Raw genomic sequence first — 72,089 nt, forward strand, 5'->3', positions numbered from 1 at the left:
TTATGAAATTTCTATCTACAAGTGTTTTCTGAAACCTTGGAAAGGCAGGTGATACAGGAATAATGACACTTTTCCAAGAAGAGATCATAAAATTGTCCCAAGAAGAGAACTCTAAATTCATAATAAAATATTTCTAAACATGAGCATTAACTTGCTCAATAATACTTCTTTCCAAAATCCCAAGAACAACCGATAAATCTGATGAGTCACATCTAAAAGTGCACTTGCTTCTTTCCCACGAAATGGCCCATATGACTGAAAAGGGAATTATAAACCACAAACAAGCAAATAGAGAAGATGAATACAAAACTGGCCAAGACTGAAACATGTCCCATAAAGATAAAGGTAAAGGGAATGAAAGAGATAACTTTTGGAGGACAAAATGCCAACAACTACTTGCAAACTCACAATGAAGAAAAATATGATTGACATCTTCAAGAGATTTACGACATAAGACACAAGAAAAGGAGGCTACAATATTAAATTTGACTAAACGATCAGTAGTCAAAATTCTATTTTGCAGTGCAAGCCAAAAAAAAACACCATCTTTAGGTAATACTGAATTATTCCAACAGAACAAAAAGGCATGATGAGGAGCATTTTGATTGGCCATTTATTGAACAGCAAAGTATCCTTCTTTAAAAAAGTAGTTTCCTGGTTTAGAAGGGCACCAAATAAGTTGCTCTTTGATGTTAGAAAGGAAAGCCACTCGGTCTTGCAAAATAGATTTAAAATTTTGAATTTCCTACAAGGACAATGGCAGAGTAGAGGGATCCTTCCATGGGACCTTGTGAGAAAATAGATCAACACTATCTACATAATCAACCAATCTAACTCCCCATGATTGAGAAAGAACAACTGAAATAGAAGCAAGAGAATCATGCTGTGAAAGAGGGGGAAATCCATTCCAGGAGTCTTTCCAAAAAAGAATATCCTCCCCTGAATGGACCTGTCAGGAGAGAAAATTAGAGACCACTTCCCTACATGAGATCATAAAGTTCCAAATAGTAGACCCCTGTGGAGGATTAGAAATTGTGAAGATCCTAGTAGGATTCTGGGAATCCAAATACTTAGCCTGTATAATTTGGCTCCACAAAGATTGGGGCCTAGTATACAAAGACCAAACTAGTTTGCCTCAAAATGCCCTATTTAGTTTAGATAAGTTATGAATCCCAACACCACCAACTTGCTTGGAAAGAGACATCTTCGTCAAAGAAATCAATGGAATCTTTTTATCTTCTGTCATGTTATTTTTCCCAAGAAAAGATCGAATAATCTTTTCAATCTGGGAGATGACTGATCTGGGAGCTTGAAGAACTGAGATATAGTAATTGGGAATGGTAGATAGGACCGTTTTAATGAGAAGTATCCTACATGAAAGAGACAACCACCTAGCCTTCCAAGTAGAAATACGAGATTTAAGTCTCTCAATAACCGAATTCCAAAATGAAGACTTAGTAGATCCCATAAAGAAAGGAATCCCCAAATAGGTAGAAGGAAGAGAGTCTACTGGGAAACCTAAGATATTGACAAGTCTATTAACCACCAACTGAGGAGTATTAAAAATCAATTTCTTGGATTTATGGGGGCTAATCTATTGGCCAGATCCACCAGTATAAGTATCTAGAATAAATTTAATATGAGTAGCCTCTTAAATAGAAGAAGACCCAAATAAAAGTGTATCATCGACAAAAAGGTTATGAGTGCCTCAAATATTAGAGTTAGGAATTAATACCCCTTTCCAAAAGCCCAGATCCCTTTGCGTAGTAACCAATCTACTAAAAGCTTCTGCCATAATGATAAATAAGAAAGGAGATAAAGGATCTCCTTATCTAACACCTTGGGTTGAAGAAAAGTATCCAGAGGGAGCTCCATTAATGATGATAGAAAATGAAGCAATAGAAATACATCTCCTGATTCATTTACACTATCTTTCAGAGAAACCAAATTTTCTCAAAAATGTGAGCAAAAAAGCCCAACAAACTTTATCATAAGCCTTCATCATATCAAGTTTGATCACAAAAGCTAGGATATTGGATGAATTTATGGAATGTAAAGTTTCATGAGTAACAATTGATCCCTCATGAGTTTCTTGACCCAGAAAAAAACCTTCTTGTTGAGGAGAGATGATATGAGGAAGGAGAATTTTAAGTCTTAAATAAATAGTCTTGGTGAAGATTTTGTAAATAGAGTTGCAAAAAGAAATGGATCTAAATTTAGCAAAAGTTTGGGGATTCTTAGAATTCAAGATAAGGGAAATATAAGTGATGTTAAACTTTCAAGGATATACCCACCCCTCCTAGACTCTTCCAAATCCATTAATAAGTCAAAACCAATAAAATCCCAACATTTCTGGAAGAACAAGTTAGTAAACCCATCAAGACCCGGAGCTTTGTCAGGGGCCATGGAAAAAACAACAAAGTGAAGCTCATCTAAAGAAAAAGGCCTCATAAGAAAGTCATTATCATCATGAGAAATAAGGGAGGGGATAGAATCTAAAAGTAAAAGGATCTCCCAATAAGTTTACAATTTCTTTTGAGCATCATTAGTGGAGTAATTAGTGCCATGTCTAATAATCTCCTCATTAACAACCTTCAAATTATTGGCAACAACCTCTTTTTCATGAAAAATATTCTTAAAGACCAATTTATTCCAAGCGATAATTTGAGATTTCACAAATTTCAGTTTGGAATAAAATTGAAACATCTTAGTACCTTTGCAAAACAGAGCACTTATCTACCATTGTTTTAATAAAGAAAGAAAATGAGGATGAGTGAACCACATTTTCTCAAACTTAAAAGAAGGTCTAACAAGGGGAACATGATCCAATTTATCAAAATTGAGCAAAATTGGGAAATGGTCAGAATCTGAGGAGGTAAGAATCTTAGAAGAAAAGGAAAAGTTGCTCAAACATAGGTTTAGGGAAATAAGAAATCTGTCAAGGCGAGAGGCAATCTAGAAATTAGATCTCCTATTAGTCCAAGTGAAAGAACCATTAGAAGGGAAAACATCGAATAACGCAATGTTTTATACAAAGGAAGAAAAATCATCAATAACCTTCTGAGCTATAGGATTACCCCCTTTTTTTTCATTCGAGGAAAGGAGAGCATTAAAATCACCCCCAAGCACAATAAAAAAATCATCATAGCATAAAAAAAATTCAGATAAGGAATCCCATAAGTCAATTTTATCTGAACGAGAAGTCAGACCATAAATATTAAACAGAACAAAAGAGACTTCAAACCAGTCAACCTTTAACAACTGCCAATGAAAAGCAAAAGTTAACATCTCAACTTTGATTGATTTAGGATTCCATAAAGTTATAAGACCACCAGAAGCGCCCAAAGAAGGAACATGAACAACTTTCCAAAGGGACCTTTGGAAATTATGTTATCAAAAGAATCGTGAGAAATTTTAGACTCTTGCAATAAGATGATATCCACTTTTGAAGAATCCTGAGAAATTTTAGACTCCTATTTTGACTTCAGAAGAAAATTTCTTTACAATAGTGCATTGAATACCAGCCACAATCTCCTCCTTGATTTTAGCCTATTTTGGTTTTCGACCCCTCTTCTTAGGAGTTTTAACAATAGGGGGGGAAACAGAAGGAGATTTCTCTAAGTCTAACTTCTAAGAGAAATCAAATCCATACACATTAGGAACAGTTGAAGAAGGACTATAAATAAGATTCACATCGACACCTTCAACTGAATTTGGTTGAGAAGAGGAAACATGACAACCATCATGGACATGCCCCAAAGAGGTAGATGCAGAAGAAAAAGAAAATTTAGGAAATTCCTTTGCAACAATCTCATCAAATAGATCAGAAGAAACTGAAAATAAAATATCTGAAGCAATAAGCTGAATCATCTTTTCAGAAATGGAAAGAGAAGGAGACCTTGGAATGGGCAAAAAAGAATCAATTTCAAAAATCAAACTATGAACAATTTTGGTATCATCCACCAGACCCACAAAAGAAGAACGAGGAGAAGAATTAATAGAGCAATGATTTGTGCAACCATTCGAAGGTAACAACAATTTTGGAAACGAAACCGAAGGACAAGAAATTTGAAAAAAACTCACAGAGGAGAACAAAAAAGGTTCAAAATGAAATTCAGAAGACCAATAATCCTTGAAAGGACTAGGAAGAAACTTAACCGAGTTTGAAGAAACAAAATAGAACCAACGAATGGAAAACATAACAAAGAAGAACATGGCCAGAGAGCAGAGAAAAGTAAAATTCATCAGAGGCACATCACATACTGTATATCCAAAAAAAGGAATGAGAGATGTAATAGAAAGAGGTAAAGGAGCAGAATCCTTAACATTATGATCCTTTAAAGACTGATGATGCTTAGTTTTAAAAAGGGAACATTGGCGAAAATCAGATGAAAAATCTGAACAAACTTGTAAAGGTGAATCATAATCACCACAACATTGAGAGGTGAAATGGCCAAGTAATGGAGCACAAGAATGAATAGCGATCAAATCTTGAATCACTACAGGCTGAATCCACGCACCATATTTGGAGAAAATAGTAATCTCAGAGGGAATGGGTTTAGACAAATTTAATAATAAACAAACCCTAACTGGAAGATGAGGTTGTTCGAAAGGAACTAGATCATGCTTAATAAAGATGCCCAATTTGTTTGCTAGGATTTCAATTTAATTTGCATATTTCTGATTGTTCTCAAATTTATCTTCATTTCTACAATTTAAATTTTCAATTTCCCCCCATTTTCCCAAAATTCAAATTTCAAAATTGAGTGGTTAGTTTATCGAACCCTAATTTATAAAACTAATTGGATTTTGTGTGAATTTCAAATCAATTTCAGCTACAACATTTTCCAAGGTGTCCCCATCCATTAGGTTTTACCCTTTTCAAAATTGCACTTCAATTCCTTTTTTCTTCAAAATCCTAATAGGGTCCTATTTTCACCTTTGTGCCTTCATTTCTCCCATCTATAGACCATAAAATTCACCAATTTTTTGGGGTTATCTTTAAAATCATCGTAATATCCATCCCTTAAATTTTTGAAAAAAGTTGGTCAAACCATGTGCGTTCCCACCATGGTCCTTGGTTTTTTCCTTGAAATTTTGGGAGACTATTATGATTGTATTTAATAGCCTAAATCCGAAAGATAAACTGATTTTATCAATTTTTTAACCCTCTAGAATCGAAAATACCTTCAAAATTCAACATTTGAACTTTCAAGAAAAAATTTTAAATTAAGAGGTTAACTATAGTCTACCTTGATTTAAAAAATTCTATTTTAAATTAAGTGGTATTGCTTTGGCCCTAATTTTAAAATTCCAATTTCTTTTTATTTTTGGAAATTGTGTCATTGTCTTCCTGCAACAAAGTTCAAATTGTGTAATCATTATTTCCTTACATTTTGCATTACTCAATTTTGTAAGCTTTGTTCTACAATTAAAAATCCAAATTTTCCCTCTAGTGCATGAGTTTTACTACTATTAGTCCTACATATCCTATCCCCATTAGACAAAGCATTAGAATTAAGGCTTCCCAAGGTTTAATTACCAAGGAGATGGAGCCTAATTTGGGTGACTTCTTTAATGAGGATCATGCTAATTCTTTCCATCCTAATCATGTTCCTATTGATTGATATCATGATGAATAAGAATCTTAAATTAGGGTTTCTTTAGATCAACTCTTCACATTGGATAATCAATTTGATAGCTTTCAACAATGGATATCCCAAGAATTCCCTAATATTGAAGTTCTTCCATTAATTGAAGGTCTTAAACACATGATTGAAAGTGATAAGAATGGAATTGATATATTGTGTGGCATTGCACATATTGTTGATTCTAATGTCCTGCCTTTCAAGAGTTATGCTGAAACCATAGGTTACTCACAACCTTCAACACAAGTCAACTCCTCTATTCATTTGACTAATCCTATGACTAGTATTCCTACTTTCACATCAAACATCATGGCTACTTCAACTCAAAATGTTATTCCTACAACCATAGGTCATGGGGGAAATACCTCTTCTTCATTTAATCCTCCATCAATACCTATGTCTTCCATGAGTATTCCTACTATTCCTCAACCAATCAGTATGACACAAGGGGGAAATTCCTTCAACAACTTTATTCCTCCTTTAAGTATCCCTTTTCCTACCCAATCATCACCAATACATACCTAATATAATGTCCCACCACCTTATTCTCAGTCCATGCCTTCTTTCAACAATATCACACCTCCTAGAAACAATGGGAGAAGCGGGAGGAGAGGGAGGAGAGGGAGCTCAAATTTCAAATTTTCATCAAGGTGGGAACCTTGGTTCCAATGGTGAGAGCGGCCAGATCAATGGTGCTAGTCCTATGGATGATAAGGACAAGCCCCCAGACCTCCTAGTTCCGGTTGCTGACTCATAGTCCGGTGGTACTCTATTTGCCATGATAGCAGATTCTTCAGGGCATCTGTGGGTAGGGTCCAATGGGGGGCCTATGCCACTTGTAGACTCCATGGATAACGGGAGGGAGGGAAAAAAAATGGTCTTCCCTTTTTGGATCTAGACCAACTGGTAAATCCTCCCTTCCTCCTGTTAAGAACATTTCTGACCCTTCTGGTGGTAAGTTTTCTATCTCCATCCCTGACTAGGTTCTGGACCATAATATCAATAGTATGTCAAACTCCTTGGTAGGGAAGTTTATGGGTCCATGCCCAAACATTGAAGTTGTTAGGGCTTTTGTTAATCAAAAATGGGCACTTAAAGGAAATGTAGAGGTCTCGACTCTTCCCAAAGGTCTTCTGTCTTTCTCTTTTTTGTGTAAAGAAGATAAGGTTAAGATCTTATGCGGGAGTCCCTGGATGGTGGGAAAGATAACCCTGGTTCTAAGAAAATGGCATCCAAAATTAAATATGAATGATTCTATTCTAGCGTAGGTTCCAGTGTGGATAAAACTCCCAAGATTGCCTCTCAAGTATTGGGCAGAAAGCATCTTCTTTGGAATAGCAAGTTCTTTTGGTGAGTTTCTCTCTATTGACCCAGTCACTGCTTCAAAAAGAAGATTAACCCATGCAAGGTTTTGTGTTGGAGTAGCCCCTGAGGCAGATATGCCAGAACAGATTGATCTAGTTTCAAAACTGGGAACCTGGAAGCAACATATAGAGTATAAAACTATTCCTTTTGCTTGTTTCCATTGTAAGAAGGTAGGTCATTGGGCAAAATCTTGTCCGAAAAAGCAAAAGGCAGAGCCTAATCAGTTAAAACCTCAGATTGAAAGCTAGAATATGCCAAAGAAAAGGGTTTGGCAAGTTAAAAACATAGAAAACAAGGAAAAAAATCCAAATTGCTTTTCTCCTTTGAGGGAACAAAAGGAAGCCTCAAACTCTATCCTCAGTCCCACTGTTCAAGAGGCAGATAGGAATGAAACAACCAAAGCTAGTCCCATAAAAATTACGCAGAAAATGGATTTGAATGATCAGAATGATCCTCCAAAAGCAAAAGATGAAGTGGCGGATGACACATGAAAATCAGGCAGCAGAAGCTAGAGACTATCAACCGAAGGAAGGTGAGATCGCAGATCCACAAGTTGAAAGGACAGACTCTTCTGTAGCCATACCTAGTTTTGAAATACAAGAAGCCCAAAAGTGTGCAATATTGGGATTGAGTCTTTCGGATTCGGATCATTATTCAAGAACAGCAAACATTATTTCAACTGAGTCCATAACTCCTAAATGGGGAAATGAAGATGACATTTCCAAAATCCTAACGAATCCGGAAGTGGCTCCTATGTCAGAAATGGAATGGAAGCAGCCTAAACATAGGAGTAAGAAAGCAGCAACACCCTCGATATCTTTGATTAGGAAATCCAGCAAAATAGCTCAAGTTGATGTGGGATACGTCTCCTCTTCCCCAGGGCGACCATCTAATCATAAAGTTAGAGACATGGAGGCCAGCAAGAACATAGCAGATGGAACTCAGAAAACTCTCAAGGAGCTGGGAATTGGTAAGTAACTATGAAGATAATCTCTTAGAATTTAAGGGGTCTAAACAATCCCCATAAACATGATATTATTAGGAATATGATAAGAGATAGCAACCCTAACATTTTTCTCATTCAAGAAACCAAAATGAGTAGAGAAAAAGTTGAATCTTTGAAGTTTTTCAAAAATGGTAAAATTAGTGGGGGAAGTTCTGAGGGTGCTTCTAGAGGCATTGCTACCATCTGGACTCTTAACACTGTTAAAGGCCAGGTTATTATTCAGGAAGGTAATTTTTCTTGTATTAAATTTGAGCATCTTAAAGATGGTTTTTCATGGGTTCTCACAAACATTTATGCTCCTAATACCTTAAAGGCTAGAAACTCTTTTTGGAAAAGGATAAAACAGGCTAGGGAAAGTTTCAAAAATCTAAGTTGGATGGTTATGGGGGATTTCAATACGCCTTTAAAAGAGGAGGAAAAATTTGGAGGTAGCCCGCCTCAGTTGGAAAGTAGGATGGCTCTCATGGATTTTATTAATTCTCTAGCTCTTAATGATTTGGAGATATAGGGTTGTAATTTCAAATGGACAAATAGAAGAAATGGTAATGACCTTATTCAAGTGCCCCTTGACTGAACTCTTATTTCTGATGATTGGTATAGTCAGTTTTTTTGTTCTTTATTTGCTCATACTCGGGTTGGTTTTGATCACTTTCCAATTACTTTTAATGCTGATTTGATCAACGACAGAAAAAACTATCCCTTTAGATTTGAAAAAATGTGGACTCTTCACCCTGATATTAAAAAGTATATTCAAAAATGGTGGAGTATTCAAGTTGAGGGAACGACAATGTTCAAAGTGGCTAAGAAGCTCAAAAGTGTGAGGGACAACATCCGAATCTGGAATAAGAACAACTTTGGGAATATATTTGAGGCTAAGAGTAAAATTCAGGAAAACCTAAAAGAGATACAGTACCAGATCTAGAAGGATGGTTTTAGAACTGTTTCTGTTGTTGAGGAGGATGAGATTCTTAAGAAATACCATGATATTATTACTAAAGAGGAAACATTCTGGAAGCAGAGATCAAGATGCAAATGGCTCAAGGAAGGAGACAGGAATACAAGATTCTTCCACATGTCAACTATCAAACATAAAGCTACCAACAGGATGAACAAGTTAGTTGTGGACAATGGGGAGTTGGTCAAGGAAGATGAAATAAGGATTGAAGCTAAGAGGTATTTCTCGGACCTCCTTTCGAGGGATCAAAGTCTGGATGTTGAAGCTCAGCCCTCTTTTCTTTAGAACATTCCTCATCTCATTGATACCCAAAATAATGTTTTTCTCTCTTCCATTCCTTCCACCTTAGAAATTAAAAATGTTGTTTTCTCCTTTGATGGAAACAAAGCTCTTGGTCCTTACAGCTTCCCAATGCTCTTTTTTCAAGAGTTTTGGGACATTATCGGGACTGATGTTGCTAATGGGGTTAAGGAATTCTTTGGGGCTAGAAAACTCTTGAAGGAAATAAATGGTACTTTTATTTCTCTTATCCCCAAGATTCAAGGTGTTGATTCTCTCGACAAGTTCAGACCTATTAGCCTTTGCAATTCCTTTTACAAGATTATATCTAAGGTCCTGACCTCTAGACTCTTGTCTATTCTCCCGACTTTTATCAAACACAAGCAAAATGGGTTTGTTCCTAGAAGACAAATTCTCGATTCCATTACTACTATTCATGAGAATATTCACTCTCTTGTTAAAGAGAAGAATCAGGGTCTCATCCTTAAGCTAGATCTCTCCAAAGCCTATGATAGGGTGGACTAGTCTCTTCTTCAGAAAGTCCTCACTGCTTTTGGGTTTGCCCCAAGAGTTGTGGATCTTTTATCCCAACTTACCATTACTGTGTCCTTTGTTGTTCTTGTCAATGGTTCTCCTTCAACTTTTTTCCAAGCTTCGAGAGGTCTTAGGAAAGGAGACCCTATCTCCCCCATCCTATTCATTATTATGGCAGAATGCTTTGGATGGACCATGGATAATTTGGTGCAGATAGGATCCTTTAAGGGTCTCCAACCTTCTTCTGCTGACCTTATTTGTTCACACCAGTAGTTTGTTGATGATACAATAATTATGGGGGATTCAAGCATCTCAGAAGCTAAAGTTATGAAGAATACCTTGTGTAAATATGCTTCTACAATGGGGCAGCTTATTAACTAGGCCAAAAGTGATGTCTTTTTCATCAACACTCTAGAGAGAAGAGAACAAAGGATCAGCAGAATTCTAGAGTGTAAGATTGCTGACCTTCCTACTACCTACCTTGGTCTCCCCATGGGGATTGCCCCTCCTGACTCCTATTGGAGTTCACTGGTTGATAAATTTCACAAAAACTTGCAGGCTAGAAAGGGGCTCTCTTAAGTCAAGCTGGTAAGCTCCTTCTTCTTAAGGCTACTCTTCAAAGTATCCCCATTTATGCTCTTAGCTTATTCAGAATTCTAGTCAAGTATGCTGAAGCTATTGAGAAAATTCAAAGAAGATTCCTATGGTCTGGGGTGGAGGGAAAGCAAAGAATGTCTCTGGTGGCATGGGATCAGGTCTACAAGCCAAAAAGCAAAGGTGGTCTGGGGCTTAGGAGGATTCGCACTTTAAATGAAGCTCTCTTGTCAAAACAAGTTTGGAGATGGTTTAACTCTGATTCTGAATGGTGCAAAATTTGGAGAAGTAAGTATTCTCTTCTATCCTCTTCTCTATCTTCTTTTCTTAAATCGGACCTTAGTATAAATGGATCTAATATCTGGAACCATGTTTCTAAATGTAAAGAGGTGATTGCTAAAGGTGTGACATGGAAACTTGGAAATGGTAGAAAAGTGAGATTCTGGTAGGATCCTTGGCTTTTTGACAAACCCCTAATGGATTTCTATGAGTGGGCTACCCATGCCCCCTCCTGTATTGGTTCTTTTGGTACCTTAGTGGTAGATTACTAGGATGGGAACAACTGGCAGAACATTGATAGTATTCATCCCAGTCTCTCCAAGCTCAAAACCCAACTATATGCTATCTGGTTGAATAAGGAAGAGGATTCCCTGATCTGGAGATATAACCCCAAAGGTACCTTTACTGTATCTTTGATGTATTGTATCCTCTCCCCCTCCCCTCCTATGAATCCTTTCTGGTCCAAAGCTTGGTTAAAAGGGCTAACTCCTAAAATTAATATGTTCTTCTAGACTATCCTCCAGAATAAGATCCTTACTGTTGACAACCTTAAATGCAGAAGTTTTGTCCTTCCAAATAGGTGTGTGTTGTGCTTTCAAGAGGAAGAGTCAGTGGACCATCTTGCCCTCTACTGTTCTTTCTCAACCTCTGTTTGGGAAAGCTTCCTCAAAAGCTTTAGTCTTGCTTGGGTGTTTCCTAGTAACATCAGAGATTTGTTCTCTTCTTGGTAAATTCATTGGACCAACTCTTTTCTAAGGTGTATGTGGCAGCTCTCTCTGCCTCACATTCTATGGGGTCTCTGGAAGGAAAGAAACAACTGAATCTTCAGGGATGTCTCCTTAAATCAAGACATTGTTTTTCAAAAAATTCAAAGGGCTATTTAGGAAAATATGGGAACTATGGAGGTCTCTTGTTACTCAAACAACTCTTTGGAGTCAAATATCTTAAGATCCTGGAATATGAAGATCATTGATGGTCATAATTTCAGCCACAATAAAAGGCTTGAAGTTAAATGGCAAACCCCTCCCCATGGTTGGCTCAAAATCAATTTTGATGGAGCAACCAAAGGAAATCCAGGTCCTTCAGGCTGTGGACCTATTCTCAGATATGACAGAGGAATTTGCAAAGGTATGGTTGTTGTCCCTATTGGCATTCAAACCAATCATAAGGCGGAAGCTATGGTATCCCTTCAAGGCATTATTCTAGCCAAAAAATGGAACTGTACCCATCTCTGGATCGAAGGGGATTCCAATAATATCATTAAGTGTCTCAATGGGACCTCTCAGCCCTCTTGGTTGATCCACAATATAATTTTTTCTGCCATTGACATCATCATAACCTTCAAAAAATGCCACATATCCCATATATATCGGGAGGCCAACTGTTCTATTGATTGGGCTGCAAATGTGGCGATGAAAAATGATACAATTACCACGTGGACAGGTGAGAGCGGTCTTCCCGAAGATGTAAGACAAATCATAATAAATGAAAGATATCGAAGTACCCCAAAGAATCTTGATTGACAAGGCAATTATGATATGTACTGAAGTAAGCACTTCGAGTTACTTCGATAATGAGGGAATTACTCATTATAACATAAAAATTAGTAGAACGTGCATTATAACTTGTCAAATCATTAATGCTATGCATGCTTTCTAGGTCTTTGTTTTAGTTTTGAAAATCCTTTTGTTTCACCAGCTCTGTAACCTGAACTTGACTATGAGAAACAACACCATGGGCGGAAATAGCAGAAGATATGAGCCAGGAAGTTGCAAGGAGTGGAAATAGAAAGAAGAGGTGTGGGAAATTTTGCAGAAGGGTGGTCTTTCGAGCTTCCTTGAGAGACTCCATGGCCGTGATGGAAAGATAACCAGCTTCTTCTACAAAAATTGGAAGAAGGGCAAGCTTAAAATGGGTGACCAACTAGTGGAAATTGATGAAGAGTTAATAGCTAAAGCTACGGGACTCAAAAGGGAGGGCTGCAATTTCTACAGAGATAGGAAGGTCAGTAGGGAAGCTATTGAGAGGTACCTGGTCACAAAGAAAGAGAAGAAAAGACTGGTAAAGTTGAGCAAAACCTATTACCCACCTAGGGCTTTTGCAAAGCCCTGGTGGGCAATTCTCTTTGTTTTAATGAGGTATATAACTCTAGATGGCAGGTTTACGAAAGTATATGGATATCACTTTGTCCTCTTAAATCATTTTAGGCATAACGATAAGGTGAATTTCCCTTACTTCTTGCTCTGTTCTATGAATGCATCCCTAAAAGCATATAAAGAAAATCCTCGGGGTGATACTGCAATGCACCAAGGACTCATGGTCCTCATTTATGATCATCTTAAGGCCAGTAAAATCAATCGAATGCAGCTCTCTATGGATTTGGAAGAAGAAATGTCTGATTCTAATTTCTCAGAGGAGGAGGATTCAGATAATGACTCCTCGACTGAAAACGAGGAAAGCTCTAATGACTTAGAGTATGTGAGGAGCAAGAAGAGGAAATCAAGACCCTCTTCTTCTAAGAGAAAAAAACCCTTGATTAGTATTTCTTTAGAAGATGAGGACTCTGATTTCCCAGAGGAGAAGAAGAACCCTAAGGGAGTGCTAAAGGAAAAAAGTAAAATCCAAGCCCAACCCAGGAAGAAGCAAACGAAAACAGAGGAGATTGGCAAAGATCCAAAGGACACAGGCAAGGAACCGGAAGAGGAAAAGCAAACAAGAACCCTGGAAGCTGAACAAAGCCTGGAGATGGAGACTATGGAGGAGACCCTCAGGGCCGCTGACACTATTTCTGCCCTCAATATTGCTAAAGACGAACAGATAACCCCTTGTAAAGTTACTCCTTCTCCTGGACCTCACCCCGAGGCCTTGAAGGGTTTTATGAAAACCATTGAATGGCTTATTGATGGGAATAAGAAAACTATGGATGATACAAAAAACTCTACAATAGAGTCATGATCCTGGCGACCATTAACATTGGAGAGGGGAACACTATGGCCAATTATATCAAAGACTTGAAGAACACAATTGCTAAAGAGGAAGACATCAGAGATGCCTTTAACCCCTAGTTTGAGAAAATTGAAAAGGAGATTCAGGATAGAAAAACCCTGGAGGAAACTAGCGAAAAAAAGCTCTCGGATACAGTTGCCAAAGTGGACAAGATAGAGGAGTGCCTCAAGAACATTGTGGAGTAGAGTCTCAGCATTCTGAAAATCTCAGCCAACAACACCCATGCCCTCATCAGCAAGCTCGATGATGAAAAGGAAACCCAAGAAATTGACTTGGATGCAGAAGGAACCGAGAAGTCCAAGGTCCCAGAACTCACACCCGTGGAAAGAGGAAGGAAAAGAAAGTGAATAAGGACTTGGAGGAACTAAAGGCAGTTGGGGCAACCTATGATGAACTAGTGACTAAGGCAGAGGATCTGCTGAAGAAAATTACTATGTAGTGTCTCCTTGGGTTCTTTGTTGTTTTTTGTTGTTTAGCTATTTTTTCTGTTTGTTGGTTTTTTGGACCAGTCGCTTTGTATGAGGACTCTTTTCTCTCATCTTTTTATTTTAACTATGTTGTAATGGTTTTGGGTCCTTAAAACCTGTTTTTCAATCAATCAGAACAATATCACACCTCCTTCTCAATAACCTATTCCTAACATCAATTCTTTTACTGAGATGATAGTTAACAATATTTCTCAAACCATGTTTTCCTTACAAGAACAAATTGCTTCTATGAGTCAATCCAATTTTAGTGTGCCCCCCTTTGATGTTGCAAGCCCACTTTCTCTTGATATTGTTAAATCCGTGCCACCTAAATATGCGGAGATCCCTCAATTGGAACGCCATAATAGAAAAGGTGATCCTCTTATGCATGTCAAAATATTTCAAACCTTGTGTACTGATTTTGCTTATGATCAATGATTGCTTGCAAAATTGTTTACAAGAACACTAAGAGATAAGGCCTTACAATGGTATTTCTCTTTGCCTTCTTATTCTATCACTTCATTTCAACAACAAGCAAATACTTTCATCCAACAATTTCAAAACAATATTGGTCCTAAAATCACTTTGACTGATTTAATGCATTGTAAACAAGGTGTTAAAGAAAAAGTGACTGATTTCATTGGTAGATATAAGCATTTGTGTGCTCAAATTTATTTTCATGTGCCTGTTAATGATATTCAAAGAATTTTCATTTCTTATTTACAAAAAGATATCAGGGAAAAGCTTATTTTGTTTGAGTTTACTTCCTTTCTACAATTATGTGCAACACTCCACAATTATCGACTAGATGTGAGTCAAATGGATCAAGCCACTCCTATGGCTCTGAGTGATAAGGTGGAGAGTGTTCAACAACCATTTGCAAAGTTCAAACTAACAAAAAGCTTGAACAATTTCAATGATCCAATTAACAACAACCATGTGAATGCTACAACATGTGTGCCTTCTGTTTCTAATTCTTTCCAAAGAGAAAGATAGTTTACTCCTTTGAATGAATATCTACATAGTATTATGTCCCAGTTGTTGCATAGAAATGTTATCAAACTTCTTCCTATAAAATAAATTGATCCTTCCAAACTTTCATCTCCTTATTTTGATAACAATTCCTTTTGCCAATTTCATCGTCAACCCAGTCATCATACTGAGAAATGTTTTGAATTGAAAAATAAGGTTTAAGACTTGATTCATAATAATACTATATCTATAGCAAGTGTGAATTATAAAGGGAATAAATCAATTGCTTCTCCTAATCAAAATCTTAATATTTTCACTGATCCCTTGCCATCTCATACCTCTAACGTTATTGAGATTGTGCCTAATTCTTTTACTTCTGAAGCATTCATCTGTATGGCTTCAAACTTGGTTAATATGTTAGAAACACAAGATTCTCCTAAGGATCCTTTTATTACATTTGACCCTAGTGAGACTATTAGAACACCCGATGGCCCTTTATACATAGTTGCAAAAGGTTAAGGATATCCCTTACCATGGTACCTTGATTGATCCCTCTTGCATGGTTAATGTCATAACTGAAGAGTATCTTTTCACTTTACGATTGCATAAACCACTCTATGATTCCTCTAATGTGGTTTTGAAGTTATTTTATGGCTTCTTTTGTCCTACCATTGGATCTATTACCCTTCCTATTGAATTTCATACTAAGTCCATGGATGTTGACTTTGTTATCATACCTTCCTTTGAGCAATTCTCTATGAAGGTGGGTTATCCTTGGCTATCTTCTATGATGGCTATTGCTTCTTCAATCCACAAGTGTCTTAAATTTCCTCACAATGGAGAAATCATAACTATGAACCATAGTTTATTTTGCCCATCCAAAAGAAGCCCTGATGTTCCTATTGATCTCTTTAGGCCTAAACAATTTCAATCTCTTCCATCACGAAGTGATGCTCTTTTTCAATCTTATCACAAATGGAAGAATGCCATGATTTTATCCTTGAGTCAACCTAGATCCCCAACACTTGACATTCCTTTTATTCTTCAACATGAAGTTCTTCCCCTCTTGGATAGAACTAAACTCCCTCCTAAGGAAAATTATCCACCTACTCCTATGGATGTGACTTTACCTTCTCTTAAGGAGAACAACAATATTCCTCCTAAGGTTAGACCTATACCTCCTCCTCATGATGGACCTGGTCTCCTTCCTACACCTAATATTCCTCCTTTTTATGGCACAAGTACTCCACCTCCTTCCTCTTATCGAGAGAAGAGGCCTGCTTCTCCTAGTGTTTAACCAAAAAGACCTCAACCTAAACTTTCCACTATCAAGGAGAGAACCATTCCTAATTTTTCAAGTGTTCCTCCTTCTTCCCAGCCTTCCACTAAGACTCGACGAACTCATTGTGTGAGAGAATGCTGATGAGGACACTATGTTCGGGCTCGTGAAGCTATCCCTCAAAATACTCAATCTCCTAAGACTCCAACAGTTGACATGATTGCCTTTTCTCCTAAGCAAGATTTTCAACCAACATCTACAAATTAAAATTTGCATAAAACATGTGATGGTTTTACTCCCATTTGTGTTCTTGCTCCTCTTTCTCTAAACATCGATAAAGAAATGGGTGAAAATGTTATTCATAATGTAAATACAACTCCTAATGCTTCTGATAATGAGTATGAGTATGTTGATATGGACAAACATTTATTGGATGAGTTTTCACAAACCCTAATCCTAGCTCCTAGAATCAAACAAAGTGACTTACAACATGAGCATAGTCCATGTTTGGATCTTCTGATAGCTCCATCTGTTGTGCTCGATATCACTCCTCTAGAATGTTTCTCTTTCTCCCTCTCTTTCCTTTCTCCTTTGTGACCATTCTTCTATGTGTATCCCTATTCTTCTATTGTTCCCTTAATGTCTACTTGGGGATGATGCAAAACATTGAGATCTTTTCTTGCTCTCTTTCACGTTGACTCAAAAGACATCCTCTCTTCCCTTTCTTCTAAGGTAGTGTCCTTCTTTGGGGAATGAAAATTATTATATGCAAATACATACATGATATACATGATTTATCATAGAACATACTGACCCCGAGGAAAGCGACACTACCTCATGTTTTGTGTTCATTATCCTTGGGTTTATATCTCGATTAGGGGCTAAATTCTTGCGATAACGTGCTCCCTCCTTCTCTTTCTCTTGGGTGTATCCTAACTTAAATAAATCACTCCCGATAAGGCACATGTTATTGCTTTAACATGGGGGCATACACTTCGCTCATACTTTCCCTCTTGCGATACTCAGAATTACTTAGTGAACTTTGTTTTGCTTTGGAATCTTTTGTATCCTTGCTTTCATGACTCATAGTAAAGGGAACTTTTCTACTTGCAGTCATGGTTATCCCCTTCTCGATCTCCCCTTTTACTTTATCAATCAAATTCGTAAGATCCTAAGTCCATTGGGGGCTTGGTGCATCTTGCCTCCTTGACATGGTAAAATTCTTTCAACCTTGTTTCCTTGTACTTTACCGACAGTATTGGCATATGCTTATAATACTGCTAAAGTTCGGGCTAAATGTAGTGTCATAAAATTGTGACCCTACCAATTTTCAACTTTATTAGGGTCCTCACACATGAGAACTTGAATCCTCTAGCCTGATCAGAGACTGGAGACTTCTCGGCTTGCATAAAAAGTTTCTTCATTGGCCTCTGCATCACCCCGACTGCATTCTTCCCTAGAGAAAGGGGTAGGACAGGGACGTGGCACCATTTTTCCCCCTTGGATAGGGGTGTGGCACCCTTTTCCTCCCAAAATAGGGGGGTGGAGCCACTATTCCTACCCTATTTCAGGGTAAAACCCTTCGTAGAGCATGTATTGTGGGTTGTGCCTCGGGTGAGAAACCTCCCCAATGTTGGCCCATGACAAAATTTAAATCCACAAACATGTATTTAAGGGGGCATTTATCCCCTGATTTTCATAAGTTGGATGAGTGGGAAATTCACAAGTGATCAAGCATTCTTTTCCAGCATTGAGCATTCTCAAGTCTTCCTTCAATGCTAGGTGTTGCGTTCAAGTCAAGGATTCAATTATTGAAGAGGATATTGATTCCAACATACAATTCCATATAATGATTTCTATCAACATTTCTACTACAACCTCCCTTGAGGTGATTTAAAATTTAGCCTTTCATTTACATCTCTTTGCAAGTACTTTCTTTCATTACTTGGTTAATCCCAAAACTGGGGTTTGACCTAAAGGCAAATCCCCAATGCCAACCCCTTTTGCTCTCTTTTCTGTGTGTAGGTTGCACGTGTGCAACTATAATTTTGGATTCGGGCTCCATTTGCAGAGGTGGAAAAACCCTTTTCATTTTGTGGTTTTTTTGAAGGACCATGTACATTCCCGCCATGGTCAGGATAACTTTTTGTCAAATTCGTAGGGAGACTTCGTCTCTACATTTTACTACCAGATCCAAGTGCAAAACTTCATCCCATATTCCGATCTCAAGTTATAATCGATTCTTTGTCACTTTTGCAATACTTAAGTCAATCAATTCCTTTTCAAATCAAACAAGGAAGAAGGAACCATCCTAACATTCTCAATTCATTCAGAATTCAATTTATCATCTTTGTGTGGAGATTGAATCTAGTGAATTATCTCATCCCTTTTCTTCCTAATGTAATGGTGAAAAGTGTTTGAAGTATAATCAATAGTGAAACTCTCATCTCTCTTTGAGGGAAAGGGTAGTTTTCCGCTTGATCTATCACTGATCATTTTCCCACTTGATCTATCACTGATCATTTTCCCACCATTACAGATGCCAACCCCAAGAAATTGCATGAAGAAGTTGTAAAGAGGGTATTTAGGTATTTTAAAGTAACTACAAACTATGGCTTATGGTATGAGAAGGATGGCAATTTTACAATAAAATAATGTACATACAATTATATGCTACTTTTATAGTCTACTTCTACTTGGTGATCAATCGACATATAAATAGTACAAATATTGTAAACCTTTAACTATGATTGTAATAGATGGTATCTTAGATGGAGGTTTTAGTATACATTTTCGCAACTATGAAACCTTAAAAAAAGCACCCACATTCTATTCACAATAATATTCAAAAGGTAAAACATTATTATCATACTCACGTTGATTTAGTATATCTATAATTAATAGTTATAATTACATCTTCAATCCTTTTAATGTTGATTTTAGAACATGTTAGGCCTAAATCTCTTGAACAAAATACAATATTAATAATTTTACATAGGTGTATTTGTTAATAGTAGTTTCCTTGGGATTTTTAGAAATATGTACATTATCATTGATATTAACATGATGTCTAACAATATTTGATGTCCTTAATGATGTCTTCTTAATGATGGGAAGTTGTTGTGTGGCTGTATATGTCAATGAGGAGGTAGTTATTACTAATTGTAGTAGCTTTAGGTAATGGATGTCCACCTTCTTGTTGTCTGGTGTCTACATTGATTATGATGTGTTAACGATAATAAGATATGAATTTGTATAATATCGATGATGGTTAGGATGTATTTTCCTTGCTCCTCACACTCTTTTTCAAGATAATGTTGTTTCTTGAATGTTTTTATAATGAGGGGACGTGATATATAGGAAAATTTATTGAAAGTCTAGAAAGAAGGATACTCTAAATTTGATAATTTGGCCTTGCATATTTGGACATGATGTTTATGCTAGGAGTTGTGGACATTACACTGCTATCTTTACAAGTTCTTGGTATTGTAGTTGATGTGGTTTGTGATTGTTGTTTCGTAATAGTCATGCCATCTATTAGAAGTGCATTTGAATGTGTAATAGGTGAAAATTATGGATTCTACCATTGAATGTAGTAGAAACCACTAATTTTTCTTGAGAACAATTACATTAGGGAAATATATGAATTAGATAGATCTAGATTTTGATCTAATTCAAAGGCGTTTTGAATGTGCACTCTTCTTTCCCTCAAGTTGAATTGAATTATTGAATTTTCTGAAATTAGGGTAAATGTATTGGAATTACTGTAAAAATGCATGAATAGTAAGATACAATCATCTAATCGAGCCATGAACCTAGATATAAGGATTATAAGAGGACTCAGATCTGTTCCCTGATGTGACTCTTGATTTGTTGAGACTAGCACCAGGTGATAGTTGCTTTTGTGCACCACACTTTTTGTACTCCAATGGTGGATTGATTCATCTATATAAATAAATATTATTTTGAATATTGTAGCTTCATACTTACTTCTTACACACAGAAAGAAAGGAAAATAGGCTGGGAATAGGGGATTTCTTAAGTCAAACCCCAATTTAGGAATCAACCATGAATAAAATATATTAAGTACTGAAACAAATAATGGAAATATATATCTTAGTTCTACAATGATTGATAATGGTGCTTTTCTTCTTGAATGTAATCATATGTTGTATGAAATTACATGAACATGAAAAAACCCTAATCACACACACATGTTTCCATATTAATGTTGTAACTTGCTTTACAATGATTTAATAGAGAATATGTAGGCTTGAAGATCTTTGGAAATTCCTAATGATGAAGACTTCAATGGTTGAATGCTTTAGGTCAAACGCTTGGAGTCTTAGATTGTATAGGATGAAATTAAGTTGATCAAATGCCTTTATATATAAGGATTTAGGTAAATTTATTAATTAGGCCAACCATTAATAGTTATATTGAGCCAAAATTTTCATATCTCATTGGAGAGATGGGTCTCACCCACTCCTTGAAAGTTGGGCCCCAAAGAGGGGGAATAGGGCGCTATGTGCTTTGGTCCAAGACTAGGGCACTAGTGGTGCCCTAGTCTTCCTCAACCAAGAACCAAATGTAAGGCCGAAGGAAGAGGACATGCCTCCACAGAGTCATTTGGTATGTGTTTTAGATACAAAGTTAAAGTTAAGGAATTGAGTGAATGCAAATAGGAGATGAGGGAGAGATGTGCTAAATTAGGGGCACAAACATAAGGTGTAAATTATCTTAGTGACAATTTACGATGCTATAGAATGGTTCAAGAAATGCTCCACATTTATTCACATTAATTTCATAGGGCTGAAAGTTGGAGGATATGCTTTTAATTATTGTGCATTGTCTTAGTTTTATTCTTAGTTCTTGATGTTTTCTACAAGAAGATTTATTGATATTTTGTTAATGATGATATTTCTAGGCATTCTAGCAAAGAAGTATTATTTATCTACTTTTGTTGTGCTAGCATGTATACATGTGATGGTGAGAAAGAAGTATTTTGGAATATTGTTTGATGTTATAGGAATGTCCTTGTGTGTTGCGCATGTTGTTGAATGTTTAGGTTAGTGTTGTTGAATGTTTAGGTTAGTGTTGTTTTATGCCTATTGTCTTTATGGGTATTTGTTGTGGTTTGGTCAACAAAGTTTAGTTTGAAGCTTTTTTTATGATCTTAATTATATATGTGGACTTTAGAGAATTGATTAAGTTGTATTTGTGTACTACCTTTTACATGCGGGGATCTTCACTAAGTTAATTTAGTTGGATTCTATGTTTTTGGGCTAACTAGTTGTGTGCTACATTGTTTATCTACATGTTACCTAGTTGTTGTCCTTGGATGAAGTGGGTGAGTATGTGTTATTTGGAGCTACTTAGACACATTTAATTTGATGTTTTAGGTCTCCTCTATCTCCTCAATTGGACCATAGTCACCAAAATTGTGTTTGGTTGGTATCTTTATAAGACATATGCCTATCCTTTGTCTTAGTTGACCTAATTGATACTTGCAATGAAGAAGATGGTATATGTAGAGGATTAAAATGGATTTGTGATCTGTGTGTGGAAATCATAATATATGTGAGTGTGCTTTCATGATTATATCATTTGTAGATTTTTATGATGTGAAGACAATGGAAGCGTGATGGTGACTATTATTAAAGTTTTTTAGTTGTGACATTGGTACAAATAGAGCTTCATATTTGGAGAAGAATTTATCTTACTAATTCAAACTTTTTGATATTGTATCTTTCCCTTGAGAAGTGATATTTAGTCTACAGGTCTTTCTATGTTGCCTTTGAGTAGTAAGATTTAGACTACAAGTCCTCATGTTTCTTGCCTTGGAGCAACGAGCTCTGTTTTGCAATTCTTTGTGTATCTTATCTTGGGATACTACATCTTAGGCTACAAGTGTTTTAGGTCATAGTGCATTTCCATAATAGTGAGCCTAGTAATGATTTATAATCATTTCATATATTATGAATTGACTCTCTCTTTGGTTTTTAATTGTTTGGGTTTTCCACCTAATAAATTATTCTCTTATGCACTATATTTTATTGTTTTATTTTCATTGTTGTTGATAAGGTTGATGATACATTGACATTGTTTTTAAAAGACAAAGTTTAAGGTTAAATTTGTTATAGTTTGGATTGATTCACCCCCCTCTTAGTCCAAAGTTGTATTGAACATTGGCATCACAAATGAGTTCTTCTAGAAGAATCCTAACCACTTAACATAGATCTAGGATCACCTAATATGGATCTAAGAAGATTCCTAAGTTTAATAGTGAAAACTACTATTTTTGGAATATGAAATGGAATTATATGTAAACCCTATGTATTTTGGAATTTGGAACACTTTTGTAGATCATTATACTACTCCATTTACTCCACTTACTAGTTTGGTTGAGATTATGGCACATGTGAACAAAGGAAAAACAAGGAATGCAATTATAAGTGGGTTGTTTGATAATGAAATCTTGAAGGTGATGCATTAGAAATATACTAAGGATTTATAGGAGAAACATAGTGACATTTATAAATAAGACAAGAAAATAAAGAAATTGAAGCTGCAAAATCTCAAGAGAATATTTGATAGCTTAAAAATGTTAGAATTTGAGAGTATTGATTGTTTCATGCATTAGATAAAATAAGGTAGTTTTAGGAATTAGACGTGTTGGTGGAGAAATGAAAGAAGATGATTTTTTGAGGAAATTACTTAGGACTCTTCCTAAATTATTTATTCCTAAGGTGTATGACATTAAAGAAAGTACAAATTTTTAAGTTTATAAAATGTATCAACTCTATGGATCCTTCTCTTCCTTTGAGATGAGAAATATTGAAGATAAAACAAAGAGGCCAACTATAATCAAAGCAAGTGAAATGGAAGAAGAGGATGCTAACCTAGATAGAAACCCTAATGAAGTAGGAAAAAACTTTGTGAGAAGGCTAGATATAAAGGTAAACTACCTCTAAATTATTTCAATAATTGAATGATTTGTCATTTTATAGATAGATGTGTCTAAGATAAGAAATTAGTAGAAGAAGAGATGATAGAAAAAAGATGGTAGATGATAGAGACAAAAGAGATAAGCCTGATAAAAAAATTAATTCCAAAAATAGTATCCATTCATTTAAGTATTGAGGATTGTAATGATTCTAACGATGAAATCATGTCTATGAGGGTGAAAGTTGATGATGAGGAGGAAATTATTAATTGTGTAGTGTTTTGTACATGCAAATAAGGATCTTAATGCATGGGTTACTAAAAATAGTTGCTCAATAAATATGACACACATGATAAAAGAAAATTTATTAGTTTTGAAAATATAAATGGAGGATCATTCAAGTATGGTGATGTATAATCTGCTCAAGTTTGTGGCAAAGGGATAATATCCATTGATGGAAAGATGAAGATAAAGGAATTTTTTAATGTTAAGGGTTTGAGGCACAATATTCTTAGCATTAGTCAAATGTGCAATAAATAATATAAAATTATATTTAATGATAAGGGTCATGAGATCAGAAAAGGTAACTCTAGAAGAATTATTGTAGAAGGAACAAAAACAGATGAAAATATGTATTACTTGAAGGAAGCTATAGATGGCATCTATTTAATTTCTTAGAGTATTGAATGTTGTCTTTGGTACAAGATGATGGGACTAATAAAATTTCATAACTTGGTGAAGATTAATTTCTTATATGCTATTAGAGATCTATCAAAGATTGGCAAGCTTGCAAACCCATTATCCAAAGATGTCAGATGAGAAAATAGACAAAAACAAGATTTACAAACAAGGAGTTTTCTAATTTAAAATTTTTGGATCTGATACATACTGATCTATACACACCTACTAGGACAAGGACACTTAATGATGAAAGGTAATTTATGATACTTATTGATGATTATTTTAATATGACACATGTTACTTTTCTAAAATAATTAAGAAGCTTTAGATAGATTTAATATTTTCAATTCTATGGTTGGAAAACAAATCAATCCTAAGATAAAAAGCTTAATATCTGATAAAGTAGGTGAATTTACATTAAATGAATTTGAAATATTTGGTGAAGAGCTTGGTATTATATGACACATGTCTACTTATAGGACACCAAAATCTAATGTGATTGATAAAAGGAATAGGAGTGTTCAAGAGATGTTTATAAAAATCTTGAAAGATGTTAAACTACTAAATGTTTATTGGAAGGAAGCTATGCATATTGCATTATATATTCTTAACAAAGTGAAGTTGAGAGTTAATCAGTCTAAGACACCTTATTAGAATTATCATAAAAGATGTACTACTCTGAAATATTTCAGAATCTTTGGAAGAAAATGTTATCTCAAAAGAGATGAAGATGATCTTGGAAAGTTTGATTCAAGGGATGATGAAGGAATTTTTCCTCGTTACCCAACTATAAGAAATGCTTAAGGATGTTTTAATAAAAATATTTAAGAAGATAATGTAGAGTGAAAATGTTAGAGTACATGAATATTAGGATCATATTGCATCAATACTTAAGGATTGTAGACTCAATTTTGTTCCGTGCATTTAAGAGAAAGAAGAAGAAAATGAATTAGAAAAGAACCCCATGACTCTGAGAAGTTATGCTCAAAAGAATTACTCTAAAGATCATATTATTGGTGACAAAAATAAATGAGTGCAAAACAATTCAAGGTATATCATAAGGATGTCAAGACATATTTTTTTGAATTTCTAAATAGAACATGCTAATGGATTAAAATTTGGAAAAAGATTGGGACATGGTATAAAGATTGAAAAAGACAAGATTTATGGTCTCAAGCAAGCCCATAGGGCTAGTATGCTAGGTAGGGTAGCCATCTAGTGTAGAAAAAAATCATGAAATGTACAATTGATAGAAATATTTATTTAAAAATTGAGGATGGAATATTGTTGATTGTCGTCGAATATGTTGATTATATCATGTTTGGAGGAGAATATAATGCATGTAAAACATTTGTAGAGGAAATACAAAAGTAATTTGAAATGTCAATGATTGGTGAGTTCCTCCTTTATTGGCCTTCAAGTTTCTTAGTTAGATAATCGAGTATTTATTTCTCAAGTAAATTATGCTAAGGAGATGTTAAAAAAGTTTGGTATGGAGAGAGATAAAACAATGAATACCACTATGGCTAGTGGTTGTCACATGTGTAAAGATTATGGATCTCTAGAAGTTTATCAAACAATATAATAGATATACGATAAGTAGTTTGTTGTACCTAACTACTTGTAGATCAAATGTTATGCACGTTGTGTGTATAATTGTTTTATATCAATAAAATCCTAAGAAATATCATAATGTAGTGTTAAAAGGATTTTCAAATATTTGAAAAAGACTCTAGATTATGGAAAGTTGTACAAAAAGGATAGTTATTTCTCTTTGATATATTACATAAATGTTAATTGTGCTAGATAATTTGATGATGAAAGAATTACCAATAGTAGTTCATTTTTCTTATGAGGCAGGCTAACCTCCTATCTCAACAATAAGTAAGATTTAGTCTCCTTATCCATTACAAAAATAAAATATATTGTTGCAACATCTCACTGCACTTAGATGATGCAGATTAAGTAGAACTTGAAAGATGTTAATATGATTTATGATGACCCCATTCTTATTATATGTGATAATAATAGTACAATAATTATTTCAAACAATCCTAGGATGCATTCAAAAACTAAGAACATTTCTATCTAACACCACTTCTCAAGAGAGAAAGTTGTAGAGAAGGAAGTCAAATTGGAGTATGTGCCTACTAAGGATTAGATTATAGACATATTCACTAAGTCACTCCCAAAGGATACCTTTGAGTATTTTTGACAAAATATATGGTTTATTGCCCCTTCTTCTTGCATCTAAGATGCATTTGATGGTGCATCCATCTAGAGGGATAATTTAAAGATATATCTTTAGTCTTGGATTGATGTTTAGTGGTGCTCTCATGGGGAGGATGTAGCTGGTTTCATAATGTTGTAAAGGTAGAATTATTTGGATACAAAATTAGGGGGGAGATATCAATTGAGGGAAAAAATTATTTGTTGTTGGTTAGGCATTCCAATAATGATGGGTTGTATCTATGCACCATTTCTCCTTGATGTCAAAGGGGGGGAGATACTAGCTAGATAGAAGAGATTTTTCTAATAGGAGAAGCTTATGCAGATGTTTGTGATACTATATATGGTGTTTCCATTAATGAAAAAGAGGAAGATTATTAGCAATATGTTGTCATTGATTTCATCCTAATGTTTGACAATATGTGTTTTCCTTGATGATGTGTTATTGATGGCGGATAGTTATTGTGTGGTTATGTTTTTTTATGTTGTTGTTGATGTTAATAAGGAAACTATTGGTAGTGTTCTCATTTTTTATCAACTAGGTATAGTCCATATCGTTTGTTATATATATTTTGGTAAAACATGAGGGGATAATTATTATTGATTGTAATTGATTTGGGTTGTGGGTGATCACCTTTTCGAGGTCTAATATTTATATTCAGTACAATGTTAATGGTAATAAGTTGTGCATTTGTAGCATGGTGATGGTTAGGATATGTTTTCCTTGGCCCTAACACTCTTGTTAAGGCTAGCATTGTTTCCAAAATGTTTGCAATATGAGGAGATGTGATATACAGGAAAGAGTATTTAAATTTTATTGGAAAGAATGCTTGACATTTCTCTGCATTTGAGAATTTGGTTTTACAGATTTGAAAACAATGTTTATGGTCTTAGACATTGCACTGCTACCTTTTTAGGCTAATGGTGTTGTAGCTGATGTGGCTAGTGATTGATGCTTTCTAATAATATGTTGGCATTTTTTATGATTATGTTGTGATTGTGATTGATGGACACACACTTTCATTGAGATCACTTTTGTATGAATAATTTAAAGCTCAACCAGTATTTGTTCCAACCAGTATGATGCATTATAGTCCTTAGACTATTAGTGTTTTGCAAAAAGTGTTTACCGATCTGAAGCGGTATGTTGACCCCAGGTGGTTCGAGGATCTCAAGCGGTAGGAAGGATCAAAGCAGCAGAACACATATTTCTCAGTCTTCATTTTTGTCAAACCGGCAACCAGTATTTTGTATGAACCGGTAATACTCTGTGATGAGTTACCAACCAACATTTTGTGATGAGTTACCATCCACCGATTGTTTGACAGTGCCGACACTTGAATGGTGCTTTTTGTGTCGTGTCACAGAATATGTCTAGATGCATTGAACCTAGGAAATTGTATTGTAATCCTATTGGACCGACATGAAATCAGATTCCTTTAAAAGGACATCATGTCTAGGGTTTTAGGTTGTTGCTAGGGTTCAAGGTGGTTGATGAGTTAGAGAGAGTATGAATGTGTAGAAGACTGAAGTAATGCTGGAATGCATTAGGAATGAGATATCAAGGATCTAACCAAGAAATCTGTCCTATTAGCTAGATCACTCACTTGTTGATTACTCACATCTTCGACAAGTCTAAAGCCTTTAACTAGGTAGGCCCAAAAGCCTTTTGTAAATCCTCTAACAAGGTTGTTCACATCTATGGATCTAAAATCCTCTAGCAATGTAGTCTTTAATCAGACTTATCTCCTAATAGAGATTGAGATTCCTAACAAAATCTATTCTGGTAAAGAATATTGTATGACCTTAATTGGTCTGGTTCCTATTCTGCAGATAGTTACTTGTGAGTTCCATCTCACTGTGGTTTTTCCCATTTGGGTTTCCACGTCAAAATCTCTTGTGTTATGGTGTTTGTGCTTCTGTGGGTGAATGCATTATTTTCTATTTGGTTTTCCTGTGTGCTAACCGGTTTGTCTACGAAACTGTTTTACTAGTTTACTGTTAGTCTAGCAAAGTGTTTAAGTACAGTGATTTTTGGCATACTAATTCACCCCCCCCTCTTAGTATTCATCGGTGTTGTAGCTGATGTGGCTAGTGATTGATGCTCTCTAATAATATGGTAGTCTATTAGAAGTGAATTTAAATGGCTCAAAAAAAAGTTCCACATATTTTCACATCGATGTTTTAGATGTTGCAACTCAGAGAATATGTTTGTAATGCTTATGCATTGTCTTAGTTTAAATCTTAGATGTTGAGGTATTTTAGCAAGAAGATTTATTGGTTTTGTATTTAGTATTGTGTTTGATGCAATTCACAAAATGAAGCATTTTGTATCTATAAAGAAGTATATGTTAATATTGTTAAAAGTTCTAGGAATTTTTTCATGTACTTCAAATGGTGTTGAATCTTTTGGTTTGTGTTGCATTGTGTCTAATGTTGTCTTCCAAGGTAATTATTATGGTTTGGTCACTAGAGTTTTATTTCCCAACTTTTGTTGTGATCTTAATTATATATGTTGACTTTAGAAAGTGTCATAAGTTTTATTTGGTTCCTATCTTTGGCATGTGAGGATCCACATTGAGTTGATTCATTTGGATGTTTTGTTTTTGGGGCAATTGGTTATGTACTATATTGTTTATCTATATATTACATATTTGTAGTCCTTGGATGATGTGTGCGAGTGCGTGTATTATTTGGAGCTACATAGAGAAGTATAATATGATGTTTTAGGTGCACTCTATCTCCTAGATTGGATTGCATTGACGACAATTGTGTTTAGTTGTTGTCTTAATATGACCTATGCCTATCTTTTGTCTTGGTCAACCTAATTGATGTTTAGAATTAAGAAGATGGTATATATAGAAGATCAAAATGGATTTGTGAAGTCTGGTTGTTGTGATATGAGTGTGTAAATTAAAATATGTGGGACCTTTCTTTCATGATCGTATCATTTGCAAAGTTTGGTGATTCAAAGATAGTGAAACTATGGTGGTAATTTATGCTAGTGTTGCTTACTTGTGATAATGGTTCAAGTGTAGCTTCATATATGAGAAGAATTTATCTCACTAATTTAACTATTTTGATATCATATCCGCAAGTATTTGTATATTGTCATTGAGTAATGAGCTTTAGCATGCAAGTCCTTATGTATCTTTGCCTAGAGCAGTGACCTTCAACCTGCAAGTCCTTGTGTCTCTTGTTCTGAGATAGTGTATCTCAACCTACAAGTTTTTTAAGTGGTTGTGTGCTTCCTTGGTAAGGAGCATAACTTAGGTTTGTAATCATTTCATATATTCTATGTTGACTCTCACCTCATTTTTTCTCTATTTAGGTTTTCCATGTAAATCTAATGTTCTCCTATGCATTATGTTTCATTGTTAGATATTTTTCATTGATACTAACTAGGTTAAATGACAAAGTTTTGGAAAGATAATTTTTAAGGTCCAAATTGATTACCCCCCACTCCCCCCATCGCCCCCCCAACCCCTAGTCCTAAGATGTGTTCAAAAAGGCTACTAATTTCTCTCTAAGTTATTTGGATGTAATATATTCAAGATTTTGGATTTTTTTTCACATCTATCTCAATGTTGCAAATGAATTATAATATTATAAACCTAGGTGACATAGAGGCAAATGCAAATTGGAGTACTCCAACGTTTTAAGTGAAAGAGTCATTCTAACAACTAAATTTCATAAAAATCTTTTTGCAAGCTTGGATGGTAGATGGATGATAGATGAATGAATATTGAAATAAGAAAGGGATGATTTTGTTTTATACTTGAATTAGATAGACAATTTGATATTTTTTGTTGGGAATCAACAAATAAATGTCATGACTTTTTTGAACTTAGATAGGAAATTTGGTTTTTACAAAATAAGGATCAAAATCTCATGTTAGGTTGAACGCCAAAACAAAGATAGATAAATTGTAATTTGGTATACATGTAAAAATATGTTTTCTTTCACTTTTGATGATATATTAAAGGCTTATAGTTAATAAAGACAATACAAATAAATAGAAAATATATATTAAACATTTGTTTAAGATTATAATAAAATATATATATATATATATATAATATAAAGCACATACATTCCATCTTTGAAATAAAATTGAATTAAAGAATATTAAATATTTACGTATCAAAATAACGAAGAGGCACTATAAACCTAAAGTGTATCAAATAAGATTTCATAGATTTTTTTAAAAATTCAATGTTAAATAATATTCTCATATTAAGAAAAAACAAATGCTGGTTGTCGCGCAGCAATTAATCACTATTTAAAGGGTGTCTTTTTCAAGAATTTCTTACGTTGCAAGAAGAACTTATAAGAAACAATATTATAAACACAACTTGAATCGAACAGCATATGTGTAGGTGAGTAGACAACAAGAATACTTATTAGTTTACAATGCAGGCAAGAGACTATATGACATTTTGTATTATTTGTATGAGATGACATTTTGTATTATTTGTATGAGAATTTCTCTTTCTTGCTAAGAAATCTTCTGGACTAATTTATTAAGTAGCATGTGCGTTCCACATCTTAGCGACCACAATTATCTTCTTAATGCTTCACATACAGGGCAGTAGCAACGAAGTGGATGATATAGTGACGTCAATCTTATCGACAATTCTTTAAGTATTCGTCTTATACTGTGCATTATGTTTCATTCTTCTATTTTTCATTCCTACTAACAAGGTTAAAAATAACTGATTTACCCCTCCCCTATCCCTAATCCTAAGATGAGTTCAATAGGGGTACTAATTGTTCTCTTAAGTTTTTGATGTAAGTATTTGAGATTTTGTATATTTCTTTTACATCTATATCAATGTTACAAATGAGCTATAATATTCTAAACTTAAGTGATATAGAATTAATGGAATTGGAGTACTATAATGTTACCAACGAAAATCTTTTTGTAGGTTTTATGGTAGATGGATGATTGAAAAAAGAATATTGAAATAAGTAAGGGATGGTTTTGTTTTATGCTTGACTTAGATTGACAATTTAAGAATGTTTTGGTGGGAACAGACATATAAATATAATGAGTTCTTTTCACTTAGATAGGAAATTTGGCTTTTTACAAAATAAGGATCAGAATCTCACCTTAGGTTCAATTCCAAAACAGAGATATGTAAATTGTGATTTGGTAAACATGTAAATATATGTTTACTTTCACTTTTGACGTTATATTGTAAGCTTATAATTAATAGAGACATTTTAAATTAATTGAAGATATATATTAAAAATATATTTAAGATTATCATAGAAAAAAATATAAAAATATAATAAAAATATAGAGGCATACTTTCCATCCTTTGAAATAAAAAAATAAAAAAAATTGTATAAAACAATGTTAAATATTTACATATCAAAATAACGAAGAGGCACTATCAACCTAAAATGTATGAAATAAGATTTCATAGATTTTTTAAAAAAATCAATACTAAAAAATATTTTCATATGAAGAAAAAACAAATGCTGGCTGCCACGCAGCAATTAATCACTACTTACAGGAAGAACTTATAAGAAACAATATTATAAACACAACTTGAATCGAACAGCATATATGTACAGGTGAGTAGACAAGACGAATACATATTAGTTTACAATGCAGGGAAGAGACTATATGGAATTTTGTATTATTTGTAAGAGAATTTTTCTTTCTTGCTCACAAATATTCTGGACTAATTCATTAATTTTCTCGCCTCCATATTTTTTAAGTAGCATGTGGGTTCCACATCTTAGCGACCACAATTATATTGGTAATGCTTCACATACAGTGCAGCAGCAGGAAATAATCACTACTTAAAGCATGTCTTTCCCAAGACTTTCATACGTTACAAGAAGAACTTATAAGAAATAATATTATAAACACAACTTGAATCGAACAGCATATATGTAGGTGAGTAAACAATAAGAATACCTATTAGTTTTCGATGGAGGCAAGAGACTATATAGCATTTTATATTATTTGTAAGAGAATTTCTATTTCTTGCTCACAAATATTCTGGACATCATATTTATTAAGTAGCATGTGGTTTCCATATCTTGGCGACAACAATTATCTTGATAATGCTTCACATACAGTGCAGCAGCAGCAAATTTGATGATGCAGTGACGTCAATCTTATCGACAAGTCTTTAAATACCCGTCAGCACCAGCGAAATAGATAATGGAATGACATCAATGTAAATTTTTCTGTAATCTCTGACCATGATTTGAAATACTGGCTATTGGAATCTACTTTTATATTTTTGGAAACTGTTTCCACCTCAACATATTCTATATAGCTTCACATTGTCGGCAGTATTTTCTCCAAAAAGTGGTTGCTCGCCAGCAGCAAACAGGGAATCATGTATTGAAATATCATATGCAATTCTCGGAACATATAATATTTTCTGTTGGAAGTGAATAATTGAAGGGCGTGGTCTTATTGACAACTGGGTTTTTCGAGCGAGATTTAAAAACTACCATTTGTGCACATCTATAAATGTCCTGCCTTTCCTTAGCGCATTAGGATGTAGTTTTTTAACAAATATGCCAAGTTGAGACTTATCGACAATCAATTTTGTTTTCATGTTTGCAATTAGGGTCTTACGGGAGCAACATACAAGAATCTCAAATATTTTAGTAACGAAGTTGTACTTCTGGAGGTATCTAGGTAATTGGTAGTGGTGCAAAACGTCTGTTTTGAAAGAAAAGTGAAAGGGTTCAACCTTTTATTTCAATTGGCATAAATGAAGAATGAAAGGACTGGAGGCTTGACTCAAGTCAATCAATTGGATATAAACGTAGTTAGTTTTTGGAAGATATACAAGTGCATAGTACATGTGGGTTTCTATTTAAATGTAAATGGAATTTAAATAGACAATCAATTTAGGAGGAAGGAATTGTGGATATCACATGTGATCCTTCTTTTTACATTCTTTTTTACTATGTTGTGTATGTTTTGAATATTTGTGTTTAGAATTAGTTGAGTATGAATGCATTTCTATTGTCTTTTAGTGTGCTTTATTGTGTAAAGGAAATGTTGTGAGCATCTCTTCATGTTCTTGTGTGTTGTTAAGTTTATTGTTCACCTAGAATCAACATTTCCACTTCATGTGTGCATGTTACACTACTAGTGAAATTAGAAATTGAGAGAGTCAAGGCCTCCATTTGAAGGTTGCAATTCTCTATGGACTCTATATTTCATTATCTACTCCCCCGATATTAGAACTAAATAAGTTGGTTCATAGTGTAAATCTATATCCAAGAAATGAAATGTAATGCTAGGTCATTAATGGTAGAGTATGCATAGTTAAGATTAATTGAATTCTAGCTACCTAAACTATTAATTAAGACATATTATGATTATTACATTTTTATTTACATATTAAGTCATTGCTATACATTGTTATGTAAGTTAATTTGGGTGATATCTTATGAATAAGTATATACACAAGGCAGTGAGTCTCACTTGTTCATAATATTATGAATTGTGTTCTCCCTGAAAAATATTTAGATTTTTTCCTACTCAAAGTGGAGTGTTATTCAAATTTATTATAAATTACTCTTTAAATATTTCAAATTATATTTCTCTTTTGTGGAAGTTATATCATTACATGTGGTATAAGATTATTATCTTAGCACATACAGGAAAAGAAGATTTTTAAATTTAGAGGCAATTTCGAGGGCCACATAACTTAGAGATTTTGATGAAATATTTCCTAATATTCAGAGGTCACCTGAATAACTTATTAAATACCTTATTTAAAGGAATTAGAGAACAGTCAAGATTTTTATTACAAAAATTATAGTTTTTACCAAATTTATTTGAGAAGCATATATCTCTCATATTGTGGTGAACTCTTTTGTAATTTTTTAATATATTATCAATAATACAATTAGGTGGATACAATAACTTTTTAAAGGTAATTGGAGCTAAATTAAGTGTTTTATTGCAAATTTTTGTGTAAATTAACAATTTCGTGCAGTTTTTTAAGTATTTGAACTCTATTCTTTTGATTTATTACAAAAATAAAATCACATCACAATGATACCTATGACAAGAGACAAAATAATTTTATGACTGTGATGGGGGACAATAGGGTTTATAAGCTTGGGTGTACAAACTAGATCTATTTATCAAACATTACATTAGAGAGGACTAATATCAACAAATTCAACCTCAATTGTATGGAAAGGGATAAATCTTGATTAGATTCCACTCCATTATGCCTTGGGGTTGAGTCAAATACCAAAACTATAAAAATGAATGTGAGATCTAGGGCTAAAGATGGAATATCGACATAATAAACATAAATAAGCAGTTGTGGATTAGATATAAAGTTGTAAGTATATAATAAAGATGAGGAAGATGAACAGAACCTATGATCAAAATTCACGCTTGACAAGTCTACAAAAAATACCTCCAAGAAAATATGTCCCTTGAATGTCGGATTCAAAAACCTTATTAATTTGGAATTAGAACACTCCTTAGAATCTACCCCAAAATGTTTGAGCAAATTTGTAAGACACTATAGTGTGGGTCAAATTTGACCTCTACTTTTTGCACCTATAAAAGTTGGATCTAATTGTCTTTAATTACAATGCTAGATTCAAAATTTATAGGTTTTTAATCTATCACTAACACACAAAAAGAGGAGAGAGATGTTGTGGATAGGGGTTTTCCTAAGTCAAACTCTAGGATTCATATTAAACCTATAACATAAATCGAATTTGAAATATAATTGAAGTATAAAGTCTCTGTTGATCGCAAAGCCTAGATTTGAATTGAAATAATGTAACTGAAATGTTATACCTTGATAAGTATTTCTCTAAAGTTTTCATACAAGGTTGTTGTTGTCATGTAAGATGTAGGATGTGGGATGTCCTTCATATAATCCCAATCTTATATGTCATCTTGAATGCTTGGCATCTCCATTAATGTCTTCAAGGTGCTTGATTGCTTTCTATAGAGGTGTAATTTAGAATTAGGGATTCACCAAGTAGAATAAGACCAGTTTTTAACAAAATTAGCCAATACATTGAAAGAGGGGAGAACCTAATAGATCTAGCATCAATCCAATTAAGGAAGCAGATAAGATTTCAGATTAGATTGTTTGGTTTAAGGATTGAATCTCTCTTTATAAGTTCAATAGGAGAAATTGTGAAATTAGGGGAACATAGGTTATTACAGAGGTATCTTGATAGAAACAATAAGCTATAGATGTCCCATGGAGCCACCAACTCAGATCTAAGAAAAATAATATATTTTGAATTTGTTCCAAAAAAATTGGGGCAACTTTTTGGCACCAGGTAGTATCAATTTGTCATGGTCCTAAAAAATTCCCTCTATTGAAAGCTTAACCTATTCCTCTCTATGAATTATGTTGATCCTACACATGAAGAACAGATGAAATATGTTTGGAATAAGGGTTTGCCTAAGTCAAACTGTGGTTCAGAATCAACCTTGAATGTAATAATACAAATACTAAAATAATTATTTAAGGAAATATACCTCAAATATAAAAATGTTGTTTGTGATGCAATTCTCTTTGAATGTAACCATAAATGTTCTATGAAATGACATGAACATGACAAAACCCTAATCACACACACATTCTTGATGCAGAAAAATTGACATGAGTTTTCTCCATAATGTTTGATGATGAATATGTAGCCTTGAAGACCTCTAAAAATTCTTGATAATGAATGCTTCATAGATGCATGAATAATAGGGATGGATTATTGATGCAAAATTAATTTATATGATGTCTTTATATAGGCATTTCTAGTTAAATTATTGATTACGCCAACCTCCAATGGTCATGAGAAGCCATGGGGATTAAATCGTATCGATGAGATATAGCTCCTACCCCATTTAAAATTGGTCCTAGATTGAGTGGGTCCTTGGCGTTTTGGAGTGCAATGGTCTAGGCCAAGGGCATTCCATGCCCCGATACCACCATAATTACAACCAAATCAATGCTTAAAGAGGGTGGGTATCCTGTGGTAGGACCCACATAATTTTGTTCAAGGCCTCAAAGATATAGAATAGGAATAGGAAAACCTAGGAAGGGGATTAGGATAGAACATTCTAAAGTAAGGACACAATCCTGAGGTGTAAATTGAACTAGTGATAATTTATGATGGTACATTTAGGCCCCACTTTAATGAGAGAATGAGCCTACATAAATACTCATGGTAAAGTAGATGAAAGAGAGGATCAATTAGGAGGAATATCGCAAGGAGATGATACATAACTAATTTCAAGGAACCAAGCTTCCAATCTTAGGCTTTTAACTCACACAATCAAATGCAAGGACACATAACACAAGAGGTTAGTACTAAAAATAAAATGCTCCAAGTCAAATAGTTGAAGAGACATTGATAATCAAAATTTCTGAACCACTAATATCATTCTTTAAATTCCATCACAAGAACATAAGCGATCACATAAAAAGAGCAAGAGCATGCATCAAACCATGAAATAAAAATAGAAAATCTATGAGCTTATGAGGAGAAGAAAAGATAGGCGTGGATGTCACGTTCCAGTTGTGCTTTACTGGGTGATCCATGAGAAGATGAGTGAGAGAGGACATGTATATCACATTCTCATTGTGTTTTACTAGGTCATTAATATTGAGGAGGAGAATCGGAAAAATCGAGCTATGTTTTGTTAGTTCCACTCATTCTATTGTGTGTGTTGGTGTTTTGTTGGTGTTTGTTTTCTCTAGTTTAAATCATGCAACAACCTATGTAAGACATGCAAATACAAATGTGTGTTTGGTTTCAGGAACATCGCATGTAAGAGTTTGCTTGTCCTGGTTTCAATAATGTGTAACCGAATGTAAGTCAAATATATTCTTGGTTTCAATGACATCACGTGTAAGAGTTTGTTTTCTCTAGTTTTGAGAATATGCACCTCATATTAAAAATATATAAATATTGTTTCTGGTTTCAGCCAAGAAGCATCTCATTTAAGACTCTATTTTGTCTTGTTATGTGTATAAACACCCCATTTAAGACAAAAAAAAATAATGTACAAATATAGTGCAAAGAGGGTGATATGCTCTACCCTCGTTAAGATGTCATAATAGGGCTATTTTGATGTCTTAAGGAAGCTATAAACAAAGATATGCACATTCAACACCAAGGAGACATCCTTTTAGGCAACAATGTCCATAGATCTAGGCTAAAGAGGAAATAATTTTACAAGCAAGGACAAGATAGTTGAAAAAGAGATACATTACAATAAATGTAAAGGGAATCCTTGAAGATGAAAAGATCTTTTTTCACAAGGAATTTACCTCCAAGATGAGTTCTTGAAGAAAACTAACATCATCGAGAGGGAGGAGAACAACAATGCACACTTTTCCCTTATTGCTAGGTTAAAGGGATTCTTGGTCAAGGACACCACACTTTTAACCCAATGCAAGGGATTTGTTTATAATATATATACATTTCCAAATGTAAAGAGGTTGTAGACAAGGATACACACCTCTTACATAGAAGAGAATCCTCGAGGAAACAAACAACTTCGCCCAAGGAATGGCATCAAATCATAAACAAACACCACTCAACAAAGGAAAAATTCACTCTTACAAAGGATAGAAAAAATAAATTCCCCCCAAGCAAAGGGACAAAGTGAAGAATTACACAAATTCCAAAGAGATTATTCATAAGAGACATATCGTTTCAAACAAATAATAAGTCTTAAGAAAACATCATGTTGGATCTGAAATCAACAGATTGGATAGGTTCTAAGGAAATGCCAACTCCAATGATCAAACTCTCCAATTGACTTTGCCAACTTATAGAGTGAACCTATTTGGTTACTAACTCTCTCACTTCAGGCTTTGTAAGACCTAGGCGGGTATACCTATTGACTAGTAGCTTTCGATGACTAGTGCCTTTTATAGCAGATTGAGTATCTTGATCTAACTTCCTTCTATCTCAAAATGGCATAAGTTTCTAGGATGGAGATATAGCAGATGAGTTCAAGATTGTTGTTATGCAAGCTATTCAATCTTTATGCTTGAAATTTTTATGTATACACTATTGCTAATTTATTCTATATTTCCTACTCAGCTACTCCTATTCCTTTAAAGTAAAATGTGAACTGATATGGTGATAAATTATATTTTATAGATGACCAGTGCCTTCTTCATTGTTTGGGCTACAGAGTCTTTATATTTCTTTAGGACTTATTGTGTAAACTTATGAGACAGTTTTTAAACACACCCATTTTGGAAAGTCTATCAGTTACTGTTTCTTATGAGCTCTACTTTGATGTTTATATTGTAAACTGCTTGAATGAATTTAACTCTAACTTTAAGAGACCATCCAAGGAAGAGTTGCAGGGAATGATTAAAATTCACAAGCAAATCCTTTTGATCCAAATCTGCAATATAGAATACAATATTTCACTAGAAGAACACAAATAACCTTATCTCCTTTAGATAATATCACAAGCAACTACCTACAGAAAATGCAATACTCCACAACACATACACAAAAGAAAACAACTGATTTTATTATATAGTCATCAAAATGGTACAATGGTGAGCCCGAGGCTATAATGTATCTCTATTTTCTTCTAATCAATTCCCCTTATCTTCGGTTTTGATTTCTCCTTTTATAATATTCAAGGAGTTTTTTCAAACCGTTACAATGCTTAATAACAAAGTCATGTTGCGCTAAAATATATTAATTACCACCTTTGTTAATTTATATTACAATTTTATGGTTATGACCCTTCACTTTGAGTGATGCAATCTTTCATTTGATTAACCATCTTCAATAGGTTAAAAATATTTTAATTTTAGTCCTTTTGTATTTCTTGAAGATAGTTATGATAACTCTCCTTCAGTGGCAACTTCTCATTATAATTTTCACTTGAAAAATAATCCTTCCTTGCACAAACTGTGGGTATTAAAAATGAGGAAATACCATAATGCATTTTGTATAGAAAAAAATATTTAAAAGTGTCCACTGTGAATTATCATACTCTTCTTTGTCATTGATAAAATATTTCCTTGATTGAACACTTTACCCACTTCTCATCAATCACGTAAAAATGTTTTACTTATTTTTCACCTCACAGTGAAATAATCTTTTCTGACTTGATTTTATGTGGATGCTAACAAAGTATCATAATACACTTTATAACATTCACCATGTAAAACTCTTTGAAATGATTTTATTTTTCTCACAATAATTCTTCCCTTTCATAAGCAATTGAAAATACTTCACCCGTCTTTTCACCAATTAAGTTATTATTCCCACTTTATTCATTCTTTCGTTAGGGTAATTTATTGTATCATTTCCCTTCAAGTCTTGTAAAATGTTGAAGTAAATACTTTGGGTAGAATAATTCTATCCTTCTCAAATATTTGAAAACTATTACCTCTTCCATCATTAATATTTTTGTCCAACTTCAATTGAGAGGTTTTATCAAATTATTATTTGATAATTTATTTTTGCTGAAAACAAAGAAAACCATTTTCGCAAACTCATCTTCATTAATGAGCAGATTTGATCACAATATGATGGGTTCCTATGTTATGGTTAAAAAGAAAATTAAAACCTTTCAAACCATTCCAACACATTTATTTTGTGCATACTATGGAATTGTAGCACACTATGAGGTTATATCCTATCATACCGTGTTGTTTTACCTTTTAATGACATAATTCATAAAAGATACATCTAACAACATTTTTGCCTTTGTAAAAATAATTACTCTATTGGTATGATAATACTTCAACTTAGCATATATCAATTCCTCTTCAATATGAAAATGGATAAACAATTACCTTTTAAATGTCAAAATGTTTTTTGAAAGGTTTGTATTACTTACCCTTGGTTGATTGTTCTCTCATATAATTTTATTTGTAACTTCACACCCACTTAATCTTCACACTCTTACCTTCTTGAAATGAAACACTTTTACTTGGCTGCTATGTTTTTTTTCGCTTATCAAAATCTCTTTATGAAAGTATATTCATCTTTCACTAATATATCTTCTTCATGAAATTTGGTCTTACACCTGCTAATTATATTCACTTGGAGGTTGTTGGAACCTTGGGGGCCCACCAATATTTTTTAATATATTAATCAAAATCTGCAACACTATTTCATTGTAACATACCATTTCGGAGAAGCTATTTTTTGTTATGCAGATTAGCCTTGTTTTGTTGATAATACAATTGAGCAAACTATTCTCTTTGTGGGGTCCAGCGCTTTGGCTCATATTAACCAACTTAATGGTTTTTGGTTTACCATCACATATATAGTTTATATATAAGATCATTTCTTATAATGCTCCATAATGATTAATTTAAATCATTTTTGATGGATTTAAATTTTGTAATCTCTTGAGTGTTATTCCTCTTCAAACATATAATCACATATATAGTTTATATATAAGATCATTTCTTATAATGCTCCATAATGATTAATTTAAATCATTTTTGATTGATTTAAATTTTGACATCTCTTGAGTGTTTGCACAAGTGAAAGTCGATCTCATTTTAAAACCATATGCTGGGCTCTACCCTTATGGGAGCCACATTTATCCCCACATATAGTAATCATTTGGTTTCAATAATATCAAATATATTGAATTATAAACTTTCATAAAGAATATATATTTCATTAATGAACTTGTAATAGTACTAACCTTATCTGATGATCAAATAAGCCATTCTTCTTGAATTAACACTCCATACCTTGGTCTGACTTATTTTTCCAAATAATTCATTTGAACAGGTGACAGGAACAATTCAGAGTAAATTTGTGGTCATGAACTCATTAAACGTTATCAAATTGTGCACTCTGATATTTTGTAAATAGTGTCTAATCATGATTTTTGCATCCAGAATCAATGTTGAAAACTATCCAAATTATACCATGAGGTCAAGAAATTTGGCAATCATGTAGACATTTAACCAGAGATTGCAATGCAAGTGACAACTCTGATAAATTCCTTCTGAGGTAAAAGTTATTAATTTCCAAAGTAGGCTCCACAATTGATTTTACCCTTATGCAAGTTCTAGATATGCATAGACTGTATTTGGTTTAAGCTCAAGAAAATTATCAAATGGATTGGTAGGGTTCCAGAACCTTGCCCTATGGTCTATTGTGATAAAAACAATTATGTGGATCAATTGGTTCAGTCTAATTGTAATCCAGGTGTGAAATAATAATTTCAACAGAAAGCCAGTTTGGTAGATTTTGCAATGTGTGGGTAATAAAATGAATAAATCACAAATGGAATTGACCTGGGAAAAATAGAAAATGAGTTCATAAGTCTCTAAAAATTGACACAGGAGTTCATTTTCATATAGAAAATTGAGTGGAACAATTGCATTAAAATGAGTACTTACAGGGACCAAGTTATTAACTCTCAAAAGTGGCTACTTCAATTAGTTTTGTGACTCGGACTAGTATGCACCTTAATTTCGCTATTTGACAGAGGTATCAAATTTTATTCTAGGAAGCTCAATATGGATGATCATACTTATTTATGGGTGGTAAAAATAATTCCAAGGTCAAATTGTGCATCGAAATCAAGATTCATGGGTGCATTTTTTGGGGTGTTTAGGGTTCCAACAATGGCTCTGTCTGGGGATGTATGCTCCCTATGGGCATAGCAAGAATCCATTTTTCTCTAGTAGAGTAGACCATTGCCAATCACCTCCCTTCTGTAGATTATGTTAAAACTGCATCTGGTGGCCCCTAGGTCCCAAAATCATGAACACTCATTTTTCCTAGATCAAATACCTGGTTCTCATTTTGCAACAACATTCCAATTTCATCATAAAGCTTATGAGTTGTCATTTTTCCATGTTGTCCATATATGTTGTAATATATTTTCTTTTTGTCTTGATGTTCTATAAAAGAATCACAACAATCTCCTTTTGTTTTCAGAGGAATCAAAAATTTATAAACCATTATACTATTTGGTTTATAAAGTTTTAACTTTTGAGATTTTCTAATATTTTCAAGTATCACATTATCTCTCATTTCTCTATAGACACATTCCAAATCATATGGGATATATTATTTTTTACCCCTCCCCGAGGTTTCCAAATCATATGGGATACTTTTTTTTTACCTCTAATGCTATCTTTATGTAAAACCCTCTTAGTAATGTCAAGATTAGAATATGAAAAAAAATTCTCCTTTATTATTCGCTTATGTGATTCATGTAAGCTAAAAGTTAAAAATTTATATCTCATTTTATTTTTAAGATGTACTTCATATTGACGAGTGAGTTTTCTTTGGAGAATGCAACTTTTCTGATCCACAACAATGCTTCCAATTATCCTCATTATTGTTTATGTCATTTCTCAATAAGATTTCCTGATCATCTAGAGGTGTTTTTTCTTCTTCATATATTGAATTTGGCAGTATATCATTTCATCATTTCTATCTGCATCATTATAAAGAGGATTTGTAAAAATATTAAAATAATCTCCATACTCATGTGACTCTTAAGTTTTTTGGTCACCATATGTGCCCTCACTATCATTAATGTATTTATCAGAGAAATAGCAAGACTCGTCACATGAAGTTTTTTGTATTGTATCCTTCACATTACAATCTTCCTCTATCACCTTGTCCCACAATGGGTTTGAAAAATTTTGGAAATCATTTTCAGGTGTGTGTGTGCATTTTTTCTATTGTTCATAATACACCCCTTTTGCCTTTTCTTCATTTCTCTGATACTCTTTATCGAGAAAGTCTAAAATTTTGTCAATATTGAAAAAATATTCTTCTTCCTCATGGTTTTCAGGGATCGATGAATCAACCATTTGTTCCTTGTTAGACAAGTATATTTCTTCACATGGAGCTAATTTTGTATCATCACCATCAACAATAATCTCCTCAAGTTCTAAATCATAGTAAAAAATATTATCCATTACTTCTTCATCAGATGGGCCTTCAAAAGTGACAACTAGTTCTTCTGTACAGTCATCTTCATGTTCATCTCTTGTTTTGATGTTACTCTTCTCATACATAACATGTAGTTTTTTATTCAATTCTTCAAAAATTGAACAAGTTGATTCCAAAATATCAGGCCCACATTCTCTCACGATCAATTCTTCAAGTATAGCTGAATTAAGTTGTATATTATCAGGCATTTGGAAATAGGTCACCATTATTCTGCCAATCAATTTTTCTATAGATTCACCTTCTTTTCTTCTTATGTTGTAGAGTGCATCGCCACAATCATAATCCAATTGAATCTAATTTTGGTATGGAGAACCAATTGAAGGGCTAGTGTTTGAAGTGTTGTCCTCGATTAAACCATAGAATTCTTCCATGAACCACCACTCAAGTTCTTCCCATGATGAGATACTTTGTGGGTGTAACAAGCTAATTGACTGCTCCGCAACATCCTCTAATGTTAGCATGAACCATTTCATGATCATTTCTTCTGAATAGATTTTTAAGGTCTCAATAAACCAATAAAATGATTTTAGATGCCCAATTAGTGATTCCTTTTCATCTCCATCGAACCTTTTGTAATGCCTCGCCAGGAAACCCCTAAGGGTTTAAGTGAAAAAAACTCAAATAGAGTGTAAATATATATTTTTTATAATAATAGTGAAGAGTCTTACTGATAAGTTACAACCTCAAGATAAACTAGAGTTAGAAAAACTTAGATAGCACAGTGGAAGGCTAAACGATCCTAAGGAGTTTCCCAACATGATTACCTAACCTTACACCTAACTCAACTTACGTCATTTGATCCATTAAACTGGATGACTTAATTACAAGATAATGCATACGACATGGTCATATGTATGTTCAATGAATTGATGTCTAAGCATCTTAGGAAGAATTCATTTACTTTGGGTGGTTAGGAGGCCATCGAGAGGATTATTTACTCAATGCACATTAAAACCTATTTAATTTAAGAGACCTCCCTTGAGGTTCAATGTGATAACTATAACAAAGTTCATTCATTTGGGTTTTAAGATAACCACCCGCATTTGATGTTTTTCTTAAATATTAAAAGTATGGTTAATAAGATGAGATACGTTCATTAAGGATTAAACTACAATTAATAGAGTGAGGTCCGTTCATTTGATTTCATGCATAGCCAACTAATGAGTTGTAGTTCTTTTATGAAAGATAAAATGTGAGCAGCCATAGAATTTAGTGAAGTTTTAATAATGCTAATAGATGGCTAAATTCATTAAGGTGGAAATGTATTAGGTACACATGAGTTCATTCCTTTAATTAAAATATAGTTAACGAGATGATGTTCATTATTACAGAATTAAAATACAAGTTCATAGTGACGTTCTCCCTTTAGGATTAGAATATAGCTATCTTATTGCATGTCACTCCTTTCAGTTAAATGAAGTTAATATGAATTATACATTTTCTTGGATTAAGATTTAAACAACTGTACAATTACTTCCCTTTTTAGTTCAATTTTAGCCATCATAAGAGATTCTTTTATTAAGGTTACAATTATGGATAAATAGTTGAGTTAACCCAATTTCCAAGTTAATTTTGGTAGGGATTATTTGTTAAGATTAAAACGTGAAATAACTAAACAAATTCATGCAATGTAGTGAAACATAATTAACATGACGTTACTCATTTAAGAAGATAAAGGTACATACCTATATGATATTCATCCTTTAGATTTCAACTTAGGAGTTTTAACATCAATTCTAACTTTGTTTCCCATACTCACTTGTTCAATTTACATGCTTAATAACAAGTTAATCCAATGATGTAACCTAGCAAGATTCTTCCCACTATTACTACTTTTAATTCACATTATCAAAATACTTTTCCATAATCTTAATTACAATCTTCCACGAACCTGATTACTACATTTGCCAAGATGAATAATTTTATGCACTTAGATTTAAATTCATTAATTTCCATCGAACACTTTACAAGATAACAACCATACATGATAACTTAAAGCATGAAACAAAGGAAGCTAAAACATTGCATAACACAAATATGATCTCGAAGTTCACCCCTAAAGGGCTACATCTCCGGGTCTGCTCAACTGCAAGACCCCTTTGGTATTATATCATTAGGAATACATGATTTATAAGTCGTTTACATCATTGCCTCTTAGGCGAACACAACCAATATACAATGGACACTTCGGATGGAATACATAAAATGATCCCTTCTAAAGCGGATCCAACTGAAACACTTCAAGCAAATACAGGTTCTAATGACTGACGATACTCTGACTAGGGGCGTAATCCAGCTATGACCAACACAAGTAACCAGATGACAGGGTCTAAAACAAATACATCAAGGTATGCCGCCACCCTAAACAAGGCAACTACGGAACTTAAACTTACAACATTTTCTTTTTAAATCGATACGATATCAAATTTACATGCAACCTACTAGCATATCGTTGAAGTAATAACAAAATATACGAAGATAAATTTAGATTTATATTCCATGAAAACTTCTCATTAACATGTATTACCAAACGTTAACCAGAGTATGATTATTTCAAAGATCTCCAAATAAGACCATATTTAATCTCTTTTCCAAAGAATACTCCCGATTTGAATTGGACCCCAAAAATTTAATGTTAACTAAAACAAATCTAATAATCCATGATTAATGAATAAGCCCTTTTCTTTTATCAACAAATTTAAATATACGCAAACTTTGTATTTACATGTGTCTATATATATATATATATTTGGACACTTAAAATCTAATTTTCAAATAAAATAGGTCTTCCCACAAATATATTACAACTGCTTTTAAACTTCCCCATGACATTTTTTCTTTCATTTTATAAATATCAATATTATCTATTATCTTTTTTTTTTTTTTTTTGCAACAAAAAAATATATAAAAAAAATAAAACAAACTCTATTTTTTTTTTCTTTTTCTTGAAAAACCTAACCTAAGACGCAGGTCCCTGCGTCCCACAGTGTGGACGTAGGCTCTGCGAGCCACACTGTGGACGCAGGTCCTATGGCCCACATTGTGGACGTAGCCTACGGCCCACACTGTGGATGCAGTCTATGGCCCACACTGTGGACATAGCTTGTGGCACTGTGGGGAAGGGGGTGGGTTGAGCTTCGGCTCCCCCCCCCCGAAACCCTAAATTTTATATATTTTTTTTTTTATTTATTTATTTTTTTGGATGCAAATTTTTTTTTAATACAGTCCAGCTCGTCTCAAGCAAGAATTTTTTTTTTTTTAAATCACAAAATGAAATAACTAAAATATCATAAATCCTCCATTAACCATTTATCACAAATCCATTCAATTTCCAGATTTTACCAAAAACTTCATTATGGGAAAAATATATTTCCTCATCAAGATTAAAACCACAAAATCTATTAAGAAACAAAAGTTTGATTCAAGAACAACCAAGCTTAAAAGAAAGCTGAAACTAAACCTCAAACACATTCATGGGAAATACCCTTTTTTTTTATTCAACAAATAAATAAAAGAGTAGATTTGAATCCTACCTCATAACGCATTCTGAGCAAGAATTTTGATGAAGAGATCCACCTGCAACTCAAAGCCAATCTCCCATTTTCCAAAATTTTCCCCCATCTCCCTTTTTTTTTCCAAAAAAAAGCTCTCAAGAAAGAACCCCCCCAAAAACATTTCAAAACTAGGTTAAATGAGAAACCCTATTTTTGCCCTAATTTTCAATTTCGAATTTAGGCATTTTTATTTTTAAAATAAAAGAGAATGAAAAATGGAAATCATTCCTTTCCATTATTCAATACTTCTTATTCGTTTTTCTTTTAAAATTAAAAAGCTTCCATTTATTATTTAACTCTAATTTTAAATTTCTTCATATTACTTTAGCCAACACTTTATATTTTGAACTGTTAACAAGGGTGAGGTATTTAAATTAATTTAAACTTCAAAAATCAATCCTTTATACTATATCAATTTTGCAAGTAAAAAGAATAATAATTTTCTTTTAAATAATAAAATTTATCCTTTCTATTCCAAAATGCGAAAATGATGAGTTTATTTCTATTTCCCAAATGACTTTAAATCTTTCCTTTCTAAAACGCATAACTCATTAAATTCGTTATTTTAAAATTAGCTATTAAATTAACTCGCTATAACATAATAAAGTGACCTTTTTAATAAAAGACTAATCTTATGAAAGAAATCTATTTATTTTAATTCCTCAACTTTTAATGCATAAATGAACACATTATTTCAATTAAAATGCTTTAAACTTGCTACAATTATAATTAAAGTGATCTCTTTTTAAATTAACGATTATTCATATAAAAGAAACTACCTATTTTAAATTTCCAAAATACTAGTGCGTAATTCTACTCATTAAATTGAATTAAATAATTAGGGTAAAAAACTCCACTTACCCCACACAAGGCATGCAAACTGAGGAAGTCAACCAAATCACATGACATGCAACCCAATGCAAGGAAAGCCCCATGAATCCACACACGATGCTCACCTGACCATGGCTAAGGCAAGACGAGAGTTTAATGACCCCCAAATCCGAATTCTAAGGATGGAGGAGGTTTACTCAAATCTGCGAACCCCGAAGGAGATGAACCTCGCCTTAGGCGGTGTCGTACCTGCAATCTTCTGCACCCATGAATCACGCAAGCATACATATACATATACATATTCAATGAAGGCGTTAGCTCAAGATTTATCACAAGAGTTAGGAAACAATTACATTTACACAAGAATCGATGCGAGAGCACAATAATACGTATGCACAATTATTTATATTATCTAAACTACACATTGCATCATGGTTAACCTACTATTCAAGAATGCCACATAGGAAGTCAATCAAGGTCAAACGGGTTTTATAAGTCCGACTAGGGTAGGGGCATTACACCTTTGCATGTAGATCTTCAACTCACAGGGAAATGCATATGGATACTCAGGGATGTTACTGAAATCTAACGGCTTAAACCTTCTTGGAATATTCCTGTCTCTTTGTGGATGTGGTTGCCACTATGCATATTTCTTTTCTAAAGATGCTTCTTCATAAAAATATGGATATTGAAAGATACTGAATGCTACTGATCTTTTTCATTTAATTTTCCTGTTTTATAGAGTCGCCACCTCTTTCATTGAGGACATAAGTTATTTATTTCTTTTGATTTCTCTTCAACAAGAGAGTCTTAATAATTCTTCCCCAGCAGAGTTGACAATCTATTGGGTCTCAAATCAATTGATTGGATAGGTTCTAAGGAAATGCAAAATCCTATTTTCAAACCCTCCAATTGACTTGGCCAACGTATAGAGTGAACCTATTTGTTACTAACTCTCTCACTTCAGTCTCTACAACACCTAGGCAGGTATACCTATTCACTAGTAGCTTTCGATGACTAGTGTGCTTTATAGCAAATTGAGTATCTTGATCTAACTTCCTCCTATCTCAGAATGGCATAAGTTCCTAGGATGGAGATATAGCAGATGAGTTCAAGATTATTGTTATGGAAGCTATTCGATCTTTGTGCTTGAAACTTATATGTATACACTATTGCTAATTTATTTTATATTTCCTACTCAACTACTCCTATTACTTTAATGTAAAATGTTAACTAATATGGTGATAAATTATATTTTATAGATGACCAATGCCTTCTTCACTATTTGCACTATAGAGTCTATATTTCTTTAGGACTTATTGTGTAAACTTATGAGATAGTTTTTAAACCCACCCCTTTTGGAAATTCTATCAATTATTGTTTCTTATGAGCTCTACTTTGATGTTTATATTGTAAACCACTTGAATGAATTTAACTCTAACTTTAAGAGACCATCCAAGGAACAATTACAATTCACAACCAAATCCTTTTGATCCAAATCTACAATATAGAACACAAAATTTCACTGGAAGAAGACAAATAATCTTATCATCTTTAGATAATATCACAAGCAACTACCTATAGAAAATGTAGTACTCCACAACACATACATAAAACAAAAAACTGATTGTATTATATATTCATCAAAATGGTACAATGGTGATCCCGAGGCTATAAGGTATCTGTATTTTCTTCTAATAAATTCCCCTTATCTTCGGTTTTGATTTCTCCTTTTATAATATTCAAGGAGTTTTTTCAAACTGTTACAATGCTTAATAACAAAGTCATGTTGCCCTAAAATATATTAATTACCACTTTTGTTAATTTACACTACAATTTTAGGGTTATGACCCTTCACTTTGAGTGATGCAATCTTTCATTTGATTAACCATCTTCAATAGGTTAAAAATATTTTAATTTTAGTCCATTTGTATTTCTTGAAGATAGTTATGATAACTATTTCTTGAAGATAGTTATGATAACTCTCCTTCACTGGCAATTTCTCATAATAATTTTCACTTGAAAAATAATCCTTCCTTGCACAAACTGTGGGTATTAAAAATGAGAAAATACCATAATGTATTTTGTATAGAAAAAAATATTTAAAAGTGTCCACTATGAATTATCATACTCTTCTTGGTCATTGATAAAATATTTCCTTGATTGAACACTTTACCCACTTCTCATCAATCAAGTAAAAAAGTTTTACTTATTTTTCACCTCACAGTGAAATAATCTTTTCCGACCTGATTTTGTGTGGATGCTAACAAAGTATCATAATACACTTTATAACATTCACCATATAAAACTCTTTGAATTAATTTTATATTTCTCAAAATAATTCTTCCCTTTCATAAGCAAGTGAAAATACTTCACCCATCTTTTCACCAATTAAGTTATTATTCCCACTCCATTCATTCTTTCGTTAGGGTAATTTATCGTATCATTTCCCTTCAAGTCTTGTAAAATGTTGAAGTAAATACTTTGCGTAGAATAATTCTATCCTTCTCAAATCTTTGAAAACTATTACCTCTTCCATCTTAAATATTTTTGTCAATTGAATTTTGTCCAACTTCAATTGAGAGGTTTTATAAAATTATTATTTGATAATTTGTTTTCGCTGAAAACTAGTTTTGATAGAATGTCCATAACTTTTTCATTTCTAAATGAAATTAAGAAATTAAAAATTTTATGGAAAGCTGGTGCCGAGGAGAAACTAATTATTAATGAGCAGATTTTATCACAATATGATGGGTTCCTATGTTATGTTTTGAAATAAAATTAAAACCTTTCAAACCATTCCAACATATTTATTTTGTGCATACTGTGGAGTTGTAGCATACTATGAGGTTATATCCTATCATACCATGTTGTTTTACCTTTTAATGAAATAATTCATAAAAGATACATCTAACTGCATATTTGCCTTTGTAAAAATAATTACTCTATTAGCATGATAATACTTCAACTTAGCATATATCAATTTCTCTTCAATTTGCAAATGGATAAACAATTACCTTTTAAATGTGAAAATGTTTTTTGAAAGGTTTTCATTAATTACCCTTGGTTGATTGTTCTCTCATATAATTTTATTTGTAACTTCACACCCACTTAATCTTCACACTTTTACCTTCTTTAAATGAAACACTTTTACTTGGCTTCTATGTTTTTTTTCACTTATCAAAATCTCTTTATGAACTATTTCGTTGTAATATACCATTTCAGAGAAGCTATTTTTTGTTATGCAGATCAACCTTGTTTTGCCGATAACACAATTCAGCAAACTCTTCTCTTTGTGGGGTCCACCACTTTGGCTCATATTAACCAACTTAATGGTTTTTGTTTTACCATCACATATATAGTTTATATATAAGATCATTTCTTATAATGCTCCATAATGATTAATTTAAATCATTTTTGATTGATTTAAATTTTGATTTCTCTTGAGTGTTATTCCTCTTCAAACATATAATGTGGCCATTTCAAATATTATTATTGGAGTTCGAATAACAAGCTATTATGGGTTTGCACAGATGAAAGTCGATCTCATTTTAAAACCATATGTTGAGCTCTACCCTTTTGGGAGCCGCATTTATCCCCACATATAGTAATCATTTGGTTTCAATAATATCAAATATATTGAATTATCAACTTTCATAAAGAATATGTCTTTCATTAATGAACTTGTAATAGTACTAACCTTATCTGATGATCAAATAAGCCATTCTTCTTATATTAACACTCCATACCTTGCTCTGACTTATTTTTCCAAATAATTCATTTGAACAAGTGACAGGAACAATTCAGATTAAATTTGTGGTCATGAACTCATTAAACATTATCAAATTGTGCACTCTGATATTTTGTAAAAAGTGTCCAACCATGATTTTTGCATCCAGGATCAATGTTGAAAACTATCCAAATTATACCATGAGGTCATAAAAGTTGGCAATCATGTAGATATTTAACCAGAGAGTGCAATGCAAGTGACAACTCTAATAAATTCCTTCTGAGGTGAAAGATATTAATTTCCAAAGTAGGCTTCACAATCGATTTTACCCTTATGCAAGTTCCAGATATGCATAAATTGTATTTGATTTAAGCTCAAGAAAATTATCAAATGGATTGGTAGGGTTCCAGAACCTTGCCGTGTGGTGTATTGTGATACAAACAATTATGTGGATCAATTGGTTCAGTCTAATTATAATCCAAGTGTGAAATAATAATTTCAACAAAAAGCCACTTTGGTAGATTTTGCAATGTGTGAGTAATAAAATGAATAAATCACAAATAGAATTGACTTGGGAAAAATAGCAAATGAAGTCATAGTTCTCTAAAAATTTACACGGGATTTCATTTTCAGATAGAAAATTGAGTGGAACAATTGGATTAGAATGATTAATTACAGGGACCAAGTTATTAACTGTAGCGTCCTAAAATTGTGACACTTGCAATTTCAACTGCATTTGGGTCTTCATGATGGTGATGCAACACGGAACCTGAATGGAGACCCCGAAACTTGTTCATGACATCAAAAGCTGCATTTTTCTGCACCCTGGCCTGATCCTCCTTGCACCCTAGTGTCCCGGGAGGTGGGACCAGGGCGCCCAGCACCCTGGTCCTTCAGGACTAGGGCACCCAGTGCCCTAGTCCCCCAGGATCATGGCGCCAAGCGCCCTGGTCCCTGGCCCTATTTTGGGCCCGGTCTCTTATAGGGCTTCGGGTCTTTAAGTTTGCAAATTGGGAAATACTGTTTCCTGGTCGGCCTAAGGTCGGGAAAATCAGTCTATCAGCCCTAATTGACAAGTATATAAACTACATTTCCTCTCCCATTTGAGGAGTTCGAAAAGAGGAAAGAAGCAAGAACAAAAGGCGAAAGTGATATTCAAACATTCAAGCATTCAAGCATTCCTTCAAGCAATTGAGCATTCTAAGTCTCCATTCAAGGTTAAGTGTTGCATTCAAGACAAGGATTCAACCATTGAAGAGGAGATCACATACAACATACAACATACTACATACATTGCACCTTCGCATGTAAGAATACAAACATTCTTACAACAAGGTATCAGTACTTGTTTACATTACAAACATTTACATTTATAGCATTCTCATTTCTTGGTTAATTCCAAAACTGGGGTTTGACCTAAAGGCAAACCCCTCATCCCTAACCCCCCAATCATCCTCTCTTTTCTGTGTGTAGGTTGCAGGTACATGGCTGTAATTGAAGATCTGGAATCCTTGTGCAGAGACGAACAGATCCCCCTTCGTTTCGCGGATTTTTCGGAGGACCGTGTGCACGTCGGGCGCCATCATCCCGTCAACTTTAGCTCAAATTTGTAGAACATTACCATCTCAACATTTTACTGCTAATTCCAGGTCTGTAGCTTCATCCCATATCCCTATTTCTGTTTATAAGTGAATCTTTCCTACTTTACATGCATTCTTAGTTCAATCTTTCTATCTACATTCTTTACAAAAGAGGGTATCCTTGATGTCTTAACCCTTAAAACTCATATAGAATCCAATCTTGCATTGCGTGGGATTGGATCTTGTGGGTTTCAACCCCTCTTTTGAATGTAAAGTCTCTCCTAAGTGAAAACCATCAACCCTAGTGACTCTCCCTTCTCTCTCCTTGGAGTTGGAGAGGGGAGAACGACTAGGGTTCGATTTTTCCGCTTTACATTTTGGTGAACCCAACGTGAACATCCTCATTCTGATTATTCATGGTTAGATCTGAAAATTTTGTTTCCTTAATTACATTTCCATGTTTGATCTTTTGCAAATTTTAGAGGTTGATTGCATAAAAACCCTAAAATTATCCTTTTAGTAGTTAAACTTGTGGAATGTTTAATTGTTAATGCTTGTTTCAGATCTACCCTTCTATTGAAAATTGTCAATTCATATTTGTGCTTTAATTCTGAAAATTAAGTGGTTAAATGTCAAAACCCTAATTTTTAAGACCTTCTTGATTCAACCTTTGACTGATAATTTCACTAATCAAAACACCTCCAAATCGGCTGTAACTTTGGATTCCGCAATAAAATCACAATATCTTTCATCCCTGAAAATTTGCAAAAAAGTTGCGAGGACCGTGTGCACCCCGAGCGCCATCGTCCCCGACATTTTTTCCGAAATTTCGGGAGCTAGATCTTATTGTATTTTTCTGCTAAAATCGAGAATTTTGGCTGATTTTATCAATTTTAACACCTTCAAAATTAAAGTCAAAGTTGGTCTAGCGATTGCTTGGATTAAGGCTTCTAATCATTCAAAAATTGTTGAAATTGAAATTCATATCAAAATTGTGTTTCTTACAGTCCTAAATCTGAAAAGTGTGTTGGCATTCATTCGAAATTTCAGTGTTTTATTCAAATTTTTGCAATTTGTGACTTTCGAAATTAAGTGTTTAATTGCAACAACCTTGATTTCCACTTTCAAATTTGAATTTTGCATGAAATTGAGTCAATTTTTAAATTTCAAAACTTGCATTGCTTTTAGTATTCCCTCTAAAATCATAAAATTCAAAATTTTAGTTTCCCCCTCTTTTTCAAAATTCAAATTTTGCATTTTTCAACAATCTTGATAGGGTTCAATTTTGAGATTGCAACTTCAATTTGGCCTATCTACAGATCGTAAAATCACTCAATTTTTTCAGATTGGCTTTAAAATCATCATAACTTTCATCCCTGAAAATTTTGAAAAAAGTTGCGAGGACCGTGTGCACTCCGTTCGCCACGGTCCCGGACATTTTTTCTGAAATTTCGGGAGATTGTCCTGATTGCATTTAACAGCTTAAATCTAGGAGATTGGCTGATTTCATTGAAATTTTCTACCTCTAAAATTCAAAATCTTCTCTCTCTCTTTAGTGCATGAGTTTTACAACAATAAGTCCTACTTACACTATTCCCGTTAGACGAAGCCTTAGAATTAAGTCTTTCCAAGGTGTAATTACTGAGGAGATGGAACCTAATTTGAATGGCCTTTTTAATGAGGACATGGGTAATTCCTCTAATCCTCTTAATGATGAAGAAGCTCTCCATGAGGTTTTTGTAGAACAACTTTCAAAATTGGATAACCAATTTGATGATTTTCGACAATGGATGTCTCAAGAATACCTCGATAGTCAAGCTCTTTCATTAATTGAGGGTCTAAAACGTATGGTTCAAAGTGAGAAGAATGGAATTGATATTTTGCATGGTATTGCACACATTGTGGATTCGAATGTGATGCCTATGAAAATTTGTGCCGAAACCTTAGGTTATACACAACCTCCTACTCAAGTTAATCATTCTATTCCTTTGACAACTCCTATTGCTAGTATACCTACTTTTACATCAAACATAATGACTACTTCAATACAAGACATTCCTCCTATGATCACTAGTCATGGGGGCAATCCTTCTTCTTCAATCAACCCTCTTCCTTCATTCAATCCAACTTCTTCATTCATTCCTTCAATGAGTGTCCCTATTATATCTCCACAAATGAACATGACGCAAGGGGGCAATTCATTTAACCATTCCATTCCTGCTTGTAGTGTTCCTCCTTTCCAATCATCTCCTATGACTAACTATCATAGTGTTCCACCACCTTACTCTTAATCAATACCTTCTTTCAATAACATAATACCTCCATCACAATCTAACACATCTAATATGAACTCTTCGACTGAAGCGACCATTAACAATCTTGCACAAACTGTCTCTTCTTTACAGCAACAAATTGCCTCTATGAATCAATCTAAGTTTAGTGTGCCCACATTTGATGTTGCGAGCCCACTTTCTCTTGACATTGTTCGAGCTATCCCCCCTAAACATGTTGAAATTCCGCATTTGGAGCTTTATAATGGTAAGGGTGATCCTCTAACACATGTTAAGACCTTTCAAACAATATGTACCGATTTTGCTTATGACCAAAGGTTGCTGGCAAAACTGTTTACTAGAACATTAAGAGATAAAGCCGTACAATGGTATTGCTCATTGCCTTCTTATTCTATTACTTCTTTCGAACAACTTGCAAATGCTTTTATTCAACAATTTCAAAACAATATAAGTCCTAAAGTTACTTTGATTGATTTAATGCACTGTAAACAAGGTGTTAAAGAAAAAGTGATTGATTTCATCGGTAGATATAAGCATTTGTATGCTCAGATTTCTTTTCCAGTACCTGACAATGATATTCAAAGAATCTTTATTTCTAATTTACAAAAAGATATTAGAGAAAAACTTCTGTTTTCTGAGTTTACTTCTTTCCAACAGTTGTAAGCAACTCTTCACAATTATCAACTGACTGTGAGTCAAATGGAACAAGCAAATCCTATGGCTCTGAGTGATAAGGGTGATAGTAGTCAACAACCATTTGGGAAGTTTAAACCGAACAGAGAGTCCATTAAATTCAATGAAAACATCATCAACAACAATGTGAATGCGGCATCAGGTGTGCCTCCTATTTCTAAGTTTTTCAAGAAAGAAAGAAAGTTCACTCCTTTGAATGAATCATTGCATAGTATTATGAATAAGTTATTGGAACAAAATGTGCTTACTCTTCCTCCTATAAGGCAAATAGATCCTGCAAAACTTAATTCACCCTATTTTGATAACAAATCTTTTTGTCAATTTCATCGTCATCCTGGGCATGATACTGAAAAATGTTTTGCTTTAAAGGGTAAAATTCAAGATTTGATTGATAATAATACTATCTCTGTTTCTGGTGTGAATGATAAAAGCAATACATCTGTAGCTCCTCCTAACCAAAATCTTCAGATTTTTACTGATCCATTACCTTCTCATACCTCTAATGCGATTGATACTACTGATTCCTCTGTCTCACCTGATGATCTTGTGTCCATGACTCCGAATGTGATTAACTTTGTGGAGCAGCAAAAAATTCCTAAAGAACTTTCCATCACATTTGATTCTAGTGAAACTATCAGGGCACCTGATGGTCCTTTATATATAGTTGCAAAATTCAAGAATACACCTTGCTGTGGAGTGCTTATTGATCCTTCTTGTATGGTTAATATCATTACTGAAGAATTTCTTTTTACTTTGCAATTGAATCAAGTGATCTATGATGAAACAAATGTGGTTGTGAAACTATTTGATGCATTTTCTTCTCGTACAATTGGTTCTATTACATTACCTATTGAGGTCCATAACAAATCCCTTGATGTGGACTTTGCTATTATTCCATCATCTGAACAATTTTGTGTGAAGCTAGGCTATCCTTGGCTATCTTCCATGAAAGTTATTGCTTCTCCTATTCACAAGTGTTTGAAATTTCCCCATAGTGGTGAAGTTGTTATTGTCAATCATAGTCTCTTTAAACCAGCTGAAAGAACTTCTAGCGTTCCTATTGATTACTTTTGGCCTAAACAATTCCAATCTCTTCCTCCGCGAAGTGATCATCTTTTCAAATCTTATCAAAAGTGGAAAAAAGATATGATCCTATCTCTAAGTGAACCTAGAACACCCAAAATTGACATTCCTATCGTTCTTGAGAAGGAAGTTCTTCCTTTGAAAGATAAAACTAATGTCTTTCCTCAAGAAGATTCCCAACCCATTCCTATGAATGTGACTATGCCTATATCTAATAAACTTCCTAAAAGTAGACCTATCCCTCCTCGTCATGATGGACTTGGTCTCCTTCCTAAACCAAATATTCCTCCCTTATATGGAGCAGTTCCTCCTCCTTCCTCTTATGGAGAGAAGAGACCTTCCTCTTCTCCTATTGTTCAACCTAAGAGACCACAACCTAAACACCCAAGTGATAAGGATGAGAACATTCCTCCTCCTCAATCTTCTCAACTTCCTACTAAGACTAGACGAAATCGTTCTGCACGTGAACGCCGACGAAAGCGTCGTCTTAGAGCTCAGGCAACTGCTTCTCAAACTTTGCAATCCCCAAAAACACCTTCAGCCAATATTATTCCATTTTGTCGTCAGCCGACGATTGAGCCGAAATCTCCTAAACATAAGATGCATGATGGTCTTGATCTTGTGTGAGTTAAAGATCCTATTTTTATAAATCTTGATGATGATATAGATGAAAATGTTACTCCTGTTCATTCTGATAGTGAATATGAATATGTTGATGTTGACAACCATCTATCTAACGAATTTTCTAAAGCACTTATCCTAGCTCCTAGACAAGAACAACGTGGCTTGGGACATGAACATAGCCCTTGTTTGGATCTTGTGATAGCTCCATTTGCTGTGTTGGATGTTCCTCCTCTAGCGTGTTTCCTGCCTTCCCGAGACATTGATCAGCAAGATCGAGGGGTAGATGACGTGCTAGACTAGTTCATTAGCATATCAGACTCTCTCCTCCTCTCTTTTGTTACTTCCTCTATGTGTTATTCTCATTCTTCTATTCGTTGTCCTTAGTGTTTTCTACTTGAGGACGATGCAAAGCATTGAGATCTCTTTTGGTCTCTCTCATGTTGACTCAAAAGACACATGTGTTCCCTTCTTCTAGGTGACCTTCCTTGATTGGGGAATGAAGAACAATTATGCATACATACACATGATATACATGAATTATCATACAGCATACTGACCCCGAGGAAAGCAAAGTCACCTTGTGCTTTGTGTTTTGTGTCTATTATCCTTGGGCTTATCTCACACTTGGGGGCTAAATCCTTGTGATAACGTGCTCCTTTCTCATTTCTTATATGTATCACTAGCTTAAAGAAATCACCCCCGGTGAGGCGTGTGCGATCACTTTAACGTAGGGGGGCATACATCCCGTTCATATCTTTTCAAGATACTTGAAAGTTTCTTGGCAAACTTAGCTTTGCCTTGAAAAATTTTTGATATCATTCTTGCATGACTCATAGTGAGGGAACCTTACTACTGACAGTCATAGTTCTCCCTCATGATCTTCCCTTTTACTTTGTCAATCGAAGTCATAAGATCCTTAGTCCACTGGGGGCTTGGTGTATCTTGCCTCCTTGATGTGGTGAAAGTTTTTCAATGTTGTTTCCTTGTACTTTACCGGAAGTATGAGCGTACGCTTATACTCCCGCTAAAGTGGGGGCTAAATGTAGCGTCCTAAAATTGTGACACTTGCAATTTCAACTGCATTTGGGTCTTCACGATGGTGATGCAACACGGAACCTGAATGGAGACCCCGAAACTTGTTCATGACATCAAAAACTGCATTTTTCTGCACCCTGGCCTGATCCTCCTTGCACCCTACTGTCCCGGGAGGTGGGACCAAGGCGCCCAGCGCCCTAGTCCTTCAGGACTAGGGTGCCCAGTGCCTTGGTCCCCCAGGATCATGGCGCCCAGCGCCCTGGTCCCTGGCCCTATTTTGGTCCTGGTCTCTTATGGGGCTTCGGGTCTTTAAGTTTGCAAATTGGGAAATAATGTTTCCTGGTCGGCCTAAGGTCAGGAAAATCAGTCTATCAGCCCTAATTGACAAGTATATAAACTACATTTCCTCTCCCATTTGAGGAGGTCGAAAAGAGGAAAGAAGTAAGAACAAAAGGCGAAAGCGATATTCAAACATTCAAGCATTCAAGCATTCAAGCATTCCTTCAAGCAATTGAGCATTCTAAGTCTCCATTCAAGGCTAAGTGTTGCATTCAAGACAAGGATTCAACCATTGAAGAGGAGATCACATACAACATACAACATACTACATACATTGCACCTTCGCATGTAAGAATACAAACATTCTTACAACAAGGTATCAGTACTTGTTTACATTACAAACATTTACATTTACAGCATTCTCATTTCTTGGTTAATTCCAAAACTGGGGTTTGACCTAAAGGCAAACCCCTCATCCCTAACCCCGCAATCATCCTCTCTTTTCTGTGTGTAGATTGCACGTACGCGGCTGTAATTGAAGATCTGGAATCCTTGTGCAGAGACGAACAGATCCCCCTTCGTTTCGCAGATTTTTCGGAGGACTGTGTGCACACCGGGCGCCATCGTCCTGTCAACTTTAGCTCAAATTTGCAGAACAGCACCATCTCGACATTTTACTGCTAATTCCAGGTTGACAGCTTCATCCCATATCCCTATTTCTATTTATAAGTGAATCTTTCCTACTTTACATGCATTCTTAGTTCAATCTTTCTATCTACATTCTTTACAAAAGAGGGTATCCTTGATGTCTTAACCCTTGAAACTCATATAGAATCCAATCTTTCATTGCGTGGGATTGGATCTTGTGGGTTTCAACCCCTCTTTTGAATGTAAAGTCTCTCCTAAGTAAAAACCATCAACCCTAGTGACTCTCCCTTCTCTCTCCTTAGAGTTGGAGAGGGGAGAATGACTAGGGTTCGATTTTTCTGCTTTACATTAACTCTCAAAAGTGGCTACTTGGAATCGTTTTGTGACTCAGACTAGTATGCACCTAAATTTTGCTATTTGACAGGGGTATCAAATTTGATTTTGAGAAGCTCAATATGGATGATCATACTTATTTATGGGTGGTAAAAATAATTGCAAGGTCAAATTTCCCATCGGGATCAGGATTCATGGGTGCATTTTTGGGGTGTTCACTAAATTATCTCATTTAGGAGACCCTAAATTATGCCAAAATTTAGGGTTCCAACACATCACACATGTCCTTTCATGAATGATAATTCTATGCAAGAAAGGATAATGCGTTATGAAAAATTCCACACACAAGTATAGGCAATCTTCAAATAGGAGGGAGAGAAGGAGAATTCCATATTTGCCTCCCAAGATAGAGGAAAAGGGAAAAAAATATGATGAAGGATCATACATTCCCTAAGGAGATATTGTTCATAAGATACATACCATTTCAAGCAAGGAATAGGTCCTAACTAAAGAGCACACATGTACTCACATGAAGGATAATTCCATGCAATAAAGGAAATCAAGTTATGAAAAATACAATCTATAAAGGAAATAGTAAAATATTAGAAAGAGCAAAGATAATAATATTTCCCCCTATTGATGCCTAAAAATGCTTCTAAGACAACAACCTTATGGGAAGTTCATTAAGAAGGAGACCTATTGCACCTTAATGATGAACATCCATAATTTTAGAAGATGACTCATCATTTACATGCAAAGGGAAAGGTAATAGTAATTACAAAAAAAAAACTAATCTAGGTGACGCACTAGAATTTAAAACTTAACTCTAGAAGCACAATAAACTATACATAAAATACATAATTCAAAGGTTAAACTATTATCCATTACTATAGCATTCACTCCACATCCAGTAACAACATAGTATATTCTAAAATGGAACTAAAATTGAATTGAAAGAGTTCACAACATGATCCAGTCAACAAGAGTTATGCTTAGTATTATAAAATCTTGAACAGATACATAAATATCACCCTTTCTTCAAAATGACATAAAGTATAAAGAGTTTCATGGAAAGGCCAAAAGTTGGCACAATCCAAAAATATCATAATGTAAAACTATAATGTTAAAGTATGAATTACATAGCCCAAAGTCTGTTCTAAGTGTGAATCCTCACAAATGGCAACAAAATGATAATTCATAGCTTCCTAGATACTAGCATAGATTCCCAAATAATCATTTTCTTTTCCTAATCACATGACTAGCACATTTCATATTCTTGATCTCCCACCATGATGTCATGTAATAATTGTTGTTCTTATCGTCTCAATAGAATGGCTCTATAGACAAAATCTATTTATTTGTCACCCCCTTTTTGTCACTTTAAACTTTTGGCACCCTCTTTTGAAAAGAACATTGTGGTGATGTGGACCTTCTTTGATTTATGGACATATGGAAATGAAATGGAGCTTCTTGGCCTCCTACTCCTTTTCTTTAAAAAACCAATGAGTGAGACATGTGGCACTCAAGCAAGTACTCTAGGTCTTGCTTCTTGTTTATAAAAGGAAAAAAAATGCCTGCTTGATATGCAATAGTATTGACTTGGGTTGTGGGGCCCTCCACAAAAGAACCAAAATGCGGACATGAAATAATTGGTGATATAGTGGAGCCTCATGCTAGGAAAAGGAAAATGCTCCTCCAAAATCCCGCTCAATTGATGTGTGGTGGCACTAGTGGAAGGCTATGAACAAAACAAGGGGTTTGATAAGAAAATAGAAGGGATTCATGAGGAACTAGGGAATTATTCTTAGTTAGTAACATACATCTACTACTTGTGTCTTACCCATTGAACTACATAAACCATTATTACAGTATAAGATATGCAAGTACTGTAAAATCTTCTACCTTATAACTAACCTCTGAAATGATTCATACCCCCAATCATAGAGGCAAAAATAAATATACTATTATATTTCTCACTAAGTATTATTGCACATAAAATTTTACCACCATGAATGACAATGAGCCCCCAATTGGTAAGCTACCACTATCACATAGTGAGGAAAAACACGATAGTAACTTGAATGTTATTTGAAATGATTATGAGAAATATGTCATTCATTGTTACATATCATTTTTATCATACCTAAGTCAATATATTAATATATTTTAATCTGTAATGATTGGCATTAATTAGTACAATGACTATGTATTTGATGGTACTTGCAAGGAGAACTTTCAAGATGTTTATGTTTCCTTCATTGTTTAGGACATAGGAGAGAAATTAAGTTGGAACAAAGAAGATCATAAAAAATATTATCTTGTTCTGATATCATATTGAAATGAGAAGACATGTACTTACTAGACAATGGAGGAGGGGATGTTGACAAAGGAATAGGTTGGAAATTTGTCTTTTCATTAAAAAAAGTGTGATTTTTGATGACTTTAATGACTTTATTTTGCATATCCTAAAACATTTCCATTATATCCATCTATAAGATTAGGAGAGGGTTTGCAATTAGGTTAACTTGGATTTAATTTTAAAGAGGTCGAATCAATAACTAGAAATGTATTAGGATAAAAGTTCTAATTATCAAATTTAGTCATCTTTGATTTTCTACAAAAAGAAGGCATGTGAAATCTAATAACCCCCAAACATCCACCAAGATTTATTCTTTACAAACATCTTTAATAGGAGATGGTGTATTTGTTTGGATTGGACAGAGCATTGTAGGAAATAAAAAAGTATATTGTGCATCAATTTTTATGTTCTTGACAACTTTCAAAGAAAAAATTTCATTATTATATATGTAAGAAACTACATAATAATCAGGTTGATGGTTCATTCTATTTGAAACAATAATTTTAATTTTTTTGGTGAGTTTGAGAGATTTATTGAAAAAGGTGAATAACCTTAGGCTCATTAGAAATATGCATGGTATTGACCTTATCTAGGTTAAGTTCTTCAACTTGAGGATAAAGAGCATTGGAAAGCGACAATCATATCCCATTGATACTTATCTTCATGACAAACCTTACGAAAGGGACAATCATATCCCATTAATACTTCATCTCTAGGGGAAAAGTTATTGAAATGAATAGACGATGATGTTTTATTAAGAGAATTGTCAATCATATAACCCTCTTTTACCATAATACCATCTTCTTTCAACAAGGTACTCTATTGCGAGAGGGACATATTAAGAAAATAATCAACATCATCCTCCAATGATTTAACCCAAAGATGGAGATCATTAAGACAAGTGTTAATAGTGTCTTCTTGCATCAATATGTCCTCTTTAGGGAGTGAAATCATTGAAATATTCATAAAGGGGATTTTCATGTATCTTAAATCCTTGTAACTTAAGAGGATCCCTTTTCTCCAAAGTATCCTTGATAGTACCGTCTTGTATTATCATGTCACCATGAGTAGCATAAAAATCAAATTCAAAAGTACTAAATGGCCCATGAGAGGTAGTAAAGTCTTGTAAAAAGAAATTTGGCATTTTTCTAATTTTATAAAAATGAAACTTTCAATGAAATAAAATGATGTAATGAAACAAAGCATAAATCGACTAATCTAAACACACATGCCAATACATGAGAGAATCATTTTTTTATTTTTTATTTTTATTTCTTTGAAACATGTAAATTAGTAGATACAATATAAGAATGAAATAGATCTGTAAACATAATGGAAAAATTATGCAACCCGCAAGTCAATTTTAGGAAAATAAGTTAGGGTTTTAATGATTTTCACCTCTAAATTTATGTTTTTAATTGGAAACATTATCTATGACTGTAAATGTTAAAATTAAAATACCTTCAAATTAGATCTGAGAAGACAAATAAGAAGTAAGCATGAAAGAAGTCAGGTTCACCAAAATGTAGAGTTGTAATTTGGAACTAGAGTTCCACAAAGTAGGATTAGACCACTAATTAACCAAATTGGCCAATAAATTGAAAGAGTGGACAACATAATAGATCTATCCTCAATCCAATTATAGAAATGGCTAATATTTTTTATTAGATTCATTAGTTTAGGGTTTGACTCCCTCTTCCTAAGTTGAATTGAAGAAATTGTGAAATTAGTGCAAAATAGGTGATTATGGATGTATTTGAATAGAAATAGTAAGCTACATATATCCCATGGAGCCAACAACTTGGATCTACAAAAAATTAATATATATTTCAGATTTCTTCCTATAAATTTGAGTTGATTTTTAATGACCAGGTAGTATCCATTTGCCATGGTCCTCTAAATTTTTCTCCATTGAAAGATGAAACAATTTTCTCTATGAATTATGCCAATCCTTTTGATTACGAATTTGTACCTATTCTTTCACATAGAGAAAAAGGGAAGTATGTTGAGAATAGGGATTTGCCTAAGTCAAACCCTAGTTTTGAATCTGCGTTGGATAAAATAATGCAAATACCGAAATAACTCTATAAGGAAATACACCTCAGATCTACAAATGTTGTTGATGATCCAATGCTCTTTGAATGTAATCACAAATATTGTATGAAATGGAATAAGTATGACAAAACCCTGATGACATAAACATGCTTGCATAAAAATTGACACAAATTTTCTCCATAGTGCTTGGTGATGAATATGTAGGGTTGGAGATCTTGGAAAATTATTGATAATGAATGCTTCATGAAAGCAAAAATAATAGGGATAGATTATTGATGTAAAATAAATTGATATGATGACTTTATATAGGAGTTTCTAGGTAAATTGTCGATTAGGCCAACCTCGAATAGTCATGTGGAGCCATGATGATAAAATCTTACTCATGAGATATAGCCCCTACCCCATTTCAAATTAGAATTGGATTGAGTGGGATCATGGTATTTTGCAGCACCATGGTCTATATGAGGGCATTCCATGCCATTCTCCCACCACAGACAAGATGAAAATGATATGGAAAGAGGATGGGTATCGCATGGTAAGACCCCAAAAATTTTTTTCATAGCATCAAAGATTGAGAATAAGCACAAACAAACCTATAAAGGGAATGGGGATATGACACGCTGAAGTAGGGGCACAATCTATTGGTATTGGAAATAAGCCACACTTGGACCAATGATGGACTAGTCCAAGAGGGGCCAGTAGCTCAGTGGTACAGCACTCCAACAACATATGGAAGGTCCTAGGTTCAAGTGCTAGTTGGTCCATGTCTCAACATGGTATCAGAGCCAAGTCCAGGCTAGGAGCCCCAAGCACATGAGAGGTGTGGCTTAAGGGGGGGTGTTGGTTTTGGAAATAAGCCACACCCAGACCATTGATGGACTGGTCCAAGAGGGGCCAGTAGGTTAGTGGTAGAGCACTCCAGTGGCATATGGAAGGTCCCAGGTTTGAGTCCTAGTTGGTCGATGTCTCAACACAATCATGAGGTGTAAATTGGAATGGTGATAATTTATGATGCTACACTTTCTCACTTGAATTGTAAACTTAAAGTTAGATTATTAAACTGAGGGGGTAAGACTTTCTTTTACGCCCCACTACATCAAGCATGTTTCAAATTTTGAGATAAGCGAACACAGGAAGGAAATTCCACCCACATTTCATGACCATTATTGGGACAAAAATTAACCCCTTTGTTGTCAAGGTAATGGCACCCAGGGCACCACCTTCATAAGACAATGACCATTGGAGCACCTTTCTCTAGCCAATCAGGGTTCAAATTATGGCCACAGATAAAGTGATAAGGGAAGATTGATAATGGAAGCCAGTGTGAGCAAAATCAAACAGGGTTAAAATCATGGAAGGATAGAATGCCAAAGTGAGGGGGAAGTGAGGATGAAAATTGTATAGGGATAAAATTATGATGTTAGATTTACCTCCCACTTTAGCGAGAGCATAATCCTACACTCATATTATTGGTAAAGTACAAAATAGTATTAAAAAACATTCATCAAGATATTAAAGAGGTAAGATATTCCAAGCCCCCATGAACATAATAACTTATCTATCTAATATCAAGATAAAAGCTTCAACACATGAAGAGAATAAATACCATTACTATCCTGACCTAGTAAGGCTTATGCTTACTATGAGTCATGTTGAGATAGATAAATATTTGAATTGAAAATTTGGTGCACAATATTACAAATAAAAAGGCTTAATTTGCAAAATAATTTTAATATTGAGTTGACATGTTGTGGGGTGTGATGAAAGTGTACAAGAGAAACTTTTTCGTGTGTGCATGTAAAGTGTAACAAAGAGAAGAATGTATTGCCTCATGTTAAAGTTATTGCCCATGCCTTAGTGAGAAAAAATGTTGTATGGTAGCATACATGCGTCCAAAAGACAAGCATATTGCCATAATGACATCCCCTCGACTAAGCACAAATCAAGGGAAATGATGCACATGAAAAAAGGAGATCACATAACAGATCTACTAAGTAGGGTTATCATGCACCTTTTGATTAATAATATGTATAAAGTATAATTATATTGAATTGACCTCATCCTCTAAATATAGTGGAACTACAAGAAAAATGGAAGAATATCACATAAGATGGACAACAAAAGTACTTTTGGATCAATATGGTAGACACCAAAAAGAGAGATCTTAATGCATTCTATCATCCTCAAGTAGATAAAACAAAGGCACATTTATGACAATAGCACATGTATGATATAGTTTATTAATACAACATGTAGAAGAATTGAGACACAAATAGTGGAATGTCATAACATTTTCAGCTTCTTTATTACCTTACACCAAAGGTGAAACAAGGGTCATCCAAAGAGAACCTAACATAAAACAAAGACAATATCAAGAAATATATCACAAGGGAAGGACATTTCATGCAAGAAAACACATAAAAGAGAATTCACTATACATGTGAGACTAGTCTAGCAAGTCATCCACCTCCCAATATATCTTAACATTATTTAGGGATGATGAAATCAATGTAAGAGGAGCCACAACAAGCATGGTATATGGAGCTACAGTATATTAAAAACAAGGACCATGTCTAATGATTACTTGAGATATATTTTTTTCACTAGGAGCTAGGATTTATTATTTCAAAAATCTAGAAGATAAGCCATGATTAATTTTAATAACCACATACATATCATCAGAATCATTATCATCAATATTGTAAGAATCAAGAATACTATTGATATTAATATCGTCATCATCATCATCCAAATTAATCAAAGTAGGACCTTTAATGTGCACATGAAATGGATCATCATTTTGTTAAGATAATTTTAAATTTTGACTTGCTTTATTAAGATGAAGTTCCTTCCTTGGGTTAGGCAAAGTTTGGATAAATAGGATCAAGTCAACATTTGGTGTCTTAGGGGAGGAAATGGTTTATGAATCAAAATAATGAGACTTGGCACATCTTTGTAAATATTCTCTTAGACTATGATTTCTCTTTATTCGACTCAAAAACTAGTATGGTTGGGGATCAATCAATATAGGCTTCTTTCATAACCTTGTAGGGGGGGAAACTGAAAAAATGTCATTGGGTTGAGAGAAGCAATTTTCTAGGAATTTTCCTCTATAGGATGTAGGAGGTGGGAATGCAACAGGGAGGAATAGGAGCAGAGATAATTCAATGTATAATAAAAGTAGGAGGAATATTAAAGGGTGAAGGATCCTTAAATTTACTCAAGGCCAATATCCTTTCATGTTTTAAATTTTGATAAAATAGGAAAAAGGGATCTTCTAGTGTTTTTAAATCTTTAGGTTTTGAGGCCAAAAGTAATATAAGGTAAATTTTCTACATATTTCTAAGGGCGTATAAATACTATAATTGGTCATGATAATATGCTCATGATGAGGGAATTTTAATTATTTGTGAGTGGTAAAAGGGATAAATTTCATGGAAGAGAGCCAATTATGTCCCAAATTCACAAGAAATTGGTCGAATGTAGGGAACATATTAAAGGTAACATCTAAGCACTTAGTACCACCCTTAATGGGAAGAGTGATAAAACCTATAGTTAGACAAAAAAAGTCATCATGTACCCTAATAATAACATTATATTTTTCATAAGTATCTTGCTGAAATTAGTGATTATAAATATGTTCTCTAGTAATAGCATTAACCATACACACTAGATCAATGAACACTCCTTGTGAGAGATTTCTTAATTTTTTTAGTAATGCATAATGGTCCATTAGGTGCATAAATAGTTTCTATTGACTCAAATGTAATGCAACGTTGAATTTTAGGATTTGATCACTTGATAAGGTTCACAACACTTCTAGCTTCTACTCACATCTCATCAGGAGCTATATTAGTTGAATGTTTATGCTCAACTAGATTGGTATAATAAGAAAGCAATTTATTGGTAAATATTTGCAAGTTTTGTTTAGGAAGTGTCATGGATTTATTTCCTTTATCATTCCCATGTTACATAATATTAATAATAGAATTACTAAGGTCTTAGATCACATTCTTCAACCTAAAATGCTTCTCTATATCATGATTAGGTTGACAATGGTATTGGAAAAATGATTTAGTATCAAATTAAGTTTGTATTTGAAAAAGGATTTATAATCAAGTCCCATATTGATTATGGAGTTTCCACTTCACAAGGTGGGCTAATATGTGCTAAGTTCATTTGTGTTCAATGAAGGCTAAAAAGACTATTCGTTGGTGTCCTTATAGGGAAACTTTTATTTATAAAAACACATAATTTTGAGATGATTGCGATGAAATGAATGTGAGTAATTTTAGAGAATATTAAATATTTGAAATGACTCCTAGGTGCTTCATATGATGATGAAAAGCTTGTATTATTGGCAAGAAAGATTAAAGAGAAACATATAACTTTCATAGTGAAAGTCCTACTAGTGATTTTAGAGGCTCCTTCAATATGAATTAGGTTTAAATGTTTGAATATGGCTAATCCCATATCTCTATTACAACAATAATTTTCTAATAAATCAACTAACTGGTTGGCTTCTCAATAGCCATGGATAATTTTAAGAGAGTCAAAGTGTTCTAAGAATTTTTAGACTCCTTAGAGTAGATAATTTAGAATCTACTTGTGAATAACTTTGTGTTTACATGCATTTATTATGACCATTGAGTCCCACTCATTGTCCATATTCTATAGTTTCAATTGTTTTTCTAATTTTAAGCCTAGGAGTAGGGCCTGCTCCATTTCCTACATCTTAATTATTTACTAGATCTTTGATCTTATTGTTTTGATTACATATCCTATATAATCTAAAATAGCACACACTACACTGGATTTATCATGATGAGAAATCAAACTTTTAATTAGAAGTGACCCTATGGGGGATCTATCTATTAGACCAATTATGTATTAGTCTTTTCTTTTGATGGGCAATGAAGGCTACCTAGGAAAGGAATTCATAGACATTTCCAAGTGGTGAGATACTAAGAATCATAAGATGTGAATGTAGAATGCGGAAATTTATTTCTTCTAATATATGTATTCTCTATGTGAGATATAGAAGATTTCACTTTATTTAAAATAATTACTTTGACCTAGATTTATTGATGAAAATTAATAAATTTGTCTCCCACCATAAATGACATTAATAAAGAAGCAAAAATAATCCAGATTGATGGAAATAGATAGTTTGATAATAGGTATGACTGGAAATATTAAAAGTGTTCTTTAATGTGCTTGATGATGGTATGTACTTGTATAATTTATATTGTAATCACTTCCAACACTCTTTATAAAATGAGGAATTGAGGATCAGATAATCCACATATCTATTAGCTTGGTCACATATGAGACATTTCAATAGATTATCTAGGATTAGTCTTTGAAGTCTTTCACTTGTTAACATTTTTTGTCAAGTGATTGCTATGAGAAGGAGCATGCTATTAGGATGGTTTCATCATGCCAATATAGTCTATAGGCTTTATTTTAGTGATTTTCTTCATCTTTCCCATTACTGATCTGTATCCTTGGTTAACTATGTAAATTCCTCCTTTTGATCCTATCCAAATAAGTTTATGTAATTTCTCTAAGGACATAATTATTTTTTGTTCTAGTATTCTTGATAAAGTTATGTTTTGCTGACAATGCGTAATTGTAATGTTGGATAAAGCTCTCCACATCACCAAGATAATATTCTCTCAAGGGAGAATAAGTACATCTCTAACCTTGTTCCCATACACCTATTTGAGGATGGCCTATTCCTATATTAGTTCTTCCATTATTTTGAAAGGAGGATGGCTTTCCGCACATACTCCGAAAAACTTTCTTTGTTCCCATTGTTTATAATCTAGAAAATATATAGCTAAATTTCACTTATTTACAATCAAAAATGAAATCCCACATTTCAGATACTATTAATGGATTTTCTATTTTGGAGATACATATAAGCTCATCATTATTTAATTTTTTATTCTTAAGTAATCTTATCCGCTCAAAGTTTGGTTCAACATACATATTCTAAAAACACTTTTCTCCAAAGGATAGATTGCATGCTTCAATATTATGAATTCCTGTACTACCTTCTACACTATTTATGCATATTTGATCCTACTAAATTAAAGGTAGCTTTTATCTTTTTATCCAAAATATTCTTAATGTTTTTTCAAAATTTAGTGAAACTCATTTTGGCATCTTGAGGACATACATTAGATAGGTGGGAATCATGTCAAGAACATATTTTATTAGCAATATTCTCCTAGAAAATAAACAAAAATTCTCAAAAAGGGTAAAGATTGAGCTCAGATACTAATCCTTAAATCTAAGAAACAAAAAAACCTTTGAGATTGCCACTTTGATTTTCCAATCATTGGTGACACACAATAGAAGAAAAAATAAACAATGGAGATATGCAATGTTTTTCTTATTTCATTAAAGTATGGAAATAAAACTATCAAATAAGCTACCAACTCACTAGTAAACTATTGACCTTAAAAATATTAAAAACTATTGATTACAAATTATATTTGTTGCATTCTATAACTAGTTACAAACAACTAAACAAACTAGAGCTTCTCTAAGCTCTCTTACATGATACTACTTCACTTGGAGGTTCACACACTTCACTAACTAAATCTACTAAATCTTATGGCAATCATTGCTCATTGGGAACAATAAAGTGCCTAGAGAAATCACTGCTCTCAACACAGACAAACACACACCTACTGCTGCACAATTTGAATAACTCAGTGAATAAAAAACATTCCTATGTAGTTGTTGCACAAAATGGACTTACTCCAAATGAATTTTACTTACTGACACTTGGAAACATTCTTCCTCTTCCTTGGGGTTGTTGAGACAAAAATCCCTTCTCAAATTGTAATTCAAAATCACCTACCAACATTAAATTCAACAAGTTGTTTTTGTTGCAATACTAGGATCAAGTTGGGGGAAGAAATCCCTAGGTCAATCATTTGGTGCAATCATCTATAGGCTATATTTACTCTCAGTTGCTTCTGACGAGGTAGGTATACATAGGGAGGTATAACAAGGCTTAGGAAAAAATAATTTTCCAATGCTCCCTGCAAAGGATAAATACCTACTCTTCCATGAGAAATTTTTTCCTTGAATATTTTGGGAAGCTTATTCCATGGAGAGTTTCTATTAGCTGTAAAGGATGAAGAAAACCTCAGGTGCTGACAAAATAGGGATTTTTCCTAAACCCCAAATAATTTTTGATGATATTTACCATAAATTTTAAGGTGAGTTTATGAAAAATATCGTTGACATTGATGCATTTAATTTTTTACCTAAAACTTAGTAGTGTCTATCTAAAGCTATTTTTATTTTCTTTATTATTTTGATACATTATTTTCTAAATAAAATGCTTAGGTCAACAAACAAGGAATGAGTTATATTGATTCTTATTTGAGAAATATTTATTCCTTTGTATCTTTAGGTTGTATGACATTTATGAACTATCCTATTGTAATCTTCTACAAGGATGATGAATAGGAATGGAGAGAGTGGGTATTCATATCTAACCACTTGCACAGACCTAAAAAGCCTTGAAGGATTACCATTAACTATGATAGAGAATTATACACTTGAAATGTATAATAAGATCAATTTAAACCTTATTTTTTGGAAACCAAATTTTTGGAGAACATGAATGAGAAAGTTCTAATATGAAGTCAAGTCTTATGATCATAGATTGTATGCGATATTGTTAAATTGAATGCAAGTCTTATGAAGTCAAGTCTTATGATCATAGAATTTTTGTTTGAGATAATTTTAGGGATAATTAGAGATTATCTTAAAT

This window comes from Cryptomeria japonica, chromosome 1, assembly GCF_030272615.1.
Source record: "Cryptomeria japonica chromosome 1, Sugi_1.0, whole genome shotgun sequence".
In the NCBI taxonomy this organism is placed as follows: Eukaryota; Viridiplantae; Streptophyta; class Pinopsida; order Cupressales; family Cupressaceae; genus Cryptomeria; species Cryptomeria japonica.